At 36.8% G+C, this 72,089-nt stretch overlaps 3 protein-coding genes across 3 annotated transcripts; 1 reads left to right on the top strand and 2 right to left on the bottom strand.

Moving 5' to 3' along the window:
- The first annotated feature begins 39,500 nt into the window (after positions 1–39,500).
- LOC140989440 (uncharacterized) lies at positions 39,501–41,679 on the top strand. The gene is made up of 3 exons (XM_073458641.1): positions 39,501–39,908; positions 40,186–40,278; positions 40,681–41,679. Exons 1-3 carry the CDS (start codon positions 39,501–39,503, stop codon positions 41,677–41,679), a joined length of 1,500 nt encoding a protein of 499 aa, XP_073314742.1.
- An 18,842-nt stretch (positions 41,680–60,521) lies between these two features.
- Positions 60,522–60,968, bottom strand: LOC140989439 (uncharacterized). The gene has a single exon (XM_073458640.1). It carries the CDS (start codon positions 60,966–60,968, stop codon positions 60,522–60,524), a length of 447 nt encoding a protein of 148 aa, XP_073314741.1.
- Positions 60,969–61,023: 55 nt separating this feature from the next.
- Positions 61,024–64,395, bottom strand: LOC140989437 (uncharacterized). The gene is made up of 4 exons (XM_073458639.1): positions 64,257–64,395; positions 61,872–62,033; positions 61,335–61,674; positions 61,024–61,174 (listed from the first exon to the last, which is right to left on the bottom strand). The coding sequence occupies exons 1-4, from the start codon at positions 64,393–64,395 to the stop codon at positions 61,024–61,026; spliced, it is 792 nt and encodes a 263-aa protein (XP_073314740.1).
- Between the last annotated feature and the right edge of the window lie 7,694 nt (positions 64,396–72,089).

Here is a 72,089-nt window from a genome sequence, read left to right as displayed (position 1 = left end):
GCCGCCGGACCGCCTAGTTACCGCCACGTTGGCTGCCGGATCCGTCGCCGAACCACCGCCGGACTGCCGGACCGCCGCCGCCGGAGTGGAAGAAGAAAAAAAAGAGGAAGGGCAATTTTGTCCTTTCATCAAAAATTTCAAAATTATCCTACACTTAAAAATCTTATCGAACATACTACCATATATTACATATCTACGACAATCATTTTCTTTATCATTTACATACTAATCATTAGTTTATTTTATCCTGCAACCAAACGCAGCTTAAAGAAATTGGTCTTTTTATAGACAAAATGTAGTATTTAGAGACCTTATATATTTGAGACTTGATTTTGGCCAAATAGTCAAGTGTCAACTTTTACAATTTAAAATTTATAATAAAATATGTTGGTGTCTTGACACTTATTCAAGTCTCATGTTAACAAGTGTCAAGCTAAATTCTCATATAAATAAAAATCTTACATATTTTATTTGTTTATTATTTATTATTATTATATTTATGTTTATACTCACTTATTTTATTTATTAATCATTTTTATTTAATTTATAATTTTTAAATTTTTATTTGTAGGAGAATAAAATTCATTTCTTTCATTTATTATTTTGAAGTATTTTTATTTATTTCCTTACAAACATTTTAGAAATCAAGACTGTATATACAAATTATTTATATATATATAAACTCTTTTGTTAGGCTATATTATTATTATTATTACTACCCATTTATTAAATTTTGATTAAACACATCAAAATTTTTGGATGTTACAATCTTTCCCCTTAAAGGAATCTGGCGACCAGATTTACCTCTTGTTATAGATGAATCCTGAAAACTAACGATTTATATCTCTCATCACCTTTCTTCATAATATTATGACGCGAAATTAATGAGATTTTTATTAATCGAGCAAGAGTACCTTCTTTAGTTTGTACAAGCTAGATAGAAGTTATGTTTATCTTGGGTGTCTCACTTATCACTGTTCTGCTACAAGTTTGACATCATCTTCCTTCCTATTGAATGCATATGCTCGAGCTAGAATTTTGGTCAGGGTGCGAGTGGGGCTTTGTTCTTATTGTTCATGTAGTCTTGAATACGATGCTGATCACTTCAGCAGACCACACATTTCCCATATTTCTTCCAACATTTTTTCCTCAATATTTTTCGGGTTACTGTAATATCCGCATTTCTCATGGTATTTGATGCTTCAACAGATAAGGTTGTCCAACCTATATCAAGGTTGAGGCGTAGAACAAATTTCTTTGTCTTTCTTGGCTCATCTTCCAAGTAATGAGGAGCGTAATGAATCAAACAGTGGAATTCCGCTTCGTATTGTGCCACTGTCAGTTAACCTTGAACTAGTTCCATGAATTCACGTTCTCGTGTGTTGAGTGGATGATGTATTTTGTCTCAAAACTCCTGCAGAAAGTTGGTCCATGTCTCGAACTAATTTGCAGCAAAGTTCACTCTCTATTCCTCATAATAGTTAAGAACGAAAAAAATCATTTCATTTTTTATTAGTCATTCTCCAGCTTTTTGTGCACCAGGAGTGCCATAAAACTTGGGTGGGTGGAACCTAAGGAATCTTTCAAGAATTTGATCACCTGTTTCTTCAAATCTCTGAAATCCTAGATTATTTTCACCAAAGTTTCTTGCTGATGATTGCTAACAGAATTGCATGAACTACTGAAATACAACAAACATATATATATTTATTGGATTTTGCTCTTTCCGTGGAATACATTTTGATAGGATCAATTAAAGGAGTTTAAGTGTTTAGAAGGGGGTTGAATAAATACTTAGGATTATTGTACTCTTTTAAAATATGTGAATCTGTTCTTTGAGAAACTGATCCTAAAATCTCGTTTGTTGATATAAATCAGTCAATTGATAATAGTGCGGAATAAGACTGAAATATAGATTGAATACTTAGAGTTTATATAGTGTAAATGTAAGGTCAAAAATTAAGACGACGTAATCCAACTGCATACAAATCCAGGAAATATGAAAAATAGTTATTAAATAATTTTAATTGCTTAACTGATTATGTGGCATGTTTATATTGCGTTTTAGTAGTTTTTCTACTTACATGTATTAAAAATTATTTTTAAGGGTTATTCGAGTTGCGATCGAGGAACGGAGATCGATGGCTGAAAAATAAAAAATGTTTTTATTAAATAATTGTTTTTAATTATTTAAAATATGAGTGATGTTTTCTCTTATTTTTGAAAATAAGGGGTTTTTGAGGTGATTTTATACGCCGGGACGTAATTTTATCGATGTTGGTTTTTCAACAAAAATACGAACGTTTTGGGCAACTCGGCTAATAAATTCACAAACTTATTTAAACAAATTTTTTTTAAATATTTTTATTAAGCACTAATGGGCCTAATTTACATGTTTAATGGGCCTAAGTTTTGTTAATGATTTGATTAATATTTAAAGTGTAAACAAACTCTTCCCCACTCACAAACCACACGCCCCACCTCCTTATTCAACACAAACTCTCCCCATTAGCATATGCACGACACGCACCCGAGAATTCTCTAAGGAAGCTTTGGTTTTTAAGAAAAAATTCGTCCTAGGAGTCTACGTCGCCGTTCTTCGCATCATCGCTTCGTTTTTGTGCTTAAAATACGCAAAGGCACGTATATTTCTTTCCTTCAAACATGTATCACATCGTAATATGAATTTAATCATGTTTTGTATGAAGAACAAGTGACGTTTTTATTTATTTTCGTTTTTTTCATAAACATGAATTCTTAAAGCTTGGCTTTTGTTTCAAAATCATGTTTGCATGATGTTAAGGGACTGCCATGAGTTAGGAATTGAACAAGATTGTTTTTACACGAGTTAGGGTCCTAGGAACACCACCCATATGCGGCATAACATGAAAATATGAAAGCTGGCACCACGTTGTTGTCATGGTGTCGTGGAGGGGTTCGGTTGTGGTCATGGGGGCTTGGCTTTGTCTTGGCTTGGGGCCAGGGCTAGCTAGGGTCAAGGTTGAGTCAAGGGTAGAGTCCTAGCCATGCTAGGACTCGAGCACCAGGGGCTGAGAGGAGTCCTAGCAAACTAGGACTCCCACCCGAGAGATACAAGGGAGATGCGCATGGTTCAGCGGCTTGTGCAGGATGTGGGCTCGGCCAGGGGCTTTGGGCTAGGCTAGGTTCGGTCCTTAGCGTCCTAGGAAGATGCACAAGAGGCAGGTTCAGGCTGGTTGGGTTGGCTAGGTACTAGGCGAGTAAACAAGAGTCCTTTCCAAGGTGGGAGTCTCGGCCATGCAAGAGCTGGAGAGTTGGGGCTTCGGTTTCTATGGCTGGGGTCGAGTCTGTTGGTTCCTAGAAGGGCTGGCCAGGGTTCGGTCCAGCATGGTCCGAGGGTGGCTCGAGAAAATCGAACCATGGTTCGGGGTTAACACTTATGGGTCAGGTTAGGGTTTCTTCTTATAAATCAATTCGAAACATGACTCACAGGGGTTGAGTCGTGGTTCACAAGGGCTAAAATAATATAACAAGTCTAAGTTTTGAATTTAGGAATTTTATATTAAAGTTTGGAATTTTTCGGGATTAAAACGATTTAGAAATGTATAATTAAAGATTAATTAAAAAAACCTAGTATTTAAGCTAAATAAAATAATGGGAATTTTAATTTAGGCTTCAATAATTATTTGGGACATATTAGAGTCAATGAAATTAAGAAAAAGTCAAAAACGTGAAATTTTACGTCTAGGGATAAAACACTAATTTTACTCCCGAAAATTTGTAAACGTCGTGGCATTGTCCTGAATGCTGTTTTATAAGTTAATATGATTATTTTAAATGTTTATGAATTTTTATATGTTAAATTATGATTTTTAAATGTTTATGGATTTTTATGATTTGATATCGACATTTAAAAGATATGTTGCATGCTTGGTTTAAAAGAAAAACGTTATATGCATGTTTAAATTTTATAAAGTAATGAGAATATGAAACATTGAAGGAAGTGAAGTAATTATGACTAATACGATGATATGTTGGAGATATTGTGAGGGTGACGGTCCCAATAGGAGCCCGACGATCATATCTCCATGGATACGAATACGAATACGATAATATGTCAATATGTAAGGACAATGCTCAGTTGACGGGTGAGAGTGTCGCTGATGTCTCCGCCGTCCAGTACTGTGGTTACATGTAGATGGATCCATCGCGCAATACGTAGACGAACACGAAAGTCACAATTAACGATCTGAATTCAACGAAAGGAAAAAAAAATATGTATATGTTGATGATAATATGTATATGAATATGTTGAGGATGATATGAAAATGTTCATGAAAATATTATTTTTACGTAAAAGTATTTTCACTGTTGCTTGTGGTTTTATACATATTATGTTGTTATCAAGAATATGATGTGTTGTCTTTAGACTCACTAGGTGTGATTAATGCAGGTGAGTATGATAATATTGTTGAGAGAGGCTTGGATGCCTGATTTGACTGGACTGGAGATGCACTTGACCCAAAGACCTGCGCTTCTACTTTTCCGCATTTATGTTTATGTCTATGCTAAAAGACTTTTACGACTTTTTATTTATGTTTTGAGTGGTTTTTGGAGAGGTTTAGTATGAGCTATACTTTTCAAATTTATTGCTTTTTAGGTTTGGTAAAATGTTTGACGATTCGAATATTTCCTTTGACACTAATTGGTTGTTTTATTTTAAAATTGGTGCAAAAATATTTTTATATTTTTGGGAGTGTTCGGCCGATCCTTAGAGGGTTTAAAAAAAATTCTAATACTTTTTAAGCAAAACGAATAGCAGATGTTCCAGTTGGTATCAGAGCAAAGGTCCTGTAAAGGGTTGTGCCACCATCAGTGTCGGGAAGCTCAGTCGTCAAGCCTCAAAATTTGTAAGTTTACAGGCTTTATATGATTTATATGATGCTACCTGTATGATTACGTGAATTAAGTGTTTACGTCATATGTATACTAGTTTTTTGAGGATATATGCTTTACGTGCTTAAATTGCTAAAAATGAATTAGTATATGATACATGATTAGAAATCTTAGATTCAAATGCATGTTGGTTACGTTAGAATTTGGAAAATGGTCAGATAAAATTCCTCCCATACGTGCCCCTGTTATTGAGAATCAGGCTGAGAACAGTGTGAACCGACAAGAGAATGCACCCCCACCTCCTAATGGGGATGCTGCTACTCGTGCCTTAGAGGAGATGGCTCGTTTCTTCGAGCAGCAGTTACAGCAGGCACCTAGGCCACAACATGACGTGTATGATCAGTTTCAGAGGCTAGGGCCGAAAGAATTTTCTGGCACCACCGATCCCTTTGCTGCCGAGGCTTGGATTCGTGCACTTGAGGTACACTTTCGTTATCTGAATATGGGAGATTCTGACTGTGTGAGGTGTGCCACTTACCTGTTTAGGGATGATGCTTCTTTATGGTGGGAAGGAGCCGAGCATGGTGTTAATCTTGGTACAGTTACTTGGGCTCGATTCAAGGAAATATTCTACGAGAAATATTTTACTGCTGATGTTAGAGGGCGACTGAAGAGGGAGTTTATGAGACTCCGTCAGGGAGACTCGACTGTTGCTGAATTTTTGAATAAATTTGATAGGGGTTGTCACTTTGTACCTCTTATTGCGAGGGATGCCGCAGAGAAGCTTCGACACTTCATGGATGGTCTACGACCTACCATTCAAAATAATGTTATGATGATGCGTCCTTTGGATTATGCTACTACTACTACTTATGCATTCCAGTCTGAGCAGTCTTTGAAGGACATTGAGTTTGAGATTCATCGCAAGAGGCAGCGACAACAAATTAATAATCACCCGAATAAAAAGCCATATACGGGACCTCCTTGACCTCTAGGGCCTCAAAAAGCCTGAAGGGCAAGTCAAGAAACAAGCACCACAAAAGCCACAAAATCCTGGAGCACCAAAGCCTGCTGAGAGGCAACCACGCATGGAGTGCAATCGCTTTCATTTTGGCAAGTGCATGTGGGGATCTTTTAGATGCTTCGTATGCAAGGAAGAAGGGCATAAGGCTGCTAATTGCCCGAAGAAGAATGCACCTAGTGTGGAGAGAGCTTATTCTTAGTCATGTCATTCGGGTTGACGAACGCTCCGTTTGTCTTCATGGACCTAATGAACCAGGTCTTCAAGCCATATCTGGATAGCTTTGTTATCGTTTTCATTGACGATATCCTGATTTATTCCAAGACTCGGGAACTTCATGTCGAGCATCTCCGAACTGTATTGCAGCTTTTGAGGGAAAAGCAGTTATACGCAAAGTTGAAAAGGCGTGAATTCTTGTTAGAACAGGTATCATTTATGGGCCATATCGTTTTGAGAGACGGCATTGCAGTGGATCCCATGAAGATTGAAGCGATTAAACAATGGCCTATTCCTACGACAGTCTACGAGGTGCGTAGTTTTCTTGGCTTGGCAAGTTATTATCGACGTTTTATTGCCAATTACTCAAAAATAGCCCTGCCATTAACCAATCTGACGAGGAAGGCGGTGAAATTTGTGTGGACAAACGAATGCCAACACAGATTTCAAGTGTTGAAAGACAAGTTGACATCAGCCCTTATCCTAGCACTTCCGTGTGGTACTGAAGATTTTATTATATACACTGATGCGTCAAAGATGGGACTTGGAGCTGTACTGATGCAGCGTGGGAAAGTAATCGCTTATGCTTTTTGTCAGTTGAAGGACTACGAGAAGAATTATCCCACCCATGATATTGAATTGGCTGCAGTGTTCTTCGCATTGAAAATATAAAGGCATTATCTGTATGGCGAGAAATGTGAAGTTTTCACATATCACAAGAGCTTGAAATATATATTCTCACAGAAGGAACTCAATATGCGGCAGAGGAGGTGGTTAGAACTTGTTAAAGATTATTATGTGGCTATTAGCCACCACCCAGGTAAAGCAAACGTCGTTGTAGATGCTTTGAGCCGCAAGTCAGTTTCTTCTTTGAGCTCATTAATTCAGAAGCCGTTGTTATTGGATATTCAGAGGATCTAGATCGCTATAGATGAGCAAGGGACCATCACTAGACTTTCTGCTTTGGTTATTCGACCTATGTTGACATATAGGATATGTCGGGAGCAGCCTTATGATAATCAATTGATGAAATTGCGATCCAAAGCAGATGAGAAAGGAAATACAGAGTTTGCGATGAACACTGATGATTTGTTAACGTGGAGAGGTCGGATGTGTTCCCAGTGGTAATGACATTCGTAGGGATGCTTTGACAGAGGCTCATACCTCGCCATACTCGATACATCCAGGTAGTACCAAGATGTATTAGGATCTCCGACGTCTATACTGGTGGCCAGGTATGAAAAGTGATATCGCAAAGTTTATATCCGAATGTATAACATGTCAGCATGTAAAGATCGAGCATAAAAGACCTATTGGAACTTTGCAATCTCTCCTAATACCTCAGTGGAAGTGGGAACACATCACCATGGACTTCGTAACGGGACTTCCAAGAGCACCAAAAGGTTACAACTCCATCTGGGTGATTGTTGACAGGTTAACCAAGTCGGCTCATTTTCTTCCAATCAAGACGACGTTTACAATGAACCAGTATGCTGAAGTCTATGTAGCTGAGAATGTGAGACTTCATGGAATCCCTGTGTCAATTGTATCTGATCGTGACCCGAGGTTTACTTCTGAATTCTGGAGGAGCTTGCACAGAGCCTTGGGCACCAGATTTGCTTTTAGCACATTATATCATCCTCAGAGTGACGGGCAGTTAGAGAGGGTGATTAAGATTCTTGAAGATATGCTACGAGCCTGCATGATTGATTTTCCTGGTAGCTGGGATTCTAAATTTCCATTTGAGGAATTTACATATAACAGTAGTTATCAAGCGACGATTGGCATGGCACCATACAAGGCATTGTACGGCAGGAAATGTATGTCACCGTTGAACTGGGATGAAGTCGGTGAAAGAAATATGTTAGGACTAGAATTTGTCCAACAGACAACTGATGTGATTGCTATAATTCAGGACAGAATGAAGACGGCCCAATCAAGACAGAAAAGTTATGCCGATATCCGAAGAAGGCCTTTGGAGTTTGAAGTTGGAGATCACGTATTTGTCAAGATTGCTCCTCTCAAAGGCATTATGAGATTTGGCAGGAAAGGAAAGCTGAGCCCAAGATTTATCGGCCCATTTGAAATTCTAGACAGGATTGGAGAAAGAGAATATCGTCTAGCCTTACCGCAAGACTTGGATAGAGTCCACAATGTATTTCACGTCTCAATGCTCAGGAAGTATATCTTGAACCCTTCCCATGTTCTTAGACATGAACAGTTGGACCTGATGCCGAACTTGACTTATCAAGAAGTACCAATCCGGATTTTAGATCGCAAGGTTAAAGTATTGAGGAATAAGGAGATCGACATTATCAAGATTTTTTGGCGTAATCAGTTGGTTGAAGAAGCAAAGTGGGAGCCAGAGGAGGAAATGAAACAAAGATATCATGAGTTATTCGCACAGTAATTGAAATTTCGTCCCATTTCGGGTACAAAATTTTTTAAGGAAGAGAGAATTGTAACGCCGAGACATTCATATGTTTAAGATGTAACGTAATGATTATGATTAAGTATGGTCATTATTCCTTTTATGGTTTATTATGGTGATCGTTTGGGATATGTGATATAAAGGTGATGGTTTATGGCTTCAAGTTATGATATGAATGGTAATGAATGATATAGAATGGATTGGTAGAATAGAAAGTTGATCTTGAACCTAATAGGTAATGGAAGTGCATAAATGGTATGAAAACTGTGACAGTAGTTGTGGTTTTTAGCATAATGTTTTGTATATTAATTCAAATGATGTGATGCTACTTCCATTAGAACGATAAGACATTAGGCTATAACTTTCATGTCTTGAGTTTTGTTCAATTCATTATGAAAGACGAGCCAAAAGTGGTCCGAAGTGTGTCGTGTGTATGTCGTTCCTCCACTGACACATGTTGGGAGATGGAGCATAACTTTTTACTCAAACCTTCAAATGACATGAGGCTAATAAGAGATGCAAGAAAAGACATTGGGCTACAACTTTCATGTTGACCATGTTTGCAAATTCGGAAGTTAAAAATGAGTTTTGTGGCAGAATTCAGCTCGGCCCTGCGCCAGATCTCGCGCCATGGCGCCGGGTGCTGAAGTTCTTGGTGTTTGGGCAGAATGGGGCGCGCATATGCGCGGGAACTCGCGCATATGCGCCCAACACATGTTCAAAAACGTGTTTTGGGTATTTTTATGCTGAAAATCGGTTGAACTCATTTCTTTTCTCATTTCCCTTATCTTCCTTTCTCTTCTCCATCGTGTAAGGCAAGGGTTCTTCATTTTTCTTATTTTCCCTCTCATTTAATCAAGCAAATAATTATCATTCTGGAGTTGGAACTTTATCTTTTTAGTGAGAGGAGCAAGGTAAGTTGTTTTTTTTCTTGTTCTTGAGTTATTGAAGATGGTAGAGTTAGGGGATGATAGTTGTCATAGATGTATTGGGTTAAATGGTCATTTAATGTTATTATTTGGGTGTTGATGGTTAGTTATTGGGTTTATTGTTGTAGGATCACCGTCAAGGTTTAGGAAACCAAGTGCTCCACGTGTAGTAAGTGGAATCATTTCTTAAATGCATCACATGATCCTATATGTATGTGTTTTGATGATTTTATGACGTCAACTCCTTTCAAATTCCATTCATGATATATATATGTAAATATATATATATGGTAGTGCAATTATATGCATTTTTCATGGAAAGAGTTAAACATTAAATGATGACTCTAAGGTGTTCGATAAAATGCATGAATGAAGTTGTATATGATTGAATTGATAGTAATAGTAGTGGTGTTGCCTCTGGCAATTCTAAATCCGCAATGTAATTGGCCAATTAACGATAAAAACATGTGCTCTCTTATAAGATGCATTTTATGCAGAGGTACATGTCCCTCCTATAAGATTCGTTTTTGCGAAGAGGGTTAGCAATGAATGAACTATCTTATAAGAACTATCAATTCTTCAGTTAATCAATGAAATGAATATCATCCCTACGTATTGTTGTATTATGATTCTTGACGGATGATATTAATGATGATTCGACGTTTATGAAATGAGATGGATAATGTTTTCAACAAAATGAAATTGAGGCTATCCATTTTATGTTTTACAATTAAAATGATATATATGTATCTTCTTAGTATTGATTCCATTTGCTGAGTTTTATACTCATTCCAGTTATGTTCATATGATGCAGGCACAGGTAAGAAATACTGATCATCCCGGAGTTGTTGAAGCGAGAGAAGGGCATATGCCAAACTTTGGAGTTCAATTGGATGCTATTTTTGTTATGTTATGGTTTTGGTTATTTTGGGAAATATTGTAAATCTTGTTTTGGTCTTTGAATTTAGCAATATGTGTAGATACTATATTATTTTGGATCTGATGTATATGGAAATCTTTTGCATGTGTTTAATGCGTTGCTTGAGGCAGGTGGCATGTCCTAATTGCGAGGAGATGTTGCCTAAATTTTTTTAAATTACACATTTTCTCCAAATTAAATTTTAAAGCTTCCGCACTGATTATGTATTTTAGCCACGAGTGTTAGAAAGATCTCATCATTAATTTTATTTAAAAGCTCGCCATGTTTGATCGTATGTTTGCCGGATTCATGCAACTTTGTTATTATAATAATAATAACATACATACTCATTATTTATAATATATCATGCATATATTATAAACAGTAAACTAAACAAGGATGATCAATCGCCCCAATACTAATGGCCCGTGTGAGCCAAACGCGGGCCTAGGTCCAATCCTAGGGAATGCAAGGGATGCAAATGCACAATTACATAAACCTCCAATATTGACATGTCTTCAATCTTCATAATCATCGAGGCCCACCATCTTTCGATCTTGATCTTCCACTAAACTAATATTTACAAATAAATATCTATGACAAATAAGGATACATCTCATGGGGTGGGAACGGGCCATAAACCAAGCCCACTTATAAATTGATAATTATTACAATCATTTAACACAAAATATCCTAGCATACACCTAGCAAATTGGGCTTGGGCTTTTGATCATACTTCATGCATAATATCACATACCATACACCATCAATTAATTATCACAATAATCAATTGATCTAATATTATATATCTTGATCCAATCACTAATCGCCACGATTATAAATTAAATTAAAAAAGTAAACAAACTCCTTTGTTCACTTTCTAATTAATTTATTTATAACCAAATTTCTTGTAAATCATCATTTACTATAAATAATTAAATTATCAAAGCAAAAAAACTCCTTTGTTCATTTTATAATTAATTTATTTATAACCGAATTTCTTGTAAATCACCATTTACTATAAATAATTAATGAAACGTCTGCTATATGTTTTCTTCAAAAGTACTAGAAATTTTTTTTTCAAAATCTCATAATTCAGCCGAACCCTTAAACGAATTATATAAAATAATTTGACACAATTTAAAAATAAATCAACCAACTAATATTTGAAAATCAAAGGAAATAGTTAAAACATAAAATTGTCAAAGGTTTTATCAAACCTAAAAATAATCTTTTCAAATATTGCCAAAAGAACGATCCTCTAAAAAACCACTTAAAAGCATAATAAATAGTCTTAAAATTTTTAACGTAAATCATAAACTTAAATGCGAAAATTAGAAGCGCTGGTCCTCGAGTTATGTGCAGCGACAGTCCAGCAAAGTCAACCATCAAGACCTCCAATATCATAATTATCAATATCACCTGCATCAGTCACACCATTGAGTATAAATACTCAACACATCATATTCTTGATAACAAGTAATACATATACAGATCACATACAACAATGAAAAATACTTGTACTTAAAATAACATTTTCATAATAATGCATAAAATTTAAACATAAATATTTTCATATCAACATATCCATATTCATATTATCATATTCATATTCATATTCGTGTTTGTTGAACTCAGATCGTGATTGTGACTCGTATTCGTATTGGGCGATGGATCAATTTAGAGAAAACCACAGTACTGGGCGTCGGGGACACCAGCAACACTCTCATTGGTCAACTGGGTCTTGGCCAACGTATTAACATATTAACATATTCGTATCTGTATCAAAAGAAACACGATCGTCTGGCTCCCACTAGGACCATAACCCTCACGATATTTCCAACATATCATCGTATTTAATCACAATCCCTTCACGTCCTTCAACATTTCGTATTTCCATCACTTTAATAAAAGCATGCATAAAATATCGTTTTTCTTTTTAAACCAAGCATGCAACATGTCTTTTAAATGTCAAGATTAAATCGTAACAAATCCATGAACATTAAAAAGTGATAAATTTAACCTATAAAAAGTGATAACCTATTATTTTAGCCCTCGTGAACCATGACTCGACCCTCGTGAGCCGTGTTTCGATTAATTCGCTCAAAGAAAACCCTAACTTGACATAGATGTTTCAACCCCGAGCCACGGTCCGATTTTCTCGAGCCACCACCGAACCATGCTGCACCAAACCCTGACAAACCGCTCTGGACACCCTCTTGGACCCTTGGAACCCACTGACCAGACCCCTAACTCGAAACCGAAAGCCCATCAGCAGGACATGCACTCGGCCGAGAACTCCCTATAGGCAAAGACCCTTGATTCGCACCTAGGACCTGACCAGCGTGCCCAGCCCCTGAACCAGCCTCTCAAGCAATCACCTAGGACCCCAAGGAATCACCCTAGGCTAGCCCTAAGCCCCTTGGCCGAGCCCCTTCTTGTCTGCAAGCCAGCGCAGCCCTGCGTGTGAAGACCCAAAATTTTATTATATAAAGAGAGAAAGTAACAAGTTGATTTTTGTTTTGCATTGAAGATGAATTATGGCATGGATGAGAATAAATTACATGCAACATTTGGCACAGAGGGAGAAGACCTAAAGTCACATTGGTGATTAATGCCATTAACCATGCAACCTTTGGTATGGAGGGGGAATGTCTAAAGTCACATTGGTGATTAATGTCATTAACCATGCAATCTTTTGTATCGAGGGTGAATACCTAAAGTTATATTGGTGCCTATAAATAGTGGCAAAAGAATGAGTGAATTCACACCAAAATAACATATAAAGTTTTCTCCAAAAGTTGCAATTTTCGAGTACCAAAAATTCTACCCAATTTCAGAAAGTTTTGCTCATTGTTTTACAAATCCAAATCCGATCTCCACCATTTAGAATATACCTACATGTGTTTGGAGCAACATATCCAAAATTTAGATCGATCCAACGGTTCAATTAGGCACAAAAATTTTTGCAAGGTGACTGATTTTTTAGTGTCAAGCTCCAACTTTTTCATTCCAAGATTTTTAGAACAATCTTTCAGGTAAGTCGGTTTATATGTTTTAAAGATTATGTATGTTTTAAAATTCGATCGTCTACTGCATGATGTGAATAAGTGTGGATTTCAAAATTCACTAAGTTACTTCAAATCTTTTCGTTTCGTTTCGTTCCGTCTGTTTGTTCGTTTATGCTTCTCCGTTTCGTTCTATGTTGGTGTCATTCTGTTCGAACCAATTTGTCTCCGAATGATAAGTTATTTGTTTGAACCTGGTAATGGTGCATCAGGAAAGCCTGTGAGGGAAAATTCTCCAGTGCGAGCCTACTTATGGGAGAAGGCCCAGAGGGAGCCCGAATACGGGAAAAGGCCCCAGAGGAAGCCCATTTACAGGACAAGCCCCTAGAGGGAGCCCAAGATCAAGGATAGCCCATTATCATTATAATCTGTTTGTCTGATAAGTTATGTCCTGAAATGTTCTGATTCGAAGTTCTGTTTGTTCTGAAATGCCCAAGATCAAAGATAGCCCATGATCATTATAATCTGTTTCATCCAACTCTTATATACTATGTTATGTAAAAGAAAAAGGTTTTAAAAGTATTATGTATCAAATGTTTTCTGGTATTCGATCGACCCTACTTGCTGAGTGTTTCCCAAAACGCTCACCCCCCTTACGTCCCTTTCCAGATGAGAATGAAGAACATGTAGAAGAACAGAAGTAGGAGCAGTTCTGGGGCTGGTAAAGAATTAGAATGAAGTAATTCAAGTTCTGGATATTCAAGTCTATTAGTGTTCCTTTGTCTTTCTTAGTAATGTTTGCACTTTTCGCTTCCGCAACCTCTGTATTTTTCTTCATTTGTAAAGACAATGGAAAATTTATGAAATAGACTTGTATTTGGCTATTTGTTACGAGGCTTATTGTTATATGATTAACAATGCCGGATGTCACCAACGTCGCGGTCTCGGAGCGTGACATTTAAGTGGTATCAGAGCTGTCAGGTTCATAATCTAGCTAGGAGTTTGATAAACAAAATTTGGCGAAGATTTCGTCAAATGGCCATGCTTTTCTATCCAAATTATTCTGATACACCATACTCGTCTCCGTTTGTTTAAATTCTCAAATTCAGGTTGTCACCATAGTTGGATGGCTTATTCTTCCGTATAGAATCTCGAAACTCAATCTTGTCACTGCTTTCAATCTATGCGAAACTACCACTTTTTTTCACTTGAGAAAAATCCAACGAAAGATTTTGTTCGACCCAATTATTTTTCCAATGTTGATTTTTGCCTTTACTTTGATTCTAAATCTTTTCATTCGATTTCTATAGGAAATGGTAGGAAGACCACCAAGAAACAATTGTAACCCACGAAAAGCCAATCAGGATGATGAAGAGAACCTACCTCCACAACCACCTGGAGTTAACCTTAGTCAAGGAGACATGATAGAAATCGCCACCATTGTGGCCGTGACGCTACAAGGGATTTAGAAGCCAAACGCCAACAATGCTATTCAGCAACCACCAGAACCCCAGCCACGTGGTATTAAGTACCACTATGAATCCCTCTGAAGAAACCGAGTTCAACCTTTGATGGGAATCCCGACCCGGAAGTTGGCCACAACTAGCTCAAAAATGTAGAAAGCCAACTTCATCTGCTGGAAGTGCCCGAAGAACTCAAGGTAGAAGTGGTGATACCATTTCTTGATGAAAGAGCACACAAATGGTGGGAGACTATTTCGCCAGCTATGGTCGAGGATGGGCCAATTACATGGCAGATATTTAGAAGGGAATTAGAAGGGAATTCCTGAAGCAGTATTATCCGACGGAATTCCGTTTGCAAAAGCTGAGTGAATTTGAAAGCTTTAAGCAAACTTCAAGCATGACGGTGATTGATTACACCTCAAAGTTCGATGACCCCAAAACGTACGTTCCAACCATAATGGCATATGAGACCCTAAAGATGCATCGTTTCAAGAAAGCGCTAAACAGTCAAATACAGTCAGCCTTAGCAGTATTCAAACCCACCAATTTTGCTGATTTGATGGGAGCAGCTATGAGTGCTGAGACTGACATCAAAAGCAGGGAAAAAAAGGGTAAGCACAAACGCCTCTTTTCTGGTCAATCATCTCAGGGTGGGCAGAACTTTAAAAGACCCAACCATGCAAGTGGACCATCAAGAGCAACTTTCAGCAACCCTAACAATAGACAAATCCGACCTTTCCCTAGCTGCAACATGCGACACTTGGGAGAATGTTACAAGAAAACTTGTGCCTGTTTCAAGTGTGGAAAGTTAGGTCATCGGATTGTTGACTTTCTGGAGAAATAGGAGAAAGGGGTTAAACCAAACGCAGAAAATCACAAGCCGAGGGAGAACAAGCCCAATGCCAGGGTCTTCGCCATAACACAAGAGGAAGCAGATAATGCAAACGACGTGGTAGAAGGTACCATTCTGATCAATAAAATGCCTGCTTATGTGCTGTTTGACTGTGGTGCTACCCATTCGTTTGTATCCAAAAGGTTTGCTAAGAAACTGAAACTAGAAGGAGAAACTCTTAGTGAACCATTAAGAATAGCAACGCCTGCTAGCAAAACGATTGAAACATATAAAGTACATCGTAATTGCAAAATTTGTATCAATAATCAAATCTTCAAGGCATAATTGATTCAACTAAATACGGCCGAGTTCGACGCAATCCAAGGAATGGATTGGTTGGTTAAGAATCGTGCCTTGGTGGATTTCCAGAAGAAGAGTTTCAAACTGCAGACTCCAAACCATGAGGAGATTATATACCATGGTAGATCTAAAGAGCAAAAATCTCTTATATCGGCATCACAAACTTGGAAAGCCATGAAAAGTGGTGAAAAAATTTACCTAGCAATGATCAGCGAGGCAAATGACAAAGTTACTCTGAAGATAGAGGAAATTCCAGTTATTCGGGAATTTTCGGACGTCTTCCTTGAAGAATTGCCTGGAACGATTCCTGACCGTGAAGTGGAGTTTGAGATCAACTTGATTCCTGGGGGTGCACCGATCTCAAAAGCACCATACAGAATGGCCCTAGCTGAATTAAAGGAACACAAGGACCAACTCTGTGGGGACCCGGGCTCTAACTCAATTATTTTTTAGATTAAATGGATCTTTGCTAGAAAATGTGGGTCAAAAATTTGCTTTTAACATAACACACATACATAAGATTTATTGTATTTCATTTAAAAGCAAATACATGTCTTGTTTCATTCATACAATCAAACTAGTATTAAAAGGTATTAATACATGTCTAATACAACAACTAGTTACTCTGCTACGCCCGTGATCACCACGCTATCATCTCTCAATCATCCTCGTCTCGACCCTGATCCTGCCCCACCTGTTGTTATGCACACATACAGACACAACAACAGTCGGAAACTCCGGTGAGAACAAATCCCAGTATAAAACATGTATACATGCATGTCATGCAATTAAATACAAAATCATAACACATAAATCAGTAATTATGACACACTAGTGAATACAGATAAAACTCTTCGACTCTTATTCTTTGACTCGACTCATATCTAAGTCTAGGGATCCCGGTGTGAATAAGACGTAACAAGTCTCCCACCTACTCTCCCAATCGTGGTGGCGGTACGTCTTATTCCTAGACTTCGGTCCTGTCTGTATCGAGTGTCTACAATCGGAGGAAATCTGCTCCTATGCGTCGATATCACCGAACGTCTAGCTTGGCAAGTCTGCCAATGACTCTCCTATCTTAAATGCTTGAATATAAATCTATAAACAAAGCATCAACATATAAAAAGGTAACAATCTAGTATGTGATTTTGGGAAACTCAAATCAGATCTAATTCGAGTTATATCTTCCCGAATCAACATGAATTATACCTTTCTCGTCGTAGTTTTTAGAAATGTCGAGGTCTCGATGTTGAAGCTTATCACAACAAATCTGAAATGACAATGTGTAGATATAATCTATCAAGACACAACTCAAAGCAAGCCTTGTACAACTCATTATTCAATCTAAATACAATTCGACGGCATAACGGCGTGATTTCTCAATACCGATCAACTCAAATCGCAACATATATCAACAAGTCAAATCCTCAACTCACAACCATCATAAACTATATATCAAGATCTCCAAATCTGTATCATTTCCACCCAATACATGCTGGAAAACTCATAACAATCACATACGGTATCACTTTCTCGATTCGTTTACGTTTCTACGATATCAATGCTCTCGAGAACACATAATTACAAGCATATCAGAATTTCCCCAATATGTAAACTGACAAACATGCTGAAACTAAAAGATACTTACATCCTCTTGAAGCTAGTAATGAGATGAGCAAGAATCTACACTTGGAGTGAAAATCGGATGGCCGGATCATGTACAATCACAAATCCAAGGTGAAATGAAGCTTTAGCTATGGAGGTTTCTCTCTCAATTTCTGGCTGCAAATCTCGAAGGAATGAGACCAAGTACAAATTATATATGCATGGCTAGGACACATGTTTTATTTTTCACTCAACACGTCGCACCGCGGGTGCGGTAGCTTTTCACCGCGGGTGCGCTCAGCTCACGGCATCCCCATCTAAAAATTCAGAAACAGCGACCGCGGGTGCGCTCAGGCTACGGCAATCCTTCAACATTTCAAAATCAACGACCGCGGGTGCGGTCTCTCTTGTATACAAAACTCTACTTTCTGCCCTTACACCGTGGGTGCGGTAGAAACTGGGGCGCGAGGGCGGTGTCCTATCATGCAAACTTCATAATCTCATCTTATCAACCTACAATTCTTGGGCATTACAAACTCCAAGAGTTGTTTGATAAAAAGCATATTAGACCCGGTGCATCTCCGTGGGGAGCCCCTGTACTATTTGTGAAAAAGAAAGACGTGAGTATGAGATTATGTATCGACTATAGAGAATTGAACAAGATTAAAATTAAGAATAAATACTCTCTCCCGAGGATAGATGACCTTTTCGACCAATTGAAAGGAGCCAAGGTCTTTTCAAAACTTGATCTGAGGTCAGGATACCATCAACTGAAGGTCAAAGCAGAAGATATTCCTAAAACAGCCTTCAGGATGAGATACAGCCATTACAAGTTTACGGTAATGCCGTTTGGACTGACCAATGCTCCAAAAGTATTCATGAACCTCATGAAAAGAGTCTTCAAACCTTACCTCAATAAGTTCGTGGTCGTATTCATAGACGACATCCTTGTGTACTCACAAAGTAAGAAAGATCACGAGGAACATCTTCGCCTCACTCTAGAGACACTCAGAGAAAAAGAACTGTATTCCAAATTTAAGAAATGTGAATTTTGACTAACAAGCGCCACCTTCTTGGGACACATAATATCTGAACTAGGTGGTTCAGTGGACCCCAAGAAAGTAGAAGCAATTGTGGACTGGCCTCGACCAAAATCAGTAACTGAGATTCGAAGCTTTCTGGGTTTAGCTGGATCTTATAGGAAATTTGTTGAATGATTTTTTTCAATAGTCATACCTCTTACCAAACTCACACAGAAAAACTCTAGATTCATTTGGAGCGAAGAATACAAGAAGAGTTTTCAGATTCTTAAAAGAAAACTTGCATCTACACCAGTGCTAGTACTTCCCGAAGATGGCAAGAACTTCACCATATATAGTGATGCATCAAAGGGAGGATTAGAGTGTGTACTTATGCAGGAAGGTCAGTTAATTGCCTACGCATCGAGGCAATTAAAACCTTATGAGAGAAATTACCCAACTCATGATCTTGAGTTAGCAGCTATCGTATTTGCAATAAAAATATGGAGACATTATCTATATGGTGCTAAATGCGAGATATTCACCGATCATCAAAGCCTCAAATACTTATTCACTCAAAAGGAATTAAATATGAGGCGATGACGGTGGATTGAACTCTTGAAGGATTATGATTTAACAATCAGTTACCATCCAGGTAAAGCAAACAAGGTAGCAGATGCCTTGAGCCGAAGAGACGTAGGAAAAGTAAATTTATCGGCTCTTTCAGCTCAACCATGCCTTCAAGAAACCATCAAGTTGAAACAAAATCACGATCCTTCCATAGCAAAAATTAAGGAGCAACTTCAAGAAGAAAAAGCTCAAGAATTCCAAACTGATGAGAAAGGCTTCATGTGGATGAAAGGAAGTTTGTGTGTACCAGACCTCGATGAGATAAGACGAGAAATAATGTCTGAGGCACACAAGTCAAAGTTCTCAATTCATCCTGGGAGCACCAAAATGTATCGAGACTTAAAACAGAATTACTGGTGGAATGGAATGAAGAAGGACGTAGCTGACTTTGTCGCTAAATGCCAAATTTGTGAACATGTCAAAGCCGAACATCAACGACCTGGAGGACTCCTACAACCGCTAGAGATCCTAACATGGAAGTGGGAGCACATTTCCATGGATTTTGTGAGAGGATTAACAAAGTCAAGAAAAAACCATGATGGGATATGGGTTATCATCGATCGATTGACCAAATCTGCACACTTTTTACTGGTACGAATGAACTACAACCTAGATAAACTAGCCATCTTGTACATGGACAACATAGTAAGATTACACGGAATTCCACCAAGTATACTATCTGATAGGGATCCAAGATTTGTGTCTCGATTTTAGAAAAGTTTCCAAGAAGACATGGGAACAAAATTCACCCCCAGCACGGCCTATAACCTGCAAACAGATGGCCAAACCGAAAGAACAATTCAAACCTTAGAGGACATGTTAAGGACGTGTGCTCTAGATTTCAAAGGAAATTGGAGTGAGCATCTAACTCTAATAGAGTTCGCATACAATAACAGCTACCACAGTAGCATAGAGATGGCCCCTTATGAAGCGCTCTATGGAAGAAAGTGTAGATCACCCCTGTATTGGGACAAAATCGAGGAGAAAGCCATCACCAGGCCTGAACTAGTACAGATCACGGTTGAGAAGAAAGCTATCATCAGGGAGAAACTCAAAGCGGCTCAGGACCGACAAAAGATCTGGGCTGACTTGAAGAGAAGGTTGTTCGAGTTTGAAGTCGGAGAGAAGACCTATGTCAAGGTTTCACCTATGAAAGGAGTGGTCAGCTTCAGCAAATCGGGAAAATTGAACCCAAGATACGTTGGACCCTTCGAAATTCTAGAAAGAATCGGAACCCTAGCTTATCGGCTAGCCTTGCCGCCTGACATGTCACAAATCCAAAACGTCTTCCACGTTTCGCAACTGAGAAGATACATTCCCGACTCGAGTCATATTCTTGAGGTTGCACCACTACTACTCAACGACAACCTAAATGAAGAATTTAAATATGAAGAAGTCCCTATCCGTATAGTGGATACCAAAGAACAAGTGCTACGTCACCGCACCATCCCGTACTTAAAAATACAATGGTCAAACCATACTGAACGGGAATCAACATGGGAGCTAGAAGAGAAGATGCGCACCCTTTATCCCTACTTTTTCAAAGACCAAGCAAATTACATGCAACCTTTGGCATGGAGGGAGAAGACCTAAAATCACATTGGTGATTAATGCCATTAACCATGCAACCTTTGATATGGAAAGGGAATGCCTAAAGTCACATTGGTGATTAATGCCATTAACTATGCAACCTTTGATATGAAGGGATAATACCTAAAGTCATATTGGTGCCTATAAATAGTGGCAAAAGAATGAGTGAAATCACACCAAAATAACATCAAAAGTTTTCTGCAAAAGTTGCAATTTTCGAGTACAAAAAATTCTATCCAATTTCAGAATGTTTTTTGTTCATTGTTTTACACATCCCAATCCGATCTCCATTGTTCAGAATATACCTACACGTGTTTGGAGCAACATATCCAAAATTCAGATCGAGCAAACGACTCACTTAGACGCAAACATTTTTTCAAGGTGACTGGTTTTTCAGTGTCAAGCTCCAACTTGTTCATTCCAAGATTTTTGGAACAATCTTTCAGGTAAGTCGGTTTATATGTTTTAAAGATTATGTATGTTTAAAAATTCGATCGTCTACTCCATGATGTGAATAAGTGTGGATTTCGAAAATCACTAAGTTACTTCAAATCGTTTCGTTTCGTTCCGTCTGTTTGTTCGTTTATGCTTCTCCGTTTCGTTCTATGTTGGTGTCATTCTGTTCGAACCAATTTGTCTCCGAATGATAAGTTATTTTTTTGAATCTGAAAATGGAGCATCGGGGAAAGCTTGTGAGGAAAAATTCCCCAGTGGGAGCCTGTTTAGCCCGAATGCGGGAAAAGGCCCCAGAAGAAGCCTATTTACAGGTGAAGCCCCTAGAGAGAGCCCAAGATCAAGGATAGCCCGTGATCATTATAATATGTTTGTCTGATAAGTTATGTTCTAAAATGTTCTGATTCGAAGTTCTGATTGTTCTAAATCTGATTTCTATTCATCCAACTCTGAAACTCTAATTTGTTCAATGATTATCTTGTGTTCATCCAACTTTGATATACTATGTTATGTAAAAGAAGAAGGTTTTAAAAGTATTATGTATCAAATGTTTTCTGGAATTCGATCGGCCCTACTTGCTGTGTGTTTCCCAAAACGCTCACCCCTTTACGTACCTCTCCAGATGAGAATGAACAACATGCAGAAGAAAATGAGTAGTAGCAGTTCTGGGGCTCGTAAAGAATTAGAATGAAGTAATTCAAGTTCCGGATATTCAAGTCTATTAGTGTTCCTTTGTCTTTCTCAGTAATGTTTGTACTTTTCGCTTCCGCAACCTCTGTATTTTTCTTCATTTGTAAAGACAATGGAAGATTTATGAAATAGACTGCTATTTGGCTATTTGCTATGAGGCTTATTGTTATTTGATTAACAATGCCGGATGTAACCGACGCCGTGGTCTTGGGGCGTGACACTGCTCGTACCTTGATGGCTCTCGGGTAGGAGCCCTTGTTGGCTGGGACTTCTCCCAGCCCTTGGTGTTTGAGTCCTATTATGGCTAGGACTCCACCCCTGGCTCATACACGACCTTGGCTAGGCCTTGGTCCAAACCGAACCCAGCCAAGCCCTCAATCCCATAAAATCGAGCAACAAGTTCACCAACCAGAAAGTTGGATCCAGCTTGTTCTCTTGTGCGTGCAGTAGGTTTCTCGTGCATCCTAGGACTCTTGTATCATGTAAAAATCGTGCCCTTACCCTTCCTAATCATGGCAGCCCCTTTATGCACGTACACAACAAAATTTTGGATCAAACTCATGCTTGAAATTTCTTGCTATTATCAAAAATGAAAATACACAAAAGTGTCACTTGTTTTTCCATACAATTCATACATAAAAACATATTATGGTGTGATGATGGTTGAAGGAAAAAATTATGCGTGCTTTTGCGTATTTAACGTACGAATTCTCGTTGACGATTGAAGAACGACGACACGAAGTTCCTTGGCTAGAAATTTCTTGAAGCTTTTCGAATTTTACTCTCAATTCTAACTTGTGTGTGTCGTTTAAAATTGTGGGAAATTTTGGAGTGCAAATTCTGAAAGTGGCGTGCAAAAAGTAGGGTTATGGGCTGGGGTTTGTATATTATATACTTTTAGTTAATCACTAAACAAGCTTAGGCCCATTAGTGAAGTTAATTAGGTCCATTAGTGTTTAATTAAAATATAAAAATTATTTTTAATAATTTGTGAATTTATTAGCCGGGTTGCCAAAAAGTTTATATTTTTGTTGAAAAACCAACACCGATAAAATTTACGTCACGGCGTATAAATCACCTCAAAACCCCTTATTTTCAAAAATATGAAAAAACATCAATCATATTTTAAATAATTAAATTAATTATTTAGTAAAAACATTTTACATTTTTCAGCCATCGGTCTTCGTTCCTCGATCGCAACTCGAATAATCCTTAAAAATACATTTTTAATGCATGTAAGTAGAAACTACTAAACATCATAAAAACATGTCACTTAATCAATTTCGCAATTAAATTCAATTAATTAATCATTTCTAATATTTTCTACATTTGCATGCAGTTGAATTACGTCGTCTTAATTTTTGACCTTACAATTCCTCCCCCCCACCCCCCCTAAATAAAATTTCATCCTCTAAATTAGAATTTACCGAATAGCTCTGGATAGCGACTACTCAAGTCCCTCTCGGTTTCCCAAGTAGCTTCTTCTTTCGAGTGATTCAGCCACTTGACCTTGACCATTAGAATTACTTTGTTTCGGAGTCTTTTTTCTTGTTTTGCCAAGATTTGGACTGATCTTTCTTCATATGTCATATTTGGAGCCAATTGTAGAAGTTCATAATTTAGCACATGTGATGGATTTGACATGTACTTTCGCAGCATCTAAATATGGAACACATTGTGAACTCCAGAAAGCATCGGTGGTAGTGCCACTCTATAAGCTAGTGTCCCAATCCTCTCCAAAATCTCAAACGGACCATTAAATCTTGGACTAAACTTATCTTTCTTGCCAAAACGCATAACACATTTCATAGGTGCTATTTTCACAAATACATGATCTCCCACTGCAAAATCCAAGTCTCTTCGCCTCTTGTCAGCATAACTCTTTTGTCGACTTTGTGAAGTCTTCATTCTCTCACAAATTTTGACTAAAGCTCGGCAGTCTCTTCAATCACATCCGGACTATTATCTCTTCTTTCACCAACCTCGTCCCAATGAATAGGAGATCTACATTTCGTTCCATAAAGTGCCTCAAAAGGAGCCATCCCAATTGATGATTGATAGCTATTATTGTAGATGAACTCCACTAGAGGTAATTTTGGTTCCCAACTGCCTTGGAAATCAATCACACAAGCTCGCAGTAGATCTTCTAGAATTTGTATAGCTCTTTCGGACTGACCATCGGTTTGAGGATGGAATGATGTACGGAATAATAACTTGGTCCCCATCACTGCATGCAGACTCTTCTAGAATGATGACTTAAATCTCGGATCTCTGTCAGAAACAATAGATACAGGAATCTCATGCAGACGAACTATCTCTCGAATATATAATTCTGCATACTGAATCATGGTGAAGGTCGTCTTGATAGGTAGAAAATGCGCTGATTTCGTAAGACGATTCACTATCACCCTTATAGAATTGAATCCCTTAATAGTCTTCGACAATCCTACAACAAAGTCCATCGTAATATTTTTCCATTTCCACTCGAGAATAGGAAGTGGCTTAAGTATTCCCGCTGGCCTCTGATGCTCTGCTTTAACTTGCTGACAAGTCAAACACTCGGATACAAATCTCAGAATGTCTCTCTTCATACCTGGCCACCAATACAACAACTGCAAATCTTTGTACATTTTCGTGCTCCCCGGATGAATGGAATAAGGTGTGTCATGAGCTTCCTTAATAATGAGATCTCTTAAAGAATCATCACTAGGAACCCATAAACGATCTCGATAACGAACTATACCATCCACTTCAGAATATAATATCCGGCCCTTGGCTTCATCTCTAGCTCTCCATTTCTGCAATTTCTCATTAATATACTGTCCATCACGAATTCTATCTCTCAAAGTTGACTGTACTGATAATGCGGCAAGATTAGGGGCCTCGCCCCTAGCATAGACTTTAAGCTCAAACAGTTGTATCTCGGACTGCAACGGTTTTTGAAGTGATAGATGAGTAATAACTGCTGCTTTTCTACTCAATGCATCTGCCACAACATTAGTTTTCCCTTGATGATAGCTAATCTCACAGTCGTAGTCCTTTGCTAATTCAAATCATCTTCGCTGTCTCATATTCAATTCATTTTGGGTGAAGAAGTATTTCAAACTTTTATGATCGGTGAATATTTTGCACTTCTCCCCATATAAGAAGTGTCACCAAATCTTCAATGCAAAAACTACTGTTTCAAGCTCAAGATCATGAGTAGGGTAGTTTTTCTCGTGAATTTTCAACTGTATAGACGCATAAGCTATAACTCGGTCGTTTTGCATCAGAACTGCGTCCAAACCATGTTTAGAAGCGTCGGTATATAGAACATACTCCCCTTGCCCCGATGGCATAGATAAAAATGGCGCTGAAAACAAGGCTTGCTTTAACTGATCAAAACTGTCTTGACACTCGAGTCCCCATACAAACTTTGCATTCTTCTTTGTCAAGGCGGTCATGGGTACCACTATAGATGGGAATCCCTGAATAAACTTGCGATAATAGCCAGCTAGTCCCAAGAAACTGCGAATCTCGGTAACACTCTTGGGTACTGGCCACTCCTTCACTGCCTCAACTTTACTTGGATCAACTTCGACGCCATCAATAGAAATGTTGTGCCCTAAGAAAGCCACTCTATCAAGCCAAAACTCGCACTTGCTGAATTTTGCATATAACTTTCTATCTTGCAGTACTTGCAATGATGTCCTCAAATGACGACTATGCTCCTCTTTATTCTTTGAATAGATCAAAATATCATCAATGAAGACTATAATAAACTGATCTAGATACGGCTGAAATACGCGATTCATGAGAATCATGAAGATCGCTAGCGGCGCATTGGTCAACCCAAATGGCATGACCATAAACTCGTAGTGCCCATATCTAGTACGAAACGCTGTCTTGTGAACATCGGGCTCTTTTACTTTCAATTGATTGTATCCCGAACGAAGAACAATTTTTGAGAATATCGATACTCCTTGCAACTAATCAAATAAATCTTCAATTCTTGGCAGTGGATACTTATTCTTGATAGTGACCCTATTAAGCTCTCGATAATCAATACAGAGATGCATACTACCATATTTTTTCTTCACAAATAATACCGGTTCGCCCCATGGAGAATAACTAGGGCGAATAAAACCTTTGTCTAGCAATTCTTGAATTTGATCTTTTAATTCTTTCATTTCAGCAGGAGCTAGACGATAGGGTGCTTTAGATATAGGTACTGTGCCCAGCATTAGATCAATAGTGAATTCCACTTCACGATCGGGCGGAATGCCAGAAACGTCCTCGGGAAAGACGTTAGGAAAATCTCTAACAATATCAACATCTTCTAACTTCTGACTGATAGGAGCATGTGTGGTAGTGACACATGCTAAAATGCTTTGCATCCACGTTTAATAAGCTTCCTCGCACATAGACAAGAGATAATATGCAGCATTTGCTTTTTTCTCGCAGCCTCAAAGACAAAAGATTTACCACTAGGCGGTAGAGTAGACACTGATCGCTGACAAAAATCAATCAAAGATCCATTCGCTGATAACCAATCCATCCCATGTATGATATCAAACTCAGGCATAGGAAGCACAATAAGATCTGCCCTAACTACATCTTTGAATAAACGAAGCTCCAGATTCTTGACAATTTTAGATGTGAGCATTTGATCACCGGAAGGAATAGAAACTTTGAAGCGCAAACCCATATCCTCAGGAATAATATTAAATCATTTGATGAAGGTTTCAAATATGAAAGAATGTGTAGCTCCCGAATCTAGCCGTGCATAGGTCGCTACACCTTGAATGATAATCTTCCCTGCGACGAAAACGTATTTTTTAAATCTTTTCGTGTTGAAACTTAAGGAATTTCTATAATTAACTTTCCCAAAGTTAAGTGAAGATTACGCGTTGAACTTAAGCATTTCTTGAAAAATTACATTTTAGCCTTTCAATTTTTCGAAATTTGCATTTTAGTCCCCAAATTTCCGAATATTTTCAATTTGATCCTTATATTTTCGGAAAAAAATTTGGTCCCTTAAATTTCAAAAATTACGTTGTTGTCCCTTAAGAATTCGGAGATTTCGCTTAGGTCCCTAAACTTTCGGTTAATTGCATTTTGGTCCTTTAATTTTTCGGTAATTACATATTAGTCCTCAAAATTTCGAAAATTAGCACAAAGACCCCTCAAAATTTCGAAACCCTATAAACCCTTAGTCATGATTTTTCTTTAATTTTGGCCCTAAAACTTTTTATTTGGAATTATTTCTTCCTTTACATAAAATAAGGCTCCAAATAAATACCATTTCTATGGTTTCTAAAGTCATATCTTAAATCCAACTAAGGTAGAACATGCAACCTAATGTTCACTAGGTTAAACTTGATCCCAATTCAATTTTAATAACTAATTTAACATTTTATGCAATAAAAGCAATATAAAAATGTTAAATGACTAGGTTACCCGTGATAAGAGTCGTGTCTGGCTCCCCTTCAGCTTCCTCTGCATTCATAACATAAGCCTGCCCAACAGTAGGTGCATTTTTCTTCGGGCAATCAGCAGCTTTGTGTCCTTCTTCCTTGCATATGAAGCACTTAGTGATACCCCACACGCATGGTCCATAGTGTAGTCGATTGCACTTCTTACATGGCTGTCCTTCTGCATGTTTTGGTGCAGCAGGTGGTGGCTTTTGTGGTGCTTGTTTCTTGACTTGACGTTGGGGATTTTGAGGTCTAGGAGGACCTGTATATGACTTCTTGTTTGGCTGTTTATTATTCTGATGTTGCTGCTTCTTGCGCAGCATCTCAACTCAATGTCCTTCAAAGATTGCTCGGACTGGAATGCATAAGTAGTAGCAGTAGCATAATCCACAGTACGTATCATCATCACATTATTTCGAATGGTAGGTCGTAGTCCATCCATGAAATGTCTCAACTTCTCTGCAGGATCCCTCGCAATAAGGGGTACAAAGTGACAAACCCAATCAAATTTCTTCACAAATTCAACAACAGAAGCGTCTCCCTGTGGGAGAGTCATAAATTCCCTCTTCAATCGCCCTCTAACATCAGCAGTAAAATATTTCTCGTAGAATATCTCCTTGAATCAAGCCCAAGTGAGTGTAGCAAGATCTTCCCCAGAGAATCTTGGGCTAAGCTAACTCCTTCTCTCAGGCTACAAATCCGGGCTCACTAGCCCTTACTCTAATAGACCCTTGTAACACCATGCTCGGCTCCTTCCCACCATAAAGAAGCATCGTCTCTAAACAGATAAGTGGAACACCTCACACGGTCAGCATCCCCCATATTCAAATAACGAAAGTGTACCTCAAGTGCACGAATCCAATCCTCAGCAGCAAAGGGATCAGTGGTACCAGAAAATTCCTTCGGCCCTAGCATCCGGAACTGATCATATATGTCATGATGTGGCCTAGGTGCCTACTGTAACTGCTACTGCTGTAATTGTTGCTCAAAGAAACGAGCCATCCCCTCTAAGGCACGAGTAGCAGCATCCCCGTTAGGAGGCGGGGTTGCATTAAAATTCGATTCTCTTATCGGTTCACACTGTTCTCAGCTTGATTCTCAATAACAGAGGCACGTCTAGGAGGCATTTTATTTGATGCATTTAAATCTAAGTTTTCTAATCATGTGACATATCCTAATCCATTTAGCAATTTAAGCATGCAAAGCATATATACTCAAAAATCAAGTAAACATGTAATGTAAACATATTATTCAAGTCATCATGCAAGTAACACATATTAAATCATATAAAGCATGTAAAACTTACAAATTGAGGCTTGACGACTGTTCTTTCCGGCACTGATAGTGGCACAACCCTTTACAGGACCCTTGCTCTGATATCAACAGAAACGTCTGCTATTCGTTTTCTTAAAAAGTACTTGAAATTTTTTTTTAAAAAAAATCTCATAACTCGACCGAACCCCTAAACGAAATATATAAAATAATTTGACACCATTTAAGAATAAAACAACCAACTAATATTTGAAAATCAAAAGAAATATTCAAAACATAAAATTGTAAAACGTTTTACCAAACGTAAAAATAATCTTTTCAAATATTTCCAAAAGAACCGCCCGCTCAAAAACCACTCAAAAGCATAATAAATAGTCTTTAAAATCTTTAACGTAAATCATAAACTTAAATGCGGAAAGTAGAAGCGCTGGTCCTCTGGTTATGTGCACCAACAGTCCAGCAAAGTCAACCATCAAGACCTCCAATATCATAATTATCAATATCAACTGCATCAATCACACCTATTGAGTCTAAAGACTCAACACATCGTACTCTTGATAACAAGTAATACATATACAAATCACATATAACAGTGAAAAATATTTTTACTTAAAATAACATTTTCATAATAATGCATAAACATAAACATTTTCATAAACATTTTCATATCAACATATCCATATTCATATTATCATATTCATATTCATATTCATATTCGTGTTTGTTGAACTCAGATCGTGATTGTGACTCGTATTCGTATTCGTATTGGGCGATGAATCTATCTAGAGAAAACCACAATACTGGGCGGCAAGGACACCAGCAACACTCTCACCGATCAACTGGGCCTTGGCCAACGTATTAACATATTAACATATTCGTATCCGTATCCAAGGAAACACGATCGTCGGGTTCTCACTGGGACCATAACCCTCACGATATTTCCAACATATCATCGTATTTAGTCACAATTCCTTCACGTCCTTCAACTTTTCGTATTTCCATCACTTTAATAAAAGCATGCATAAAATATCGTTTTTCTTTTTAATCCAAGCATGCAACATGTCTTTTAAATGTCAAGATTAAATCGTAACAAATCCATGAACATTTAAAAATCATAAATTTAACCTATAAAAATTCATAAACATTTGAAATAATTATATTAGCATATAAAACAGCATTTAGGAAACTACCATGACATTTACTAATTTTCGGGTACAAATTACCGTTTTACCCCTGGACGTAAAATTTCACGTTTTTGACTTTTTCCTAATTCCATTAACTCTAACATGTCCCAAATAATTATTTAAGCTTAAATTAATTTTCTCAAAATTTTATTTAGCTCAAATACTATACTTTAAAATTAATTCGTAATTAGTCGTTTTGAAGATGTTTTAATCCCGAAAAATTCCAAACTTTAATATAAAATTCATAAATTCAAAACTTAGACTTTTTTTATTATTTTAGCCCTCATGAACCATGACTCGACCCCCGTGAGCCGTATTTTGATTAATTCGATGAAAGAAAACCCTAACTTGACCTATATGCTTCAACCCCGAGCCATTGTCCGATTTTTTCGATCCACCCTGAACCATGCTAGACCAAACCCTGACCAACCCCTCTGGACACCCTCCTGGACCCTTGGAACCCACTGACCAGACCCCTAACTCAAAATCGAAAGCCCATCCGCAGGACATGCACTCGGCCGAGAACTCCCTACAGGCAAAGACCCTTGATTCGCACCTAGGACCTGACCAGCATGCCCAACCCCTGAACCAGCCTCTCAAGCACTCACCTAGGATCCCAAGGAGTCAGCCTAGCCCAGCCCTAAGCCGCCTGGCCAAGCCCCTTCTTCCCTGCAAGCCAGTGCAGCCCTGCACAAGCCTTGATGGCTCTCGGGTAGGAGCCCTTGTTGGCTGGGACTCCTCCCAGCCCCTGGTGTTCGAGTCCTAACGTGTCTAGGACTCCATCCCTGACTCATACACGACTCTGGCTATGCCCTGGTCCCAGTCCAACCCAGCCAAGCCCTCAATCCCATAAAACCGAGCCACAAGTTCACCAACCAGAAAGTTGGCTCCTGCTTGTTCTCTTGTGCGTGCAATAGATTTCTCATGCATCCTAAGACTCTTGTATCATGTAAAAAATGTGCCCTTACCCTTCCTAATCACGGCAGCCCCCTTTATGCATGTACACAACAAAATTTTGGATCAAACTCATGCTTGAAATTTCATGCTATGATCAAAAACGAAATACACAAAAGTGTCACTTGTTTTTCCATACAATTCATACATAAAAACATATTATGGTGTGATGATGGTTGAAGGAAAGAATTATGCGTGCCTTTGTGTATTTAACGCACGAATTCTAGTTGACGATTGAAGAACGATGATATTTAGAGAACCACCTTACACTTGCACTAGAAAATGTAATGAATTTTTCTTTGAGAAGTTTGCTATCAATTCATCAAAATAAAGAAGCAAATATTTCAGAAAAATCAAGGCAAACTTTCGGCCATATAGAGAGAAAAAGGGGGGGAGTCTTTTCTTGGTTGTTTTAAAAGTGTTGTGTATTCCAAAGGCATGCTAGCTTTTAATTTAAAAAGTTGGCTCTCAACCTTTCACCTTCCTAGCATGTTATTTGGGTTTGTAATATTTACAAAGTCCATGAACTATTATTTTAATATCTCAAACGCATTTGATATCAATTAAATCTTGCTTGAATTTATTCAAACTACATACACATAAGATCACATAGGATATCCATACCCGAAGGTAAACGGTGAATCCTCGACAACAATGCATCGATACTATGTGTCATGTCATAGTTGCATCGATGGTGTAATCTAAGAAACCCCTTTCTTAATTACCACAAACACTCTGATTAGAGATTTCAAACTACATACACATGAGATCACATAGGATATCCATACCCGAAGGTAAACGGTGAATCCTCGACAACAATGCATCGACTCCTATATGTTTCGACAAAACACCCAACCTTGCCACCTGATGACACCATATGAGTCGGTAAACATGTCAAAGTGTAATTCTATAATATATAGTCTCAGTATTGTCCCGGATCATAAGGACTAATGGTGTACAAACATAAACTAGGACGTTTCCACTCGATAAGTGAGAACCACTTGGAAAGTCCTTTATGGAGGGTTGTTCAGTGCACTCTACAAGGAGCACCTATCTGCATGATCGGACATCACAATGTCCCCTACGAATGAAACATGGTACTCACATCGCATATACCAGTCTCAAACTCGAGCGGCCTTTATCCTTCTTAGTGACGGCTGAATCGACTAGAAAATTTTTAGAATATACAGTATTCAAAATATGAGTTTTATGATACTCATCGTATGAGAATCTCATATTCTTTCTACTATTTTTATATTCAAGGACTTTATCTATGCAACAAGCGTGGGTATACAGATAAATATGTGCCAAAACAATAATTTCAAATATTATTAAAATAAATATTGTTTATACATAGAGTTTCAACAATACTCTAATAATACTAGCACATGGCCGTCCCCTCCCTCTCATCAACAGAAACCTCCCTTCAAATTTTCAGCAGCCAACTCGAGGATTCTTCAAAGCTTTCAAGAAAGTTCCTTCCGCGTCTCTCCGGTGCTCGTCCTACGCGTAGATATTCAAGTTTTCGAGCGTTTAAACACAAAGGCGAGCCATAAATCTCTTTTTCGCATCATTCATGCTACTTTATGTTGGTGTGTGTGTGTTTGCATGAGGAATGCATTAGTTCTTTACGTTGATTCGTTTATGCATCGTTTTGTCACGAAATATAAATTCGTTGTCATGTAATTCACGTTTTCTTTGTTGTTGTGTAAGGGGCTACTGATTTGTGTTGCTATGGGGCTGAACACGTCGAGGGTTAAGGTATGAGAGTGCTGGAGTCGAGAGTTGGATGAACCATAGTGAAGTTCGATCGAACCTAGGCTATGTTGGTGAGGTTTGTGGCTATTTTGGGCTCGGGGTTGAGAACCAGCTGTAAGGGAGCATATTCATGCCACGATGCAGTTTCTAAGGGGGTCGAGACGTGGTCTAGGAGGGCTCAACATAGGCAGGTCTTGATGTAGGGGTCAGTCGATGCACTTGTGCCGAGTAGGGTCGAAGTTGGGCTTGTCACGAGTTAGCAGTCCTGGCAGCACCCTGATCACAAATCTACATGTTTTTAATGTATATGCTATCATGAACATGACTTTTTATGTTAATATGAAAAATAAATTACATGCTTGATTTTAAGAAAAATTTACGTATATGCATGATTTTTATAAGTGATGAATATGATGACATGTTTTGAAAGATGGGAGTTGGTTGTGACTAATACGAATACGAATACGATGACATGTAAGGCCAAGGCTCAGTGGATGTGTAATACTATCGCTGAGGTCCCCGCTGCTGGGTACCACGGTTATACATAGATAGATCTATCGAATAGAGCTGATACGAAAATCACAACTAATGAACTAAATTTAAATAAAAAAAATGAACACGTATATGATGATATGTTGAGATATGTTTTGACACGTTATGCTTTGTTACGATATGTTTAAGCTCAAACTTTTAAGATCATGAAACGTATCTTGATTACAGTACTTTTCATTGTTGCATGTTATGTATATGTACTTGTAGGTGAGCATATTGATGAGGAGACTTGAGGCGCCGAAGCCTGAGAAAACGTGTCTTGATGTGCTCACGCTAACTCGAGGACCTTATTTTTCCTCACATCATGTTTATGAGTTAAGAGAAATCATGGATATTTTCATACTCTGTCATTTTTATTTGTTGATGGATGTCAGGATTTTTGCAAGTTTGACTTTTGTATCACGATGCTCGACTGTCTAGAGTTTGACGTTTCGGAATAGTTTTAAATGCATTATTTTTACCAGTATTGTAATCCTCTTATTTTAAAATGTGTGTTTTACAGCAGTTATTGCATGCATGCTTGTAAATGTTTATTTCGAAATTTAGCTTTTAAAAATTAAAAAAAAATTAGTAGACGTTTCAACCTTTGGAACAGTGCCTAATTGTTGGAATTAAAATTTCGTAGTTTGACAAGTTAAGCGATTGAATATTGCAGAACTGATTGGTTCAACTGTACTTATTCGAACTGAAACCACCCGAACTGAAATTTCCCAAACTGATAATTATTGTGCTTAATAATCAAAGACAATCGAACTGATCGAAGCTAACTGAATCTGTATAGTTAATTGAACTATCAGTTAAGACTGATCAGTTATGCAGTCAGCTCAACTGATCGGCTATATAGTCAACTGAACGTAGCCAACAACCAACAATTTGTACAGAAGCAGACTGTAACTTGTAGTGGGAGCGCCACATATCAGAACGCCACAGTGTAATATTGTCAGAAGAATGTTGACACGTTCAGAAAGGACAAATCAACAGATATAATTCATTTAAATGCATTCAATGTTACTGTTGGAAGCAAAGCCTATAAATAGCTGTAGAGATCAGCTGAGACAAAAACTTTCGCACGACTATTTCTGAGTGAATTTTGAATTCAAGCTTACAAGGTCAATCTCGATATTCATACAGAAAAGCTCAACATAAGTATTCATAACTTTTAGGCTATCATCTGAGCAAAAAGCAGTAGCACATCACTTTGTTATATTCGATCTTTAAGATCAGCTGTGCTAAGATAAGAAAATCAGTTGTATACTGATAAATTTGTAAATATACTAAGAGTTTCATTTTGTCAGTGTTAAGACTAAACTAAAGTGGGTTATTACAGTTTTTGTAATCAGTCAAAGTCTTTTAGTGAAATCATATCCTTGTGATAGAAGGGGTGACGTAGGAGCATTTAAAATCTCCGAACATTCATAAAATCTTCGTGTTCATTGTTTAAATTATTCTTTGAGTATTCAACCTGTCAGTCAATTTATTTCCGCACTACATTAGTTAACTGATTGACATTGACAACGAAATTCTTGAATTCAGTTTATCACTAAACTGATTCACCCTATCAAAAAAGATTTGAAAATCTTGAAGTGTTTATTCAAATCTCCCTTCTAAATACTTTCACCCGTTAAATCGATCCTAACACGTGGTATCAGAGCGGGTTTCAATCTTGTTTCTGAATACTTTCTATTCTTACATCTGATCAACATGTCGTCTTTCAATAAAATCCCCATGTTCTCAAGAGAAGAATATGATGACTGGAAGATCACAATGCAGGCTCATTTAGATACACAAGATGATAATATGTGGTTCGTCATAACTGACGGACCAATGAAAATATTGAAAGCAAATACAGCTGTTGCTATAACTGATGGAGCGCCCCATCACATTGAAAAGCCAAGAGAGGAATAGACAGCTGAAGACAAGAGAAAAGCCAACTTGGACAATGTAGCAAAATATATTCTGTACAAAACACTTGATAAGATCACATTCAGTAAGATCAAGATGTGCAGAACAACCAAAGAAATTTGGGAGAAACTGATTCAGTTATGTGAAGGCAACGAGCAAAGAAAAGAGAACAAACTCTCAGTCGCCATACAAAAATTTGATAACATCAAGATGAAGACTGGAGAGTCAATCATAAATGAACTGAATGCACTCGGGAAAGTATTTTCAAACAAAGAAATTGCGTTGAAAGTTGTTCGAGGTCTTCCCAAATAATGGAATGTCAAAACCATGGCAATGAGATAATCTAAGGATCTGAACAGGATGGAATTACACGACTTGTTTTTCGATCTTAAAGCCTATGAATTCGAACTACAGATGAGAGAAGGAGAACCTTCAACACCAACAGTTATAGATGCTCTTTGTGCCATGAAACTGGAACCAACTGATTCAGCTGAGAATACTGTAGAACAGATGAGTAATGACGCCATGTCATTATTTGTCAAAAAGTTTGGAAGATTCATAAGAATCAAGGTTCTTTTCAAAGACAATATCAAAAGAACACCTCTAAGGAAGATCCAAATTCGTGCTACAACTGTGGAAAAACAGGACATTTCATTGCTGATTGTCCTTAGCCAAAGAAGGACCGTCGATATTCAATTGAAAAGGAAAAGAAGTCAGTTGAGCACAGAAGAAGTGATAAGAATGATAAAAGATCATTCAAAAAGAAACATGAAGTCCTATTAGCAAAAGAAAGCAAATCCAAGTGGGCAGAAACTGATACTGATGAATCAGATTCTGAGAGCTCGAGCAGCTCCAATGATGAAGATGAAGTAAAGTGTTTAATGGCCAATGATCAGAACTGGAATCAAGCAGTAAACAGGTTTTGATTTCAGTTCAACTGATTTTACACGGGAAGAGCTCATTTCCACATTTTATGACATGGTTAATGAAAATCACAAGTTTGCTTTTCATTTGAGAAAGCCAAAGCTAGGCAAACTGATCCACAAGACAACAAAACTGAAACTGGTGAATCAGTTGAATTGTCGAGTCTAAAAAGAGAGAATGCTAAGAAAAAAGTTGTAATGATTGAGAACCAATCTATGATTCAGCGGTTGAAGCTTGAAAATTCAAGACAAACTGATCTGATTCAAGTTTGGAATAAGTCATCAGTCACGCTGACTGAGATGCAAGATTTAAAGAAATCAGTTACTGATAAAACTGGTTTAGGCTTCAATAGCCATGATGAATCTTCTGCAAGTGATACTATGCCAAAGTTGAATGAGTGCAAAGGGAAGTATATTCAATTTGTAAAATCAACTATGGTACATGAATTCTCATAACCAAGTAAACTTGTTGTACAACCGATTGAAAATAAGAACAAGGCCAAAAGGTATGGAATTGGATATAGCCCTACAAGTTCAACTGATTTGCAAAGCTGGTCACCTAAACGATTCAACTATAAAAATCAGAACTATAAAAGTGAGTATTCCAATTATTATAACAGTAAGCTTTTTCAGAAAAAATATCGGATGAACAACCAATTAAAAAAAGTTCAAAAATCATATTGTTTCATCTGCACACAACACATCAAACACACACGAGTCGAGGAAAATCATTTGGAACCTGAAAAGTCAGTCAGACTGATCCAAGTCTGGGTTCCCAAAGGACTAATCAGTTTAGGACCCAAATAGATGTGGGTACCAAAATCATTCGATGTGTGATTGCAGGTAACATGTACACCAACAAACTAATCAATTTGGTATTTGGAGAGTGGTTGCTCACGACATATGACAAGGGATGCTGATTTTCTATCCCAACTGATCAAGTACTCTGGTCCAAACATCATCTTTGGAGACAACTCAAAAGGTAGAACTTTGCGTAAGGGTAAGCTTATCCATAATAATAATATTATTAATGACGTTTTACTTGTTGATAATCTGAAATATAACTTGATTAGCATCAGTTAGTTACATGACAATAATTTTTCAGTTAAGTTCAACAAACACACCTGAACAGTTAGAAACTCAACTAACGACATCATCATAACTAGAAATCGATGTGGTAACACATACAAGGTAAGTTGGACTAATCAACCTAATGCACCAGTTTGTTTTGTAGCTTCAAAATCTTCTACAAATTGGTTGTGGCATAAAAGGTTGAACCACTTGAATTTCAAATACATCGCTCATCTGAGTAATCATGGTCTTGTAACTGGTCTGCCTAAAATTGATTTCTCAAAAGACAAAATTTATTCTGCTTGTTAGTATGGTAAAATAGTAAAAGCTTCGTTTAAAACAAGGGTAGTAAATCTTTCTCCAAAAGCTTAGAACTGCTGCATATGGATCTTTTTGGTCCTATACCAGTCATGAGTTTACGGAGAATAAAATACACCTTGGTAATTGTTGATGATTTTTTAAGATTTAATTGGGTTATTTTTCTCAAATCAAAAGACCAAACTGCAGCACAACTGATTAAGCTTTTCAAAAGATTATTAAATTAAAAATCAGTTGGAATTGACAGAATAAGGTCTGATCGAGGGACTGAATTTGTCAATCAAAATCTTTCTCAATTTTTAGAAAATACTGGAATTAAGCATGAGTTCTCAGCAGCTAGAACACCTCAGCAAAATGGTGTAGCTGAAAGAAGAAATCGAACTCTAAAAGAAGAAGCTAGAAAAATGCTTGCTGACTCCGGTATATCTCAGAGATTTTGGGCAGAAGCAGTAAACACTGCGTGTGATACTCAAAACAGATCAATGATTAACAAAAATCATTTGAAAACACCGTACGAGATCTGGCATTGACAAAAAAGAGTGGTGTCCTGCTTCAGAATATTTGGTTGCAGATGCTTTATTCATAATAATGGAAAAAATTATCGGAAAATATTTGATGCTAAATCTGCTGAAAGAATATTTCTGAGTTATTCATCAGTTAGCAAGCTTATAGTGTCACGCCCCGGGATCGAGGCGTCGGTGACCTCCGGTATTGTTTAACAATTTCATGAAAACAATAAGCCTCGTAGCAAATAGCCAAAAACCAGTCTTTTCATAAATAAGAATTGTCTTTTACAATGACAACGGAATAAAAATTACATCAGAGTTTTGCGGAAGCTAAACAAAAGAAAGGATAAAAATCTTGATTCTAGATATTGTCGTTCGATCACCATCCCCAGAAAGCTTCTTGTTCCTCCTCATTCAGTTGTTCTTCATTCTTATCTGAAATTTGTAAGGGGTTAGTGTTTTGCGAAACACTCAGCAAGTGGGGGTCGATCGATTTCTAAAGATACATATAGAACTTAATCTTTAAAAAAAAAATTTTAACACACTTTCAAAACTTATTACTTATCATAACGGAATCGAATGAAATATTAGATAAAGATTATCAGACGATTCAAAGCAATTCAGAAGCAAATCAGAAACAAACACAACACTGTTACGCAAATCATTTCTATGGTCAAATTGTCCCCAATATGTTAGTCCTCTAAGGGGTGAGGCCAAAACACAGTTTTATACCCACTGATGAGGGCCAGACAGAACACAATTTTATACCCACTGATGGGGACCAGAACACGTTTTTATACCCACCGATGGGGACCAGACAGAATTACAACTATCATTGTATTTCAAATAGATTTGTAACAGTGTATTACAGAATTCAGATTTATCGAACAAAACTTATCAAAAGTTTATTCAGAAAGAACATAACATTCATCGATAGGAATTTTAAATCATGGGATGAGGTGGAAGTGGTACAGGCTGATTCGCAGTCGTATCAATCTAATTCCAATGCAGTAGAGGCTAGATATTATGATGGAGCCTTCGGTCTTATTAAAATTTGTGACTACAAGGTGAATGGATAGAAAGGAGCAGTCTGCATGGATACTCAAAAAGTGAGAGAAGCAGTTGAAAAAATTCTCAAACCCACCGCCATGGTCTCCCATAGACCCATGGTCCGACCTATTATCTAGGAGGTCGATGATTAATTTCACTAAAGAAGAGATGGAAGTGGCTGCAACTTTCGAATGGAAAGCCACATTGCAGCATCTGGTGAATGAAGTACAATCTCAGGAATTGTGAGACATTGACGGAACTGAAATAATATTTAAAGATGAATGTAATAACAGTGAGGAAACGGAATTACAGTTGGAGGACATAATCTTAGCTCTGTCTCAGATGGAAGATCGGCAGCCGGAGACTCAAGACCCTTTGAAAGAGGTGAATCTAAGAACTGTGGAAAGCCCAAAACCTACTTATATCAGTTACTTGTTAGAAGAAGAGATGAAGAGAGAAATTGTGAAACTTCTCATGGAATTCAAAGATTGTTTCACGTGAGAATATGAAGATATGCCGGGTTTAGATAGTAAATCGGTGGAACATCGGCTACCAATTAAAGATGGTTTCAAACCATACCAACAGCCGGCTAGAAGGATGTCCAAGACAATTGAAGCAAGAGTAAAAGAAGAAATTGAAAAATTTCTCAAAGCAAAATTCATCCGCCCAGTAAGATACAAGGAATGGCTTGCAAATATAGTCCATGTTATGAAAAAGAATGGGAAGCTTCGAGTTTGCATAGATTTCAGGGATTTAAATTGTGCCACCACGAAAGACGTTTATGTCATGCCGGTAGCCGATATGTTAGTCGATGCAGTGCCAAGAAACGAGTTGATGTCATTCATGGACGGATTTTCAGGATACAACCAAATAAAAATAGCAGAGGAAGATGTATCCAAGACATTTTTTAGATGTCCTGGGGCAATTGGAACGTTCGAATAGCTTGTTATGCCATTTGGTTTAAAAAACGCAGGAGCAACTTACCAAAGGGCTATGAATACCATTTTCTATGATATGATCAGTCAGTGTTTGGAGGTATATATTGATGACATTGTTGTTAAATCAAAAAAAGCATCAGATCACCTTGGCCACCTCGATAAAGTTTTGTAAGGATGAGGCAACACAATTTGAAGTTGAATCCTTTGAAATGTAATTTCGGCATACAACTGGGAATTTCTTTGGTTTTTTAGTTCACCAGCGGAAAGTAGAGGTGGACAAAAATAAGGCGAAAGCTATCATTGCAGTAAGGTCACCAAAGAATAATAAGGAGCTACAAAGATTCCTCAGTCAGGTAAATTATTTAAGAAGATTTATCTCAAACTTAGCAAGTAAAACCCAAGAATTTTCTTCATTATTAAAGTTGAAGGACTCGGAAGAATTTAAATGGGAAAAGTGTCAACACAAAGATTTTGCTAAAATAAAAGAATATTTGTCTAAACCTCCTGTTTTGATGCCCCCAAGGGGTGGTTTTTCCCTCAAACATTACATATCAGCCGCTCACGATTCTATTGGATGTCTTTTGGCACAAAACAACAAAGAAAATCATGAGCAGACCATTTATTATTTGAGTCGATCACTTACAGAGGTGGAGGTTAGATACTCAGTCATCGAAAAATTGTGTTTGGCCTTATATTATTCGTGTACTAAATTGAGACATTATCTGATCCATTCCAGATTTTATGTGATTTCACAGACAGATCTTGTCAAATACATGCTTCACAGGCCTATCTTGACTGGGAGGATTCGCAAATGGTCCCTGGCATTGGCCGAGTTTACCTTGATTTATTGCCCCCAAAAATCGATGAAAGGCCAAGCTGTTGCTTATTTTCCAGCAGATTACCCTATGGTCGATGTGGTGAGAAGTGCACCAGTGGATATCCCAGTGTTTTGTGTAAATCAATCCTGGAATTTGAAATTTGATGGTTCCAGCACAGAGAGGGCTTCAGGGGTTGGAGTCGTGATAACCTCTCCAGCGGGAGTTAAGACAGCTCTGTCATTTAATCTAGACTTTCCATGCACCAATAATCAGGCTGAATACAAAGAACTAATGATTGGCTTAGAAATTCTACGAGATTTGGGCACTAAAGATGTGTTGATTATTGGAGATTCTCAACTGGTTCTCAAGCAAATGTCCGGGGAATATAAATGTTCGAGTTTGGCGTTGGCCACTTATTTTACTGCTGCTTCACAGCTCCTTCACAATTTTGAAGATGTGACATTCCAACACGTGCCAAGACAAGACAACTGGGAAGCTGATGAATTGGCTCAGATTGCTTCTGGTTTAAGGATGTCGCCCGAGCTCACCCAAAAATTTTTGTTGGTACAAAGGAGAAATCATCCTTTTATTCACCAGCGAGGAATACAAGTGGATACCTCTGATATTGACGTTGAACTCGCCGGGGATTGGAGAGATGAGATAAAAGATGCATTGAGGAATCCTGAGCAGAAGTTGCATTACGGCTTGAAGATGAGAATTCTACATTACGTCTTGATGGAAGATGAACTGTACAGGAAAGGGGATGATGGTTTATTGTTCCGGTGTTTGGGTTTCCCAGAGGCCATGAGAGTAATGCGGCAAGTACATGAAGGAATATGTGGAGGCACACCAGTCAGGGATCAAAATGAGGTGGTTAATCCGCAGACATGGCCATTATTGGCGATCAATGCTAAAGGATTGTATAAGATATTCTAGAGGGTGTCAACAATGCCAAAAACACGGCAATGTACAGAGGATACCAGCTGATGAAATGCATGTTGTCATAAAGCCGTGGCCATTCCAGGGGTGGGCCATGGACTTGATAGGTAAAATTTATCCTCCTCCATCTAAAGGGCATTCTTTTATAATTGTGGCTACTGATTTCTTCACCAAGTGGGTCGAAGCCCTCCCCATGAAGAAGGTAGAGCAAAAAGATGTTATTGTATTTGTGAAAGAGCATATTATTAACAGATTTGGAATCCCGCAATCGATCACAACCGACCAAGAAACTATGTTCGTGGGATCAGAAATAAAGGAATTTGCTGAAGAATATGAGATCCAGTTGATTAATTCTTCACCTCATTATCCCCAATCCAATGGTCAAGCTGAAGCTTCAAACCAAGTACTAATTAAGATGCTGAAAAAAATGATGGAGGATAATCCTCGAGATTTGCACTGACTGCTATCAGAAACTTTGTGGGCTTATCGAACATTGAAAAGAAGTGCTACTCGCTAAGCCCTTTCACCTTGAAATATGGGCATGATGCAGTGTTGCCTATGGAAGTGGTGATTCCTTCTTTAAGAGTGATGAAGTAGAATGAATTAGAACCAGAGCTCTACACGGAGGCAATGATTATGGAACTGGAAGATTTGGATGAGTTGAGAATGCAAACGTATAATGCTTTGTTGCTTCAGAAATCCAAGGTGGCTAGAAGCTACAATAAGCGTGTGAATAAGAAAATATTCGAATAGGGAGACGTAGTTTGGAAGGTAATTTTACCCCTCGGTTCCAAAGAAAGGGAATTCGGTAAATGGTCGCCAAATTGGGAAGGACCGTTTAGAGTTAATCGAGTGCTGGATGGAAACGCATACTGGCTTGCGAGTCTAGATGGTGAGCCATATAAGAGGTGCATCAATGGCATGTACTTGAAGCATTATTATCCTAGCAGTTGGGTAGGGACATCGAAGGTCAGTGGTTTGTGAAGCTGAGTGCGAGGAAGTTTGGTACAAAGTAGGCCAGGTGGCCACTTTGTTTGAATCTGTCGTATTAACTTGTAAATGTTTCTGTAAATTTGGGAGGAATAGGCTTTCTGCCATTCAATAGGTACCCAAGCCGACCGAAAGACTAGATTTAGGAATCTTTCCATACGTCGGGACATAATTTTTTTCGGTGTCGGTTTTTCAACAAAAATACAAACGTTTTGGCAATCCGGCTAATAAATTCAAAAATTTTATTAAACAAAATTATTTTTAAAATTTTAATTAAGCACTAATGGGCCTAATTTGTGTGCTTAATGGGTCTAAGTTTAATTAATGATTAATTAACTATTTATAAGCTAAAACCCCACCCCAAACCCCATATTACCCACACCACTTTAAAAAATTCAGCACACTAATTCNCATATCAAAGAGCATATAAGGCACTGCACTCTCGGGTAGGAATCCTTGTCAACAAGGACTCCTCCCAGCCCACTGAACTCGAGTCCTGGCCTGGCTAGGACTCTTTCCTTGACCCCTCTATGATTCTTGCTCGCCCTGGACAGAAGCCATGACCAAGCCGAGCCATAGGAACCCAAAACCGAACCCCTTTGTTTCCCATGACAGCAAGTTGCTTACAGNGCCTTTGTGTATTTTCGTTCTTGTATGCCAGATGAAGTTTCAAGCAAAGTTTTGATTTTAAAATTCATGTTTTTGTATGGTTTAAGGGCTGCCATGATATAGGTATTGATCAAGAATTGTTCTACATGAATTTAGACTCCTAAAACACCACCTAAACACCACACACGAATCTGGACACAAACTGTAAGCAACTTGCTGTCATGGGAAACAAAGGGGTTCGGTTTTGGGTTCCTATGGCTCGGCTTGGTCATGGCTTCTGTCCAGGGCGAGCAAGAATCATAGAGGGGTCAAGGAAAGAGTCCTAGCCAGGCCAGGACTCGAGTTCAGTGGGCTGGGAGGAGTCCTTGTTGACAAGGATTCCTACCCGAGAGTGCAGTGCCTTATATGCTCTTTGATATGCTAATATGGTTATCTTCAATGACTATGGATGATTATGAATTTTTACATGTTAAATGATGATTTTCAAAGGTTCATGAATTTTTATGGTTAATTAATGAACATTTAAAAGACGTGTTGCATGCTTGGTTTCAAAAATAAAACGATATGTATATGCATGCTTTTTGTTAAGTGATGATAACATGTTGAAGGATGTGAAGGGATTGTGACTACTACATGCTGGAGATAACGTGAGGGTTATGGTCCCAGTAGGAGCCCGACGATTTTGTTTCCTTGGATACGGATACGAATACGAATACGAATAAAAATATGTTAATGCGTTGGCCAAGGCCCAGTTGACCGGTGAGAGTGTCGCCGGTGTTCCCGTCTCCCATTACTCTTGTTTTCTCTAGATGGATCCATCGCCCAATACGTATAAGAATACGAGTTACAATCACGATCTGAATTCAACAAACATGAACATGAATATGAATATGTTAATATGAATATGAATATGATGACGTGAATATGTTGATATGAATATGGATACGAATATGAATATGTTTATGTTTATATGAAAATGTTTATGCATAAGATTAAGAAAATGTTTTTATTTAAGGTTTTACGCATCATGAAAATGTTTATGAAAATGTTTATGTTTTGAAGTTTATATATCTTCATGAAAATGATATTTTAAGTACAAGTATTTTTCACTGTTGTATGTGATCTGTATATGTATTAATTGTTATCAAAGATATGATGTGTTGAGTCTTTAGACTCACTAGGTGTGATTGATGCAGGTGATTATGATGATTATGTTTATGGAGGTCTTGATTGTTGATCTGACTGGACTAGAGGTGCACATAACCCGAGGACCGAGGCTAGTTTTCCACACTAGTTATTATTTATGGTTTTAAGTTATGTTAAGAATATTTTTACGACTTTTATTTATGTTTTGGGAGGTTTTTGAGAGATTGTAGTATAGGCTCTATTTCTCAAATATATAGTTGGTTGTTTTATTTTAAAATGATGTCCAAAATATTTTATGTAATTTTTGGTGCTTCGGCCGATGCTAGGGAAGTTTTAAAAAAAATTTCTAGTACTTTTTAAGAAAACGAATAGCAGACGTTTCATTTAGTATCAGAGCAATGGTTCTGTAAAGGGTTGTGCCACCATCAGTGCCGGGAAGATCAATCGTCAAACCTCAAATTGTAAGTTTACATGCTTTATATGATTTTATAATATTACCTGCATAAGTACATGAATTATATGTTTACGTCACATGTTTAACAGCATTATAAGAATATATGTTTTGCATGCTTTAGAATTTTTATACGCGATACAATGTGAAATAAGAAATTATTTGATTTTAATGCATGTTGGCCTTGTGGTGGAATTGGATTATGTTGATTTTTGGGTTTTAGTATTGACATTCTACTTTTGGGCTATAAGTTAATTGTGAATATTATGAATGTTTTTGTGACACGTAGATTTTCTAAGAAAATATTTATGATTCGTGCTTACTAGTCGAATTAATTTTTGAGAATTACTCATAAGTAATAATTATTCGAGGATTGCAAAGACTTTGGGAATATAAAAATATATAAGTTGGGATTTTAAGTTTTAATGAAAGGTAAGATTGATTATGAGAATTGATTTTTGGGTAAATAAGTTTAAATTTTTGAGATTATGACATGGGAAAAGTGTAGAAGAAAATTAAGAACACCGAGAACTTATGGGTGAATTGTAGGATTTTTGACATTAAGGACCAATTAAAATAATTTTTGATGAAATTAAGAATTTATTTTGCAATTATTGAGGAATTTGGGGGATAGTTTAGCAATAAGTGAGAATTGAATGGTTAAATGATAAGAATTTTCGATGATTTAGACTTTTAAGAATATTTGGAACATCGGGATATCTTGGTTATAGTGTTATAAGGAATGTTAATCAAGAGTTTTTAAGGATGAAACGATATTAGACTTGAAAAATCTAAGCATTAGCGGATGCGTTTGTGATTTTAAGATTGAAATTTGATAGGTCTATGAACATTTTAGGAATAAAATAAGGAAAATAAAATACGATAAGTATGGACAACCAAATTTTAATATTGGAATTTGTAAGAAAAAATTGAAATTCGAGGTTATAATAGTAATAGCACTAAGTCATGTTGATCTTTTTAAGTTGCGATTTGAAAATAAGGATTTAGAAGGAAAATTTAATTGGGATCTAGAAGATGTAAGGACATTCTAGAACTTAAGTTTTATCAGAGTAGCGCAGCGGAAGCGTGGATTTTTGGGATACTAGAACTGAGTCTAAACTTTGGGTTATTAAGGATAAGCGAATTTCGAAGACGAAATTCAATTTAAGGGGGAAGATTGTAACGTCCCGAAAATTTGAGGGTCCACGCGAACCACATGCATAAAAATTATTAAATTCTCTTGTATTTTAATTAATTATTTTAATTATATTAATTAATTATGTTGTACATATTTGCATGTTTAAAATATATTTTTTCTACATGGTTGTATTAAAATGTATTTTTAAAAAGTTCTTCGAGTTGCGATCGAAGAACGGAGACCGAAGGCTGAAAAATGTAAAATATTTTTATTAAATAATTGTTTTTAATTATTTAAAATATGAACGATGCTTTTTCTAATTTTTGAAAATAAGGAGTTTTGAGGTGACTTTATACGCCGGGACGTAATTTTTGTCGGTATCGGTTTTTCAACAAAAATACAAACGTTTTGGCAACCCGGCTAATAAATTCACAAAGTTTATTAAACAAAATTATTTTTAAAATTTTAATTAAGCACTAATGGGCCTAATTTGTATGCTTAATGGGCCTAAGCTTAATTGATGATTAATTAACTATTTATAAACTAAAACCCCACCCCAAACCCCATATTACCCACGCCACTTTCAAAAATTCAGCAAACCAATTCTCCAATTTTTACACGACACAACACACACAATATAAGAGGGAAAAATCAAAGCAAGCTTCAAGGATTTCAAGCCAAGGTTCTTGCCCCGTTCTTCGCAAACGTCAACGTTTATTCGTGCGTAAAATACGCAAAGGCACACCTCTTCTTTCCTTCAAAACATCATCACACCATATTATATTTTTATGCATGAAAAACATGGAAAACAAGTGTCACCTTTGTGTATTTTCGTTCTTGTATGCCACATGAAGTTTCAAGCAAAGTTTTGATTTTCAAATTCATGTTTTTGTATGGTTTAAGGGCTGCCATGATATAGGTATTGATCAAGAATTGTTCTACATGAATCTAGACTCCTAAAACACCACGTAAACACCACACACGAATCTGGACATAACCTGTAAGCAACTTGCTTTCATGGGAAACAAGGGGGTTCGGTTTTGGGTTCCCATGACTCAGCTTGGTCATGGCTTCTGTCCAGGGCTAGCCAAAATCGTAGAAGGGTCAAGGGAAGAGTCCTAGCCAGACCAGGACTCGAGTTGAGTGGGCTGGGAGGAGTCCTTGTTGACAAGGACTCTCACCCGAGAGTGCATGTGAGGGTGCGCAGGGTTCGGCTGTTGCGCAGGGATGTGGGGCTCGGCCTTGGTTCAAGGGTGGGTTTGAGGGAGTCCTTAGGGTCTTAAGTCAGTACACAATGGGTTGGTTCAGTGGTTGGGTTTGTTGGTAGGGTCCTAGAAGCTAGAACAAGAGTCCTTGTCCATAAGAAACTCTCGGCCAGCTTATGTTAGGGGTTGGGGGCTTCGTTTTTTTATTTGGGAAGATTTCTATGGGATCCAAGGGTCCAGTAGGGTGCTCTAATGTGTTGGTCAGTGTTTGAATCAACATGGCTTGGGGGTGACTCGAGAAAATCGGAAGAGGGCTCGGAGTCGAAGTTTATGTGTCACATTAGGGTCTCCTAAACGTAAATAATTGAAAAACGGCTTTCGGGGGTCGAGTTGGGGTTCATAAGGGCTAAAATAATATAAAAAGACTAAAATTAGGATTTAGGAATTTTATATTAAAGTTTGGGGTTTTTCGGGATTAAAACGTCTTCAAAACTATTAATTATGAATTAATTAAAAAGCCTTGTTTTTAGGCTAAAAAAATTATGAGAATTTTAATTTAAGCTTAAATATTTATTTGAGACATGTTAGAGTTAAAGAAATCATGAAAAAATCAAAAACATAAAAGGTCATGTCCAGGGGTAAAACGATCATTTTACACCTAAAAATTAGTAAACGTCGTGACAGTGCCTTATGTGTTGTTTTATATGCTAATATGGTTATCTTCAATGACTATGGATGATTGTGAATTTTTACATGTTAAATGATGATTTTCAAAGGTTCATGGATTTTTATAGTTAATTAATGAACATTTAAAAGATATGTTGCATGCTTGGTTTCAAAAATAAAACGATATGTATATGCATGATTTTTATTAAGTGATGATAACATGTTGAAGGATGTGAAGGGATTGTGACTACTACATGCTGGAGATAACGTGAGGGTTATGGTCCCAGTGGTAGCCCGACGATCGTGTTTCCTTGGATACGGATACGAATTCGAATATGAATATGTTAATAGGTTGGCCAAGGCCCAGTTGACTGGTGAGAGTGTCGCTGGTGTCCCCGCCGTCCAGTACTGTGGTTTTCTCTAGATGGATCCATCGGCCAATACGTTTAAAAATACGAGTCACAATCACGATCTGAATTCAACAAACATGAACATGAATATGAATATGTTAGTATGAATATGAATATGATGACATGAATATGTTGATATGAATATGGATACGAATATGAATATGTTTATGTTTATATGAAAAGGTTTATTCATAAGATTATGAAAATGTTTTTATTTAAGGTTTTACGCATCATGAAAATGTTTTTATTTAAGGTTTTACGCATCATGAAAATGTTTACGAATATGAATATGGATACGAACATGAATATGAATATGTTAGTATGAATATGAATATGTATTACTTGTTATCAAGGATATGACGTGTTGAGTTTATAGACTAAATAGGTGTGAATGATGCATGTGATTATGATGATTATATTTATGGAGGTCTTGATTGGTGATCTGACTGGACTGGAGGTGCATATAACTCGAGGACCGACGCTAGTTTTACGCATTAGTTATTATTTATGGTTTTAAGTTATGTTAAAAATATTTTTACGACTTTTATTTATGTTTTGAGAGGTTTTTGAGAGATTGTAGTATGGCTCTATTTCTCAAATATATAGTTGGTTGTTTTATTTTAAAATGATGTCCAAAATATTTTATGTAATTTTTGGTGCTTCGGCCGATGCTAGGGAAGTTTTAAGCACTAGGAATATCACAGCACTTCCACTGACCTTCTTATACACACAGGGTTCTCAGGATTCTTAGTAAAACCAAACTCTTTGATTGTACTATCGAATCTGAGGTTCCAACTCCTAGATGCCTGCTTTAGACCATAAATAGATCTATGAAGTTTGCATACCATATGCTCACTTTCGATAGATATAAACCCCTCAGGTTGAGACATGTAAATATCTTCCTTAATATCTCCATTAATAAAGGCTATCTTGACATCCATCTGCCATATCTCATAGTCATACCATGCAGCTATTGCTAGAAATATCCTTATAGACTTGAACATTGCAACTGAAGAAAAGGTTTCCTCAAAGTCAACTCCTTGTCTTTGAGTATATCTTTTTGCTACTAATCGTGCCTTGAAGGTCAATACCTTCCCATCCGCCCCAAGTTTCTTCTTGTAAATCCATTTCCACCCTATGGGAACAGTTCCCTCAGGTGGATCCACAAGATTCCACACTTGGTTTGAATGCATGGAATTCATCTCAGATTCCATAGCTTCAAGCCACTTGGAAGAATCTGCATCAGATAACGCTTCCTTGAAGGTCCTTGGATCACATCTATGGTTAGGCTCATCATGATCCTCTTCAAGAAGCAGACCATACCTCATATGTGGTCTCAAGATTCTCTCTGATTTTCTAGGAGCTTGTATCTCCTCTCTTGGCTCTTCGGTTGTTGGTTCTACAATCGTGGGTGTCTCACGAACCTCTTCGAGTTCTATCATCTCCCCTTTTATATCCAATAGAAATTCTTTTTCCAAAAAAGGTTGCATTCCTAGAAATAAACACATTTGTTTCTTGGGGATGATAGAAATAATATCTAACTGAATTCTTTGGATATCCAACAAAGTATTATAAAATGGATCGACTATCCAATTTATCTCCCACTGCCTGCTTCACATAAGCAGGGCATCCCCATATTCTAAGGTAAGAATATTTGGGAGGCTTACCTATCCATATCTCATATGGTGTCTTATCAACTGTCTTTGAATGGACATTGTTCAACAACAAGCACATATCCCCAAAAAGATGATGGCAACTCCGTGAATCCAATCATAGACCGAACCATGTCCATCAAAGTCCGGTTACGACGCTCTGAAACACCATTCAACTGTGGTGTAGCAGGAGGAGTCCACTGCGAGAAAATCTCATTCTCCCTAAGATATTTTTGGAAATCGGCACTCAAGTACTCACCACCTCGATCCGATCGAAGTGACTTGATGCTTAGTCCCAACAGTTTCTCTACTTCACTTCTGAATTCTTTGAACCTTTCAAAGGCTTCAAATTTGTATTTCATCAAATACACATACCCATACCTCGAAAACTCATCGGTAAAGATGATAAAGTATGCATGTCCATGCTTAGTGGTGATGCTAAGCGGACCGCACATGTCGGTATGGATCAAATCCAATAACACTTTGACTCGCTCCACATGGCCCTTAAAGGGAATTTTGGTCATCTTTACTTTTAGACAGGATTCACAAGTTGAGAGAGAATTAATATCAGACATATCAAACATGCCCACTCCCACTAGTTTGTTCATCCTTCTTAGAGAAATATGTCCTAATCGAGCATGCCATAATTGTGCTGAATTTAGAATATCTTGTTTTCGCTTGTTTGTTGTTGTTATTGCTTGGACAGTGTTTAGTGGAATATCTTTCAATTTTAAGTTATAGAGATCGTTTTCAAGTTCTCCAGTACCAATCAAACATTCATTCTTGTAAATGTTGCAAACACCTTTGCTAAATAAACAAGAATATCCATCTTTATTAAGCATAGAAATGGAAACAATGTTTTTCACCAAATCAGGTACAAACAAAACATCCCTTAAAATCAACTTAAAATCATTGTTCAACAATAAGTAAACATCTCCTACGGCCTTGGCAGTAACTCTTGCTCCATTGCCCATCCTCAAGAAGGTCTCACTTTCCCTAAGTCTCCTACTTCTTCCCATCACCTGCAAATCATTACAGAGATGTGAGCCACAGCCGGTATCCAATACCCAAGAAGTAGAATTAATTTAAATGTTTACTTCGATGTAGAACATACCATTTCCAAAACCTTTCTAGGCAAGATATTCTCTGCAGTTACGCCTCTAACGTCCAGGCTTCTTGCAGTGATGACATACATCAGCAGTCTTGTCAGCCTTAACTGGTGTGGCTGCCACAGCGGGACTTGGAGATTGCCTCTTCAAGGGCACGTTCTTCTTGGGACGTTGGAAAGAACGCTTCTTTCCCTTCCCATGTGGATCAGTCTTCGCACCAGATGAAGAACCCACATAAAGAACCGGCTTCTCTTTCTTGATGGTGGACTCAAAGGTAACAGGCATATTCACCAACTCCTCAAGGGTAGGCTCTAGCTTGTTCATATTGAAATTCACCACAAAATGATCAAATGATCTAGGCAGCGACAAGAGTAACACGTCAGTGGCCAACTCTGATGGCTACATAAGATCCATGAAAACGTGCTTGTCCACGATCTCAATCATCTTTAGGCCATGCTCATGGACCGAGGCCCCATCTCGCATGCCCAAAGTGATCAGCTCCTTGACGGTCGCATGCCTAAGAGGTCGAGTCTGCTCACCAAAGAGCTCCTTGAGATACAAATGAATGTCAGCAACACTCTTTGCATCCTCAAAACGCCTCTGCAGCTCATCATTCATAGAATCCTGCATATAACACTTCACTAACAAGTCATGGTCACACCAATCCTTGTAAGTCTGTATTTCCTCAGGAGTGCAGCTAGTTGGAGCCTCAACAGGGGGCGACTCAGTCAGTGTATATGCTATCATTTCTGAATTCAAGACGATTTTCAGGTTTCTTAGCCAATTGAGATAATTAGGTCCAGTTAAAATGTGTTTTTCGAGTATTGCAGATAATGGATTGCGAATCGAAGACATTGTCCAATTTGTACTGAAAAGTAAAACAGATAAATGTTAATGACTATTTTAAAATATTTAGTAAAATATAAAGTATGGACTTTTACTTCATAAATATTTACTCTCACTGTTTTGACATCTTTCACTACCCTCTAGTGAAAAACGGGAAACTCCTTTCCTCGGTAGGTACGTAAGGTCCAATTAGCAAATTATGATCTCGAATAATATCAGCCAATCATAATTCCTAAAAGGTAGTTTCCAATTGCATCTCCATGCAATCCTATACATAAACTTTTGTCTCACGTTTGATTAGGACCCAATAATATGACGTCGTTCATCTTTACGTGCCAAGCCTTACCCATCGATGTTGAACTTTAATGGACGGTCGCTATGAGTTCCCTCAATAATATGAGCCGAAATCATGGGAGTTCCACGTAGTTCACTTCACCATGTCAATGGATGTCACAGCTTTCCGATGTCCAGGGCCCCTCCAATAATATGAACCGAGCCCCGAACATGGATAGCGTTCATCATGCACCCATTGTAGATGGAAGACATGGAAATTAAAAACACCTTTATAATTCTCCTTTCCGGGCTTGATATTAATTTTGAATCTTATTCAAAATGAGGGTTTTTAATTTTGAAAGGTCTCATCATTAATTTTGTTTAAAAGCTTGCCATGTTTGATCGTATGTTTGCCGGATTCATGCAACTTTGTTATTATCATATTAATAACGCCCATACTCATTATTTATAACATACTATGCATATATTATAAACAGTAAACTAAACAAGGATGATCAATCGCCCCAAAACTAATGGCCCGTGTGAGCTAAACACGAGCCTAGGTCCAATCCTAGGGAAAATCATGGGATGCAAATGCAACTTTTACATAAGCCTCCAATATTAACATGTCTTCGATCTTCATAATCATCAAACCACCATCTTCCAATCTTGATATTCCACTATACTAATATTTACAATTAAATATCTATGGCAAATAGGGATACAATTTCATGGGGTGGGAACGGACCATAAACCAAACCCACTTTATAAATTGATAATTATTCCAATCATTCAACACAAAATATCCTAGCATACATCTAGCAAATTGGGCTTGGGATTTTGATCATCCTTCATGCATAATATCACATATCCTACACCATCAATTAATTATCATAATAATCAATTGATCCAATATTATATATCTTGATCCAATCACTAACCGCCATGATTATAAACTAAATTAACAAAGTATACAAACATCTTTGCCTACTTTCTAATTAATTTATTTATAATCAAATTTCTTGTAAATCACCATTTACTATACAATTATTTATTTTATGAGAAAATATGTACAACTTTTGTAAATTTAAACATAAGGGCCCAAAAAATCATTTTTCACCAAAAATATTTTGGCCTATTTAAATTTAACAAAATGTGTTAGCCATCTAATGGCCCAACAACTTCAAGGCCCATGACACTTTGATATTCCAAAACACTTTTGGAAACCCTAGTCGTCATCGCAGTCGCCAGATTCCGGCCAACATGCACACCAAAAAAAAATTTAATTTTCAAAGGGGTTGGCCTTGCTGACCGGGCTGCCCGAAATGTGCAGCAACTTGATGCCCAAAATACCCCCAAAAACCGACCTTCGATTTGTTGTTTTGATTGTCTCATGCGGTTAAAAATTAACCTCAATATAATATCATGTATTTGCTACAAAAAATAGTAACCATAGCTCATGATACAACTTGAAAGGAGGTCGATTAAGGTGTCCGCTTGTGCAACGGAAGTTTCAAAATTATTTTATAACATTAATCGAGCACCTCAAACACTATAGTGTGTACAAAATACAATAAAACACAAAATGACATTCATAGAGTGTTTTAGTAAATTACCTATCAATCTTAAAAGATTGATGATGGCGCTTAGTTGTCAAACAACTAAGCTCTTCAATGGCAAGACAAATCTTCAAGCTTCCAAGAGCACACCTTGCTCAAAAATTAAGCCCACCACCAACAAGGAAGATCTCCTCTAATTTTGCACTAGAAAAATTAGAAGATTTTTCTTTTGAGAAGAGATCAGTGCAATCTTCAACTATTGAAGAAGCAAAAATGGAGGAATGAATATTCTCAAGTTTCGGCCATCAAGGGGGAGGAGAGAAAGAGGAGTGTTTTCTTGGTGTATGAAAAGGTGATAAAGTGCATGAGCATGTCATGCATTGTTTAATGAAAACGTTCCCTCCAACTCTTCACCTCCCTTGCATGATTTTTCTATTTCAGTTTGTAATAATTACAAAGCTCATGGACTTTTATTTAAATATCACAAACACATTTGAGACCATTGAAACTTTACTTGAATTTACTCAAGCCCACTAGTTAAATAATCATTTATAATTGGGCTCTACAAGGCCCAATGTAATTTAATTAATTCAACACTTGAATTAATTTAATTTAGTCCATAATAATGTTTATGAAAATCACAATTTTCAAATACATTATTCATTTGACCAAATTTTAATTTAGGAACACTTCCACAAATTAAAAGTTACATTCCCCATAATTTTCTTATAGAAGTCATACTTCTATTTTTATATACGCTTATAAACTCCTTTATAAGTCGTTCAATACATTGAACTATTTTAATTCTCAACGGGATCTAGAAAGTTAGCACTTGTGTGGCCCTCAATGATTCAATGATACAACTAGCCGTGGGTTCACATCTCAATGTGATTCGTGACTAAACATGTCCTTATATTAGCATTCCCCAGTTGCTCCATTCTTACTTATCAACTACTTGATAATAAGAACGTCAAAACTCAAGTCTGATAGTACACAACCAATCATGTTAAACGCCTAGCAGCATCTCTTACATGATTCCATAGGTATCAAATGAAAGTTCCTGCAAGAACCATTCAATTATGGTTAGCGTACAGTACGGTTCTCATATATCTCGACCGATTCGACAACTATTGGTATAACGAGAGCTGTCAAAGAATAGATACTATGTGTCATGTCATAGTTGCATCGATGGTGTAATCTAAGAAACCCCTTTCTTAATTACCACCAACACTCTGATCAGAGATTTCATACTACATACACATAGGATATCCATACCCGAAGGTAAGCGGTGAATCCCCGACTACAATGCATCGACTACTGTATGTTTCGACAAAACACCCAACCTTGCCACCTGATGACCCCATATGAGTCGGTAAACAAGTCAAAGTGCAATGCTAGCATATAGAGTCTCAATGTTGTCCCGGGTCATAAGGACTAATGGTGTACAACCATAAACTAGGACGTTTCCACTCGATAAGTGAGAACACTTGGAAAGTCCTTTATGGAGGGTTGTTCAGTGCACTCTACCAAGAGCACCTATCTGCATGCTTGGACATCACAATGTCCCCTATTAATGAAACATGGTATTCACATCGCAGATACTAGTCTCAAAATCGAGCGGCCTATATCCTTCTTAGCGGCGGCTGAATCGACTAGAAACTGTTTAGAATATACAGTATTCCAAATATGAGTTTCATGATACTCATCATATGAGCATCTCATATTCTTTCTACTATTTGTATATTCAAGGACTTTATCTATGCAACTAGCATGGGTATATAGATAAAGATGTGCCAAAACAATAATTTCAATATTATTAAAATAAAGATTGTTTATACATAGAGTTTCAATGTGAACACTCGGCCAACACTTGACTCGACGGGCACCTACTCTAACAAGATGATCGTCGAAGGCCTGCAAATGATACAAAATTCAAAGTAAGGCAAATGGGATTTGACAAACTAGAACTTGATGGAATTAAAAGCACCTAAGAGCAGACATCCTAGGAGCTAGGGGAGGATGTTTGGTTCGACAGTTAGGAAAGCATGTGCCCACGAGCGAAAGGTCAATGGTTGTCCGTAAAAGTTAAAACATGCAAGCCACCTCACATTTCAAACAAGAAAAATCCCTAAGGGGGGAAACTTTCACACGTAGCGGATTACAGAGAACCGCCAATGCATAATGGTTATCACCAAAAAAATGTTCAAGAATATATAACACCACAAAGCCTACCCCAATACGTCAACAAAAAATATCGAATAAACATAAAGAGCATCATCCGATTGATTCTACCATGTTAATAAAAGAGAGAACCCGAAAGTCTACCTGTTCCCTGGAGTTGCACGGTTGGTGAGTGGCTGAAGAGCAAAACCCACCAAAATGTAAGCGAAATCCAGGATATCCCGAACAGCGTTGCGGCGAGAACAAGCCACGCGAGGGAAAAGCGGGCCGCAAGGGTGGGCGAGATAAGCCACAGGCCGCGGTTCGCAGTCGACTAAAGTCGTTTGGACGATTGACGAAATCAAGGAACGAAGGGTGTTCAGGCAAGGCGGCGCTTCTGTTGTCCGGCATGGAGTTAGTTGGAGGAGGTGAACTAAGGGGTAATCGAAGGGGAGAAGGAAGGTAGTGTGTGGGGTTTTGAGGACTTGGTGCGGAAATCGAGGGATTAAGGGTGGAGAATGAGATTATTGAGGGGAATGAGGATAAACTAGAATCTTTTATTGCGAAGGGATTATGTTTGTGAATCTCATGTTGAGGAACACCAGAAGAATCGACGTGTTCGGGAAGCGTGAGAGGGATTTTTATTTTTTGAAAAGAAATGTTTCAGCTGTTAGCTCATCGTGATAGAATTTTTCTTTCAGTGACCAAGTTGGTTTGGGCTCAATTAGAAGCCTTAGAGGAGATGGGCACGCCACATATAACCAATTTAGACAAATTGGCCCACTAGCCAAATTGGCTACAGGGGCAATTTTTATGTCCAAAAATGATTAAAAGCCCATAAACAAAGCCCAACATTCGGCCCAAGAAGAGTTGCAGTTTGGTCCAAGAAATCACGATGCCATGAGTTGAGCCATGACCCAACGTGATTGATCATGGAATGTGGTTGAAACTTCTCCGTGGATGTGTGACAAAAGCAGAAAGAGCAATCAGAAAGAGAGGATCAACAAATCAACACAAAAAATCTACATCAAACTTCTGCAAAATTCTGTCATTAATTGTTCGCTCATTTTCCATTTTCCAAGCAGTCTATTTTCTAATTTCTTCAACTTTATTGTAGAATGTAGATCAAAATTCATAACAGCATATTTAAGTTTGATGTTGTCTATGGATTCTCTCTATAATTTCTTTATTTTCCTTAGTTTATACATTTAGCTTCGAAGCCATATCGAAGGAACTATAACTAACGGTCGAATTGAGACTCGCAACGCTTGATAAACGAAGTCGGATCATTCACATTTGGCACAAACACATGCCTGGCACGTTGACAGATGATTTCGGTTGGTAATAAATCTAGCAAGCGGACTAGGTCAAGTTATAGTAAATAGATGATTAGTCCAAGTATCGATCCCACAGAGACTAATATTTAATTACTAGAATTTATGTCACTTAACTTAAGCTAGACAACATAAATAAAAATATGATATATGGATTATTAATCTAAACTATTAAATAAATTAATTGCAACTAAAAATGATGAATTCAACGATCGAGGAGGGATTCAATTTCAAATAAAGAACTAAGACACACAACGGTACCAAACTCTACTATCTTGACACGTGTTAAAATTCAATTACTTATTTAATTCTTGACAATCACGATTAAATCCTCAATTTATTTATTAAACGATTCCTCGAGTTAATAAACCTAATTAAATCTAACAGTCCAATTATTTCTAATTGAATTTAATTAGATCTAAATGCGTTAAATCTTCGTGGAATTTCAGTTTTCACTTAAAACCGCACACTGAAATCGAATATTATTTCTAGTCAGTTTAACCATGTGTTGATGGCGTCTTTGTTGCTATATTTGCCAATCATCTTTCGATTCGTGATTTATCAACAAACATGTAAATAGTTGATCAGGCTATTAACAAGAAATATTAAACCAACATCAATCAATAATTAAAATTAATAAAAATAATATATGGAAAAGAAAAAATATCAAACAAAGTATTGTTTAGCCCTATCGTGGTCTCATCCTAGATAAATTTATTCCATGAATTCAAAACAAATGTAAAAATTCTGATTTAAGGTCATAAAAGAAAACAAAATAAAGAAGGAATGGAAAGAATTATCAATGATCTGTGGCGTGCGTTGAGGAATTCCTTTGTGTTCTGCTTTCTGCCTCTATCTTCCTCTCCGTTGATATATTCACTGTAGTCTTCTGTTCTCTTCCTTCACAGCTTCCTCCATTCACTTCTGTTCTCTTCTATTCACTCCCATTCTCTCTCATCTGCCTCTTTTTTCTGTACGCTTCTCTCTTCTGGCTCTCTCTTTTCCTCTTCCTCCTTCTCTTCTCTCTCCTCTCTCTTATGTTCTTCTCTCTCCTTTATTCCCTCTCCTCCTATGTTATGCTCTCTTCTGCGCTGGTTTTTTTCTCTTTTTTGCGCCTCCTTCTTGCTGCTCACGTCTCGCCCTTTTATTCTCCTCAATGGCCTCATCCTTCAAATCTTTTAAGCCTATGTCAAGATAACAAATATAGATAAAATTGTAGATTTTATTTTCAAATTTGAGATTTTATTTTTATCAAGATCAACATAGATTTATTCCAAAACATCAATATTATAAAGGAATAAAATATTAAATATTTTATTTCTTTTCTTTTGGTATTTTATTTCCTTTGAAGTTTTGTAAATTCATCTTATCTCCCAAATTAAGTTTTTTTCCTCTTTTATTCAAATCTACAAATATCATAAAGTTAATTCAGATAAACATAAAATTAGGGATAATAATTACAGATAAGCACAAATATTATAAAATAATATCCCTAAAATCTCTATAAGATTTGGGATTATCAATCCCCCCCCCCACACTTAGCCTTTGTTCGTCCTCGAACAAATCAGATAATAAAAATATAACCGAGGAATATTCAATTATTCACCACAAAATTGACACAATCCATACTTTTAAACCTACCAAATTCTGTCACACTCAATCAAAAATCACACTTCAAAATTTATAAAATTCACTTTCGTTGCAACTTTAAAACTCAAACATTCATTAGAAAAGATCAAAATAATAAGACGTGTATAATGTGGAAGTCAAAACTCATATTCCACAAAGGTGTTTTAGTTCAATGAGTGCTCATTTTTTCTGATTTTTTTTTTTAAAGAAACTCTCCATAAGCTTGTCTTTCATATCTTTCTCTACTAAATATTGGAGGAATATGACCAGGTCAATAGGTCTTTTCAAGTTTATAATGTTAGGCAACGGCTCAGGGCTACAATAAAGTTAGGGAGATTCAAAATGAGAGAAAATAAACAATTTAATGATACAACGCACTCTTTCATCTCTTCTCTTCCTCCCTTTATTGAATTTCATCATCTTCCATCTAACTTTTTCAACTTCCTTCTACTTTCATTCATCTTCTCCTATCTTTTTTCTCTCTTCCTTCAGCTTTTTTTCAATCTTCAACAACATTCTTTTTTAGTTTTTTCAATCACCACATCACACAACATTCCTTCCTCCTTTCATTTTTCATTATATATATATTTTTTCATCAATCCCCTTCACTTTATTCATGATATTTTTCAAACTCCTCCAATTTTTCTTATCAATTATCAACACATGGGAGTTATTGAAAATTTTAAAGTGCTAAAGGGTTTATTTCTCTCAAAATTAAGGTAGAGGAATAGTATATGAATTAAAATTGGGTAGTTGATGTGGGATTTTGAAGGAATACGAATGGGGGCTAATTGTATGTCTTTGACACACTCCATTCGATTTTTTTTAGGCTCAAAAGGGAATACTAGGGATATGAATGATGTATTGGGTAAGCTCGAAAGGCTCAAACGGTCCAAAAATCGCCTAAATCATCCCTAAGTCATTCTCCTCCGTATTTTCGCCTCGAAGGATAATCAGACAAGTTCTAGCTTTTTTCTTTTTTAAATTTTTTATTGAGCTCACCTCTTGCCAATTCACAATTAATTCATATAAGTATGACTTAAAGTGTATAGATTATGTCTCAAAAGATGATACAAAACTACTTTGTGCTCAAATCTTTCGGCTACAACTACAGCCCATCTCAATCAGTTCTAGGTGTAATTCAATCTCTTGAGTGATCAAAAATCTAGAAAATCAATTAGTGTGTCATGTAATCACAAGTGCAGTTCTCAAAGAATAACCAGAAAAATTTTCATGCTCGAGGATTAAACATTGAACCACATGCTTAGTGTGGTGACGTGAAACAAAACACAAATCCCCCCACACTTTAGATTTACACTGTCCTCAGTGTCATGTTATTCAAAAAGAATAAAAAAAATTGGATGCAGAATAGTAAGATAACACTTCCCTGACAGTGGTGCTCTAAGATCCATGAAGTGCTACATGGGGTTGGTATAATTCCTCAATGCTTATAATCTATTCTTTCAACAGTTTCAGCATTTCCAGTATCTAAATCATCTTGTTTTATTCCAATATTCCCTTCACACACCAAAATCACCGAGGATTATCCTAACAAAATAAAAAATAAAAAAAGTAAAATAAAACGAAATAAAATAATTCACCGGGTTGCCTCCCACCAAGCACTAAATTTATTGTCTATAGCTAGACATCTCCCTTTATAAATTAGGTTGGATCATGCAAATGAGTACTCGGCTCCTCTTGCTCCACAATTCCTTCATGAAAAATTTTCAATCGTTGTCCATTCACCTTAAAGGGATTTCCAGAATCTCCACAGATTTCTACAACACCAAATGGAAAAACTTCAGTAACAGTAAAAGGCCAAGACCATTTGGAACGAAGTTTACCTGGCATGAGTTTCAAACGAGAATTATAAAGAAGTACTTTTTGTCCAGACTCAAATTCCATGTGCACAATCCTTGCATCATGCCACTTCTTTGTCTTTTCCTTGTAGATTTTTGCATTCTCAAATGCATCAAGACGAAATTCTTCCAGCTCATTGAGTTGTAGAAGATGTTGATCACCTGTATCTTGCACATCAAAGTTCAAAATTTTAGTAGCCCATAATGCCCTATGCTCTAGTTCAACAGGAAAGTGACAAGCTTTTTCCATAGACCAAACGAAAAGGGGAAGTTTCTATGGGGGTTTTGAATGTTGTTCTATATGCTTACAATGCATCATCCAATTTACTAGCCCATTCTTTCCTCGAAGATCCAACGGTCTTCTCAAGAATTTTCTTAATCTTTCTATTTGACACTTCTACTTGACCACTAGTTTGAGGATGATAAGGTGTTGCCGCCTTGTGCGTGACCCCATACCTAGCCAAAAGAGATTCAAAATAGCGATTATAAAAATGTGTTCCCCCATCGCTAATAATGGATGGTTCTAGGTGTGTCAAATCTTGCAAAAATATTTTTCTTTAAAAATTGGATCACAACATTAGAGTCATTGGTTATACAAGCACTTGCTTCCACCCACTTGGATACATAATCCACAGCCACCAAAATATATTTATTTCCTAAGGAATCTAGAAAAGGCCCCATGAAATCAATTCTCCAGACATCAAACAATTCACATACTAAAATATTATTCAATGGCATTTCCTGTCTCCTTGAAATATTACCAACACGTTGGCATTCATTGCAATTCAAAACATAAGTGTATGCATCCTTGAACAGTGTAGGCCAGTAAAATCCAGCTTGAAGGATTTTTGTGGCCGTTTTACTTGCCCCAAAATGTCCTCCAGTTGGACCACTATGACAATGAGCAAGTATAGAACTTTCCTCTTCCACTGGAATACACCTACGAATAATGCCATCTGCACAGATTCTAAACGAAAGAAGATCTTCCCAAAGATAATATTTTAAATCTGAAAAGAACTTTTTTTCTGCTGATATGTAATGTGAGAAGGAATAAATTTGCATGACAAATAATTGACAAAATCAGCATACCATGGTAAATTAGAGATGCTATAAAGTTTCTCGTCAGGAAATTCATCTCTAATTACATACTTACCTTCCTTGGGCTTCTCCAATCTTGATAGATGATCAGCAACTTGGTTTTCAGTCCCCTTGCGATCCACGATCTCTATATCAAATTCTTGCAGTATAAGGATCCATCTAATCAATCTTGGATTTGCTTCCTTCTTGTTTAAGAGATACTTCAAAGCTGAATGATCTGTGTGGACACTTTATGTAATGCCCGAGAATTTTATGTTGATAATCTGATATTAATGATTATGACTTGTAGCGCTTATAGATGGATCAAGTCGCGATCAGAATAGGACATGCACGAGTTAGCCTAAGTTGAAATCCCGTAGGGATCGCGCACATGCGCGGCAGAGAGGCGCGCATATGCGCGAGTTCCATGTGCCGAGGTCGAAGGCCACGCGCATATGCGCGAGAAGCGACGCGCATATGCGCGAGTTGCTGGAATTGATTTATGCGGAGACCGTAGGTCTAGCGCATATGCGCGAGAAGAGTGCGTGCATATGCGCGAGCAGCAGAACAGCCAAAATGCCGAGACCGAAGGTCTCGCGCATATGCGCGAGACGTGTAATTCAAAGATGAAGCCATTTGCCCCTTGACATGCATGATATAAATATAAAAATCTTCATTTATTCTCCCTCATTTCTTCAGCAGACATCGAGACAAGTTTAAGAAATTCTCAAAGCTTCAAGTTTGATTCGTATTGTGATTTCATGCGATCCGACCGTCTGATTTTCAATCCGAGTGTAGATTCTTCTTCCTCTCATCATAAGCTTTCAAAGGATGTAAGTATTAATACATTCAGCATGTTTTGAAGTTGAGATGATTGGGGAAATCAAAGTTTAATTGTTATTAATTGTTCATGTGATTATTGGGAACGTTTATTCGCAACCGGATCGAAGAACGGTTATGATATGCGATTTTTGTGTAAATTCCAGCATGTTTTGAGTTGAGTTATGTAGATTTTGAGATGATGGAATATATTTGGGATGATTATGAGTTATTGATATTGATTATTGATAATTGAGTTAACCGGTATCGCGAGATTTCGCCGTTATGCCGTCGGAATGTACCGAGATTAATATTGATCGTATATGTATTGAGTTGGGTTGAGATTGATAGAATGCATTTTGAACATGTCATTTCAGATTTGTTGTGACAAGCTTCGACATCGAAACCTCGACATTTCTAAAGACTACGACGCGGAAGGTATAATTCATGTTGGTTCGGGAAGATACAACTCGAGTTAGATTTGATTCGAGTTTCCCAAAACCACATACTAGATTTCTATATCTTGCTATGCTTGTGCTTTATTTTGATTTATGTATAGGCATTGAGATAGGAGAGTCATTGGCAGAATTGCCAAGTTCTAGACGTTCGGTGGTGTCGAAGCACAGGAGAAGATCGTCTCCGGTTGTAGATATTCGATACAGACAGGACCGAAGTCTAGGAATAAGACGTACCGCCACCACGATTGGGAGGGTAGGTGGGAGACTTGTTACGTCTTATTCACACCGGGATCCCTAGATTAGATATGAATTGAATCAAATATATGAGTTTGATTTAGATTGCTTGACTTATTATGATTATGTTTCATATACTATAAGATGTATTGTTGTTGATTTCACTCATGATAGTATGTTTATGATTTATATTGTGTAGATGCATGTATACATGTTTTATACTGGGATTTGTTCTCACCGGAGTATCCGGCTGTTGTTGTGTCTGTATGTGTACATGACAACAGGTGGGACAGGATCAGGGTCACGCAGAGGATGAGAGATCGAGTTAGCGCGGAGATTTCGGGCGTAGCAGATAAACTAGGAATGTTTACATGTGACATGTAGTTGTGGTAAACTCTAGTTGTATTATGAAAAGGGAATAAGACATGTATTTACCTTTGTTGAAATAAAGTAAAGAATGTTGTTTGTGTATGATTTGATACAACTGTTTTTTATATTAAAAGCAAAATTTTGACCCACATTTTCTAGCAAAGATCCACTTAATCCCAAAAATAATTGAGTTAGAGCCCGGGTCCCCACACTTTACTCCCTACAAGGTATGACCGAAACTTGTCCAAAACAAACACAAGAGCCAACAACTCTTTTTCTGTAGTAGAGTAGTTCAATTGAGCTCCTGAAAGTGTCATGCTTGCATAGTAGATTACATGCAAGAATTTGTCGCTCTTTTGCCCCAAAACAGCTCCTAAAGCAATATCACTTGCGTCACACATGAGTTCAAGGTAGATTCGAATCTGATGCGACAATGATTGGGGTGGTGGTCAACTTTTTCTTTAATACTTGAAAAACTTGTAAACAATCCTCAGAAAAAACAAAAGGAACATCTTTCATTAGCAGATTAGTTAAAGGCTTAACAATACTTGAGAAATCCTTGATAAAACGCCAATAAAAACCTGCATGCCCAATTAAACCACGAATTCCTTTAACATTAGTAGGGAGAGGAAGCTTTTCTATGATATCTACTTTAGCTCTATCAACTTCAATCTCTTTTTCAGAAATTTTGTGACCAAGGACAATTCCTTCCCTTACCATGAAATGACATTTCTCTCAGTTAAGTACAAGATTCGTTTCTTCACATCTCTTAAGCACTTTTGACAAATTAACCAAACAAGAGTCGAAGGAAGAACCAAAAACAGAAAAGTCATCCATGAAGACCTCAATATACTTTTCAATCATATCATGAAAAATCGCCATCATACAACGTTGAAAATTAGCAGGAGCATTACACAAACCAAACAACATTCTTTTATAATCAAAAGTACTAGAGGAACACGTAAAAGTTGTTTCATCTTGATCTTCGAGATCTATGGGGATTTGCATATATCAAGAATAACCATCTAGAAAACAATAAAAAGCATGACTTGCCAAACGTTCTAACATTTGATCAACAAAAGGTAAGGGGAAGTGATCCTTTCTTGTGGCATCATTCAATTTGCGATAATCAATACAAACACGCCACCCAATCACATATCTAGTAAGGATTAACTCGTTATTTTCATTTTCGACAACAGTGATTCCCCCTTTCTTAGGAAGAACATGCACATGACTTACCCACTTGTTATCGGATATAGGAAAGATCATACATGCATCAAGGAGTTTGATTACCTCCTTTTTGACGACATCTTGCATAGCTGGGTTTAGTCTCCTTTGGGGTTGAGTAGCGGGGGAGTGCTCCTTCTCCATTAAAATTTTGTACATGCACATGGATAGACTAACCCCCTTGATGTCAGCTATGCTCCATCCAATGGCACATATGTGATCCTTCAGCACTCTCAAGAGCTTATCTTCCTCATCACCTGTCAAGGAAGAATAAACTATTACTGGCAGTTTATTTTCTTCCTTCAAAAATAAATATTTTAAATGATGAGGAAGTAGTTTGAGTTCGAGGAATAGGGGTTCTTCTATGGAAGGTTTAAGTGATTTTGGAATATGTCCAAGCTCCCCAATCTTCGAATTTACCGATCTTGGCAGAGGCTTTGATCCCTCCAAGTAGTTCATACATTACTCCACCTCTTCTCTGTTTGATTCTGTTGATTTTGGGTTCACCAAAAGCATCTCCAGTGGGTCTTCAGTAAAAGTATCCTGCACACTACACTCAACAATATCATCAATAGCATCTATTTTATAACAATTAGAAGATCCAACAGGATATTTCATACTACGAAAAACATTAAAAGTTACCTTCTCGTCATTCAACCTCAAAACTAACTCATATTTTTGCACATCTATGAGAGCTCTTCCAGTAGCTAATAAAGGACGACCTAAAATTAGGGGAATCTCACAATCCTCCTCCATGTCTAGCACAACAAAGTCAACTAGAAATATAAATTTATCAACTTTAACCAAAACATCCTCTATAACCCCTCTAGGATATTTAATAGATCAATCAGCAAGTTGAAGAGAAATAGTGGTTGGTTTAACTTCTCCGATCCCCAATTTCTCAAAACAAGAACAAGGCATAAGATTTATGCTAGCACCAAGATCACACAATGCTTTGTTAAAATTAGAACTACCTATAGTGCAAGGAATGGAGAAACTACCTGGATCCTTAAGCTTTGGAGGTAATTTATTTTGCAAAATAGCTGAACACTCCTCAGAAAGCTTAACAGTTTCAAAATCAACAAGTTTCCTCTTTTTAGTCAAAATATCTTTCAAGAATTTAGCATAAGAAGGCATTTGAGCTAAAGCCTCTGCAAAAGGAATATTTATGTGCAATTTCTTAAAAACTTCAAGAAATTTTGAAAATTGATGATCCAACTGTAGTTGCCTTACTCTTTGAGGAAAAAGAAGTTTATTAATATCAATATTATCATTAGAATCAAATTCCTTACCTTTCTTACCTGTCTTCTATGTAGGGGTGGTGTGAGTGTTCTGTTCCTTAGCATATTCTGTCTTTGATTTCACTCTTCCATCATTCTTTTCCTCCACATCTGTAGAATTCTGCTTTTTTGGTTCCTCTTCCTTGGCCTTGATCACTATACTCACTGCATTCACTCCTTTCGTATTTTTCTCAGTATCACTTGGTAGTGTTCCAAGGGGTCGATTTGCTAAATGATTGGCTATTTGACCCATTTGAGCTTCCAACCTTTGCAAGATAGCATCATGATTTTGCAGCCTCATCTCCATCCCTGCAACATGTTTCATCATAAAATCCTCATAAACTGGTCTCTGATCTCTTTGCTTGAATCGTGGAGGTGCTGCTGGTACCAATAATCCTTGTTGTCTCACTTGTTGAGGAACGGACAGTGGAGGAATATTTGTTGGATTAAGAGAATTCTAAGTATTCTTCCAAGAAAAATTTGGGTGATTCTTCCATCCTGGATTGTACGTGGAACTGTATGGATTGGATTGCTGTCTCCATTGATTCCCCACGAAATTCACTGCTTCCTCATCAAAATTTGGTTGTTCCTCGATGACTATTCCTTGGACTTGATTTGCTTGATTTGGTTGCAGCTGAGAGAATTTATGGGTCAACCCATCAATCTTAACAGTAAGTGCATTCAACACATCCAATCCAAGAACTCCAGCCTTCTTTTCTCGTTTCATGTCCGGCCAACCCGCACTATTTCCGACCATATTTGAAATTATTTCCAAGGCAACTCGTGGACTCTTCCTGTATAAACTACTATTTGCTGTTGCATCTAGCATGGAACGCACGGAAGGATCAACTCCATTATAGAAAATCTGAACTTACTCAGATGAAGAGAAACCATGTTGAGGACACCTACTCAACATCTTTCTAAATCTTCTCCAAGATGTATGTAGTGTCTCCCCATCCTTCTGGCGAAAAGATGAAATATCCATACGCAGTTGTGCTAGCTTGGTGGGCGGAAAATATTGATTTATGAACATTTCCACCAAACCATTCCATGTAGTAATAGAGCCAGCTGGTAAATCTCTATGCCATTCTGCTGCTTCACCATGCAAAGAGAAAGGGAATAGTCTCAATCTTATGGCATCAGTGCTCACTCCATTAAATTTAATTGTGTCACAGATGGATAGAAATCCTTCAAGATGTGCATTAGGATCCTCAGTCTACGATGCACCAAATCTCACTTGATATTGTATCATTTGAATGATGGATGGCTTCAACTCAAAATTATTTGCTTCCACAGTAGGACGAGTAATGCTTGAACCATAACCTCCAGTAGTTTTTCTAGTAAGATCATAGACAGTGCGATCATCCTCCTTGTTCTCCATTGCGTCCATCCTTGCTGTTTCAACCTTCTCCTCCTGTTTGAATTGTTCTTCCACGTCAAAGTCTGAGGATTTCTCCTTTTGTGCTCTACGTCTCCGTCGAAAGGTATTCTCAATATCTGGATCAAATGGCTCCAATTATGTCCCTCCTTTAGCACGGCTCATGCACATTTAGATAATTCTTGAAAATAAATTAACAAACTTTAAACGTACGAATTTGCGTAAAATCAACAAAAATAAATAAATACCTAATCTCAAGAAAATAATAAATCCTAATATTAAACAATTCAATCCCCGGCAACAGCGCCAAAAACTTGACCGACGATTTCGGTTGGGAATAAATCTAGCAGGCGGACTAGGTCAAGTTATAGTAAATAGATGATGAGTCCAAGTATCGATCTCACAGATAATAATATTTAATTACTAGAATTTATATAACTTAACTTAAGCTAGACAACATAAATAAAAATATGATATATGGATTATTAATCTAAACTATTAAATAAATTAATTGCAACTAATAACGACGAATTCAACGATCGAGGAGGGATTCAACTTCGAATAAAGAACTAAGACACACAACGGTACCAAACTCTACTATCTTGACACGTGTTAAAATTCAATTACTTATTTAATTATTGACAATCACGGTGAAATCCTCAATTTATTTATTAAACGATTCCTCGAGTTAATAAACCTAATTAAATCTAACAGTCCAATTATTTCTAATTGAATTTAATTAGATCTAAATGTGTTAAACCTTCGTGGAATTTCAGTTTTCCCCTAAAACCGCACACTGAAACTGAATACTATTTCTAGTCAGTTTAACCATGTGTTGATGACGTCTTTGTTGCTATATTTACCAATCATCTTTCGATTCGTGATTAATCAACAAACATATAAATAGTTGATCAGGCTATTAACAAGAAATATTAAACCAACATCAATCAATAATTAAAATTAAGAAAAATAATATATTGAAAAGAAAAAAAATATCAAACAAAGAATTATTTAGCCTTATCGTGGTCTCATCCTAGATAAATTTATTCCATGAATTCAAAAAAAAAAGTGAAAATTCAGATTTAAGTTCATAGAAGAAAACAAAATAAAGACAGAATGGAAAGAATTCTCAGTGATCTATGGCGTGCGTTGAGGAATTCCTATGTGTTCTGCCTTCTGCCTTTATCATCTTCTCCGTTGATGTATTCACTGTAGTCTTCTGTTCTCTTCCTTCTCAACTTCCTCCCTTCACTTCTGCTCCCTTCTATTCACTCTCGTTCTCTCTCCTCTGCCTCTTTTTCTGTACGCTTCTCTCTTATGGCTGTCTCTTATCCTCTTCCTCCTTCTTGCTGCTCACGTCTCGCCCTTTTATTCTCCTCAATGGGCCTCATCCTTGAAATCTTATAAGCCCATGTCAAGATAACAAATATAGATAAAATTGTAGATTTTATTTTCAAATGTGAGATTTTATCTTTATCAAAATCTATATAGATTTTTCCAAAACATCAATATTATAAAAGAAAAAAATATAAAATTTTATTCCCTTTCTTTTGGTATTTTGTTTCTTTTGAAGTTTTGTAAAATCATCTTATCTCCCAAATTAAGTTTTTTTCCTCTTTTATTCAAATCTACAAATATCATAAAGTTAATTCAGATAAACATAAAATTAGGGATAATAATTACAGATAAGCACAAATATTATAAAATAATATCCCTAAAATCTCTATAAGAGTTGGGCTTATCACACGCCCCGCAATTTTCGTGATAAACATACTAATTTTCTTTAATAAAAATTAAATGGATAAAAAGGGTTTTGGGTCCATTAAACAATTAAATAAACCCGTCAAACCCAAAAACACTCCCAAAAAATATTTCGTTTAGGTACGAATTTGAAAATATTGTCTGCACCCTCAAAAAATATTCTGACTCGATAAAATTTACGTACCAGTTAAAAATATGTCCCGACGAGTAAAAATACTCAACCAAGACCCATTTTCAAAAATCATACTTAATCACACCATATATTAAATAATTAAAAATAATTATTTAATAAAAACATTTTCTTGATTATCCCCGGTCTCCATTCCTCGTTCGAGCGCGAAATGCAACTTAAAGTCCTAATGCATTTAACTTTAAATAAAACATGAAATGACATAAATAACCATGCAATAATCACACCTTTAAAGCTTTAAAATAATTTAGTACATGTTTTAATAAAAACCCTATATTGCATGCAGTCAATTTACGTAATTCGAATTTCCTAGATTTAAAAAAAATTAAAATTATCAAATGAATTGTAAGTACACTTGTAACTCGCTCTAAGGTTGAATATGTCATGAAATTATATGAATCTAATAATTAGAAAATTTGTATGAAGAGTTGGATTCATTATAAGATGTATTTATTTTTTCAAGAGATAACATGACACCCAATCCAATTCAAACCATGATACTCTAACACTATGAATCATATAGGTGTGGTGTGTTTACCAATTTCACCAGTGCGACTGATCTTGAACTCATAATAACTTAATAATTTATGAATAAGAAATCATCCATTAAGCCTAATAGGGGCAAAAATAATGTCATCTTGTATTTTGTCTTTTTCATAACTGTGATGACTATATAAACATATCAATTCAGATGTAGCATGATATTTCATTATCTTCTATCATTATGATATTTATCTATTTTATTATTTTTTATAATTATGATATTACTCTATCTAAAATATAAATCAAATTAAATATAATTTTTTTTCTTAACAAATTTGTTAAGAAAATATTTATAATCATTGTTTTAGAGGTTACCGACATTCCCTAATACTACTCAAGTACAGTGACGGAGTCAAGGTGGGAGCGGGTGGGTGTAGAGGTGTGCAAAATTTCGGTTAAATCGAATTAATCGATCGAACCGAATTAATTCTAATATATTAAAAAGAAGCCCATTTTATGAATAGAAAGAAGCCCGTTCTAATATATAATGTATTCATTTAAGGTCTATTTATTATTGATATTTTTTATTCAATGTTCCTTTTTATTTATAAAATCTTCATTGTTTTTTTTTCTTGTGTGTTTAAAAATCGGTTCGGTTAATTTGGTTTCTATGAATATTTCGATTGGTTCGGCTATTTGAAAATAAAATCAGTTAAATCGGTTATAGGTCTATTCGGTTCGGTCGGTAACCGAATAGACCGATTGCACACCCTAGGTGGGTGCAACCGTCCCTTTCAATTTTTTAATTTCAATGACTAAGGTATAAAATACCAGAAAATAGTTTTGATACATTGTGATTTTTTCTAATACTAATGTTCTTTTGCACGTTTCAAGTGCTTATATAGTTGAATATCATCTAAACATCTAATTAATGATTTTTTTTATTTTTAATTAAGAGTAATATAGTAATCTAAAAATTTAATAAATAAAACACATCTAATTTTTTTAATGAATTAAATATTTTAATCTTATATTTATTTGTATTTTAAATTTCAATAATATATTTATCTATATTTTTTTAAATTTAAAAAAATTTAAGATAAAAATTGTATATATTATAATCAAATGTGTGAAGAAATTTTGGAATTAAAAATAAAAAAAAAAAGTTTCACCCAAAGTTAGCCAAGTATCAGGATCTCTCTCGCTTAATTAATAGTATAGATATATAAAAATTTAGAATAATTTATGTTTTAATAAATTATTACTTTTTATGTAATTTAATAGTTGATTTTAATTTTGAAATTTAGGTTCTGCTTGAATGAAATGATTTGATTTGAAAAGTAATTTGAAGAATATATTTGAAATAACAATCATCTTGTGAGTATTCCAAATTGATAACAAGTTGGGATCATGTCTTATTAGGACTATTCTAGATGTATAATTCCATTTCGGTAGTAATATTCCATTTCAGTTGGAAACTGCAGTCAAGATGTTTGGGCCGATATAAGTGATCAAAAGGTAGTAAGTCATATGAAAATGAGAAACCTTAGCGCTGAGTTCTATTATTATTAATGGGTGGCTCCAGGATTTCTTATGGGCATAGACATCTCAATTGGTTATTGACAAGAACTTATTGAATACATCGTTTAGGCACATAATAAATTAAAAGTTGCTCTTACTACTCAGTTGAGAGCCTTGAGCATTATACATCCTTGAACATTATACAAAGACACATAAGAGTAAAACATTACCTTTTTGGGTGAAATTGGCACAACATGAGCGCTCTTCTTAGCAATAATCATTGCAGTAGGATAATGGCTAGGAGGATTTACATAAGAGATGGATTTGAAGCCAACTTGTATAGTGTCCTACTCTAGGATAAGAGCGTTTTTGTCTTTAAAATTTTTAAATTTTCTTTCAGGTTATGTTTGAATTGAAATATTTGAGTGGATTTAATTTCAAACCTGCACCTCAAATCCATTAATCCAAAATTAATATGAATTTGAAATCATTTTTGTTAGTTAAATACATTTTTTTTCTCTAATTTCGAATCCATTCATCAACCTATTCATTCAAATTCGAGCTCGATACTAAA

Source organism: Primulina huaijiensis, chromosome 12 (genome assembly GCF_012295235.1).
Source record: "Primulina huaijiensis isolate GDHJ02 chromosome 12, ASM1229523v2, whole genome shotgun sequence".
NCBI lineage: Eukaryota > Viridiplantae > Streptophyta > Magnoliopsida > Lamiales > Gesneriaceae > Primulina > Primulina huaijiensis.
The sequence above is the reverse complement of the archived record's forward strand: the minus strand, read 5'-3'. Positions and strand labels throughout refer to the sequence as shown.

Coding starts and splice junctions, on each gene's coding strand:
- LOC140989440 (XM_073458641.1), top strand. CDS start 39,501: ATGCCGGGTTTAGATAGTAAATCGGTGGAACATCGGCTACCAATTAAA. Junction 39,909..40,185: donor CATTTTTTAGATGTCCTGGG/GCAATTGGAACG, acceptor TTAGTTCACCAG/CGGAAAGTAGAGGTGGACAA. Junction 40,279..40,680: donor TACAAAGATTCCTCAGTCAG/GTAAATTATTTA, acceptor GTGATTTCACAG/ACAGATCTTGTCAAATACAT.
- LOC140989437 (XM_073458639.1), bottom strand. CDS start 64,395: ATGGTAAGGGAAGGAATTGTCCTTGGTCACAAAATTTCTGAAAAAGAG. Junction 62,034..64,256: donor TGGTTTAATTGGGCATGCAG/GTTTTTATTGGC, acceptor GTGTCCACACAG/ATCATTCAGCTTTGAAGTAT. Junction 61,175..61,334: donor GCTGTGGATTATGTATCCAA/GTGGGTGGAAGC, acceptor TCTTTTGGCTAG/GTATGGGGTCACGCACAAGG.
- LOC140989439 (XM_073458640.1), bottom strand. CDS start 60,968: ATGGAAAAAGCTTGTCACTTTCCTGTTGAACTAGAGCATAGGGCATTA.